Source organism: Lactuca serriola, chromosome 5 (assembly GCF_051521515.1).
Source record: "Lactuca serriola cultivar US96UC23 chromosome 5, Lser_US96UC23_V15, whole genome shotgun sequence".
NCBI lineage: Eukaryota > Viridiplantae > Streptophyta > Magnoliopsida > Asterales > Asteraceae > Lactuca > Lactuca serriola.
In genome coordinates, this window is record NC_136412.1 from 126,175,902 (window position 1) to 126,247,990 (window position 72,089).

Sequence of the window (72,089 nt, forward strand, 5' to 3'; positions counted from 1 at the left end):
CCACCAACACATTTGGGTTTTGACTTCAAATTCAATGCAGTACTTGGAGATTGTTGCTTTGGAACCCAAATTTGTTTCACGGATTTTGGCTTCACAACATTTGACGATTTTTGTGAGTAAACCCGCTTATTCTTCCGATTCATCTTCTTCTTCTTTTTCTTTCTCATCTTTTTGCATCTTGAAGACTTGACTTCATGACCAAACCCACTTTCAACAACATGAACATTTTGAGTTTGAATCAAATCTTTTGGAGTTTGATACTTGTGATTTTCTTGGATCATCGGCTTCTGATAAGGAATCATTCCTTCAAACGAATCACAAGAACACAAAACATCATCGGTTTGAACTCCAATTGAGCAAAAAACTTTTTCATCTTGAAAATCAACTTGAACTCCTTTTTCTTGAACATCATCATCATCAAGAACACCATCCCGAGCTTCACGATAATCTGCATAAAATTCAAGTTTATTTCTTCCATATTTGCATTCAGCACGAGAAATTCCTTTTATGACTTCTCCATCTCTTCTATTTCTTCGTCTCTTTTGATATGTTGTAACCAAACGATCAAACAAATGTTTGGTTCGAAAAATTGGACAACTAATTAATTCTCTAACTTCATTCTTTTCTCCATTTACAACAATATCATATTCACTTTTCAATCCAATAGTTAAGCTACAAAGAAGATATTCAAATGAGCATTCACTTTGAACATCTTCACTACGTATCATCCATTTCTCCATGATTACAAGAAGTTGAAATTTTCTAGAGAGAGAAAGTGATTTTGAATGGGTTTTCTAGAGAGAGAAAGTAATACAAACAAGTATTCTAGAGAGAGGAAGTCGAATTATGGATCAAATCAAAGAAAAATTCGACTTCTAGAACACAAAAACACTCTCTAAACAAGAAGATCAATGAACAAAAAGAATCACCAAATCAAATTAGCCATCAAGGATCAATTCTTGATGAGATTCAAGAACACCCGCTCTGATACCAATTGTAGTGGTGTTGATTCTGATGGCATGTGCGGAATTAGAAAAGATCTAGTGATTCATCATACAAATTCAAGAACACAAGGATTAAATAAATCTTTGTAAGCTCTTATTAGATCTAGAAAGATTATACAAATGGGTCTTGTATACAAATTCTCTCTCTAGTCTAACACTCCAAAATGGAATCTTTTATAATGGGAGTCACTCACTTCCTATTTATAGGAAAGACTCAACCCATTTACACATACAAAGAGGAAAGCCTAAAACATTACATCCAAGCATGACTTTGCACCCTAACATATTGAAGAGAATTGTTATCGAGAATTTAGAAAAGAAAAGATAGATTTGAACTATTAAAGATGAAGAACACAAAGAGTAAATATTAATCAGATCTCATATTGATTAAGACTGATTACAGAATAAGCAGAAGAGAGATTTTGTGTTTCGCTATCGTATTGTTCTACTTCTAGCCTCAGTCCCTATTTATAGGGAACATACAAAAAATATACTGAGTCTATACATTTTCACTTCGCATACAAAATGACTTAGTAAAATAACATAAAAATGCGAAACATTACAATACACAATATTTGACTTTTTACAATTTACATCTACATTCTCCCCCTTTGTAAACAGTCGATGCAATTCAACTCAAAAGCTTTTGAATTGCAGAGTGAATTGTTCTTCGCACTTCTCCATACCAGGACATCACCTTCTTCAAATCTTTCTTGTCTCCTTCGTTATTCTTCTTGCAGTTGTTCATACGTACAATGAAGTGCGTATATTGCGAAGAATTATATCTTTCAATCTCTGAGACTTTGAACAAAAATTTCTTCGGTTTTCCTTTTGTATCTCTTCCCGAAAACACCATGCCAAATGGTTTCAGGAATATCTCACCAACAACATACTTCGATAAAGCAGATTGTGTCAAAGTATCCTCCCATGGAACTTTTACTTCTCTTCCCAGCACATTCGCTAATTCTTCATCTGTAAGAGCCAAACAATCGAAATAGTTATCGATGTATGTCTTCACATGTGTGAAGCCAACCTTGAACACATCTGTCTCAGAGCCTTTGAGATTGTTTTCTTCCATATGCTTCAGGATCAGAGCTACTTGAATTAAATCATTGCAGTTCATCAATGGAAAATCAGCTAAAGTGAAGTCATATTGTTTGTTGTCAGCTCTGATGACAAAATACCGAAAATTTTGAAGCATGTCTTCAAACAAAACATCCTTCTTTATTGTCAGCACCTTTTTGATCTTCATCAACGACCAAACTTCATCTGGATTCTTCCCTAAGACAGCATGAAATCTGATTTTCGTATTAGTATAATCATCAGGATTATCAAATTTCTCACTGGTCTTGTATTGAGCTGTGATGAACAACATTTCATTAATTGAGAAATCCAATTGACAGTGATCTGAGTTCGCAATATCATAACTTCTTTTCGGCTTCTTCTCAAACTCATACATCTCCCTACCCACAACTTTCGACTCTATTGTTTCATAAGAGTAAAGTTTCGTAGGATCTCCTTTGTTCATGGAGGGAGGATCACTTGCCCTTTGTCTCATGATGCTCTGAACTTGTCTCATCCTCTCCAACTCAGCCTCTGCATCAGCTTTCAACTCCTCCTTCGACTTTTCGTACAATATTCCTTTTCCTTTTCCTATCACATCTTTCTGAGGTTTTGAGCTTGAACCTCCTTCTTTTTCTCCAATAACAATACCTTTGGTAACTGTTTTTGTGGTGATTGTAGTTGAAGAAATCGGTTTTGTAGGAATGGGAAGAGTAGCTACAAGTTGAGTCGATATCACTTTTCCCACTGTTTTTGCCTCCTCTTCTTTACTTCGACTTTTCTCTACCCCTTGCACCCCTGTGAAAATAGGTGGAGCACTCTTCGGAAGTAAAGAAGTGAAATTCGTAAGCGGAGCAGGAGCTTTTTCAATAGCTTGTTCTAAAGTATTAATCTTTAGAGACAAGAATTCATGAGTAAGGATTTGTGATGATGAAGAATGCGAAACTGTTGATTTAAGCTCAGTGACCAACTTTATCAGGTGATCAAACTTCTCCATTGTTGCGGCTTTATGAGCTTCAATAACAGGAATATCATTGATATTTTGGAGTTGAGAAGAAATCTCCACAATTTGCTTTTGAAGATCTGCTTGTGTCGTATGAACATCCTGAAGATCCTTCGCAAGTTTAGACTTCAACTCCTGAATCTTGAAGTTGACATCCTCACGAACTTTCTTGACGTCTTGTACAAAAAGAATATGTCATTCTTTTGTAGCAACTTTAAGATCTTGAATAGCAGAAGTAAAATTGTTCCCTTGTGCTTTAACTCTGAGCTCATTATTTTTATCGGATTGATCAACCTTCTCCATGATCCTTTTCTCAGCTCCTTTTATCATAACATCAACCTCCATGGCTGATATTGAAGACATTCTTCCAGAATCAGCTTGCGTTTGGATAATGGCCTTTAACTTCTGATTCAGAATTTTAAACTGTTTTCCTGTCATCAGCATATGATCAGGAATATCTTCTTCGTCTGAATCAAAAGGAATGTCATCAAGTATCCCTCCAAAGGCACCTCCTTCGACTTCAGTATCAGACAATTGTTGCGAAGGTGGAGGATTTTCGGGTGATTGGGATGGAAAAAGTGTTGTGAATGGGTTTTGAAGGGCATGATCAAATATGGATGAAGTGGTGGATAAAGTGGTAATAGGTAATGAAATGGGTAAAGATGTTTGAATTGTTGGTGCAACACTCAGGATAGGTGCCCCCGTATCAGATACGTTGACAACCGTATCGGAAATAGGTACCTCCTCAGAAACTGATTTGGTAAGAACTATATCGAGTGGTTTGGTTTGTGGAATGGTGGTAGAAATTTGCGAAGTTGGAAGTATTGGTAAAGAGACATTTACCATAGATGTGACAGGTGGAGTTTCCGGAACTACTTCTTCATCTGATGATTCATTGCGAATCACCATCTTTCTCCGTTTGACAAGTGTGTGTTGCATGTTTTTGGCAACATCTTCAGCACGTTGTTGTTTCTTTCCTGGAGACACCGGTGCAGGAATACTGCGAATAGTAACTCCTTTACTACTCACTTCCGCTTTGCGAATTTGCTTCAGGACCCCAGACTTAGAAGGTAAGAGTTCCTTCTTCGATTTGGATAAGGTTTCTTCGGTTGGAATAGCTTCATCTTGTATTGTTGGTGAGGATGAACCCTTCGCAGTTTTCTTGCTAACCATCTTTTTCTTCGATGGAGTAGCAACATCTGGTAATACGCCAGTCTGATCAGCTGTATCAATGTTTCGCAAATATCTCACCAAAACTTTGTGAGTTGGAGAAACTTTGCGAAGCATCGCATCCGGAATACGAGCCACATGAGAAAAACTGGCCTCATCATCTTCTACAACTTTTGGAAATTGATAGAAGGAAAATTCAGCAACTTCAACATCTGTCATTATTGGAATTGCTTCTTTCTCATAGACTTTCTCCAGGATTAAGCTCCGGTATCTTGCACAAGAGATCCCCTTCTCCGAATTTGTATTTTCCAGGCTTTTAACAAATTCTTTCCACAGCTGAGTTGCGTAATCGACATTGATATCATAGTATATGCCCATTACCATAGCATAGACTTCGACTCTTCCTCTATCCAAGCCGACTGATCTTCCTGTAAGACACCGTAGAAAAATACCAAAAAGGAAATTCCAGATACATGGCAATCCAGACTTCCTGAAGTCACTTATTTTCTCCAACTCCGGTTGATGCCCCATCTCATTGAACATATGAATGATCTGCGAGTTGACAGGTTTGACAAACGGAGGGTTGTTTGGAATCTGCAAGATTTCCACAAACAAGTTCTTGGACAGTTTAACCCGTTTGTTGTTGGTTAGATTGAAAGTAATCACATCCGTCGTGTGATTGTATGAAGCCGTTGAAGCTGCACGAGATAGCCACACCATTGGAACCGAGAATGATCTGAACATGGCAGTTGATAACGGTGATCGTTTCAAAGCAACGATAAGCATCTTCAATTCTTCTGGATACACAGAAACGTTTGGATCAACTTGGTAATTAGTGCTTTGAATCTTCATTAGTGATTGAGAAAGAACCTCATCAGTGTTGGAATTTGTGGCTGCCATTGTTAGGGTTTAGAGAAAGAAATTTGAAGTTTGGATCAAGGTGTAAGCTTTGAAGTTTTGGTAGAGTTCTTGTTTGCGTAACCGTACATAATGTTCTTGATCCCCCTTTTAAAAGTTACTCAAAATTGATTTGAAATTAAAGCGGGATACATTTAATGTTATCCGATGTGGCACCTTGAAACTCGGATCATGACTGCAAAAGATAACTATGTTTCAAAAAGTAACTGTCACATCTCCTCGAAAACCGGATAGAATACCAACCATTTTGAGTATACAGCCTGTCAAGTATCCGTTATAGAATTTGAACCGGTAAAACCCTTCGCATGGAAGTAAGGCTCATTCACTTTTGGGATTTAAAGTGAAGTCATATGCCAGACTTGCGAAATCATCAGTTTGATTTGGTTTTACTTAGAACCTCAAGGATTTCATGTGTGCATTGTGTCAATCGAAATAAGATAAGAAACAAGAAAATTTGGAATGTTGTGATGTCAAAAATTTAATCTGACATGAATGCAGTAAAACCCCAGGCAAAGGTTGCTTCGTTAATCATCAAGAGAGATAATCAACAGCTTGTGTAGTTTCCCGTGAATTACAATCGAATACTTGTAAAGAAGTATCAAAGGGCTTCTTTTAAAAGTCATTTTGGGTTGGTTTGAAATTTCATTACATATCAGCCTTAACATAAGGTGAGAAATTGTAAATGAAATTACTTGTTTGACCAGTGTAGTCAGTGACAAGTTGGCTTGTGAAAATATTTATCATGACAAGGATTTGCAAATAAAACTTACACTGAAATCATATTCAAAAGAAAATTTGTTTTGGATCTTGTTGGGTAACAAACATTCTTGGTTGTGAATATTTGATCAAGACCACACATGCGAATTGAATATGATTTGAAGTTTCGAAATTTTTGATACTAAAACAAAGGTTTCGTAAAAATCTGGAACAAGGTTTCCCGTCAATCCTTAAGGTTTATGATTTTTGGGTTTCACCTTCATCACGGACTCATGATGTTAGATCATAAACTCAGAGTTGTGATTTGTATAGGTTTTGATTGGTTTGATCAAAAACCTCAAGGACAAATCTCTTCAAAAAAAATTTTGGAGTGTAAGAATTGTTTGGTTTAAAAAGATTGGATAAGAATCGAAGTGTACTTCTGTTATAATGACCAAAACAGAAAACTCTTAACTCATTTGAGAAGAGTAAGGTAGCTCGTTTTGACTTATGCGAATATAAGCCTTTTTGGGAAGAAATTTTCATGAGATAATTTCATTAAGGCTTTCTTTTGACACATAGAGTCGTGTTGAGGCTTTTGGTCTACATACAGCAGCATGCTTCTAGGGACATCCTAACTAGTTTGTAAAAGAAATTTAATACCTTCCCATAGAAACACAAATGTATGACCTCTTCGCATTGTAGCCCTGTATTAAATTCTCAGCACACACAGTTTAAAGAATAAAGAAAACAAAAATATTTTTGTGATTTTTGAATTTTTCAAAATTAAAGAACAAAAAAAATAAAATCTTTTTGGATTTTTAATTTTACAAAATTGAAAACATAACAAAATAAAATCTTTTTGTATTTTTGATTTTTCTAAAATAAAAGCATAAAAAAAATAAAATATTTTTGGATTTTTGATTTTTCAAAATTAAAAAACATATAAAAAATAAAATCTTTTTGGATTTTTGGTTTTTCAAAAAAAATTATTCGTAAACCTTACCGTAGTGGTTATGAGCTTAGATGCGAAAAGATGTGGTTGCGAAGCCATGCGAAGCCTCTGAATGAACAGTAACCTCTGAATGATGTTGACTCTTATCTGCTGAACAAAACTTTTAGTCTTGTGTTGATGAAATTGAATTCGCATTAATCATCCCCAAACCTGCTAAAATTCTAACAAATGATTTTTCATCAAGAGGTTTTGTAAAAATATCAGCAAGTTGTTCAGTTGTTTTGACAAAATGAATTTCAATATTCCCATCTTCCACATGATCTTTAATAAAATGATATCGAAGAGCAATGTGTTTTGTCTTTGAATGTTGCACTGGATTGTGACAAATGCGAATTGCACTTTGTGAATCAAAATACAAAGGAATCTTTTTCATGTTTATTGCATAATCACGAAGTTGACTCTGAATCCAAATAATTTGCGAAGTGCAAGCAGCCGCAGATATGTATTCTGCCTCAGCGGTTGATATCGCCACACACGTCTGTTTCTTTGATTGCCAGCTCACCAACTTTCCATCCAATAGTTGACATCCACCAGTCGTACTTTTTCTATCCAAAGTACATCCTCCTAGATCGGAATCTGAAAAAGCTTGAATGAAAAATCCTGTTTTCGCAGGATACCAAAGTCCTAAAGAAATGGTTCCCTTTAGATAGCGAAAAATATTTTTCACTGCAGTCAAATGAGGTTCTCTTGGATTAGCTTGATATCTAGCACAACAACAAACCAAAAACAGAATATCAGGTCTACTTGTAGTTAAGTACAATAAAGACCCTATCATGCTACGATACAATGTTAGATCAACAGCAAGAGCATTTAACGAAGGAGTTAGTCTTGTTCCTACGACCATAGGTACTCTGAGCTTTGTGCTATTAAGCATTCCAAACTTTTCAAGCAAGTTCTTCGTATATTTTTCTTGATTGATTAAGATTCCTTCCCTGTTCTGTCTTATATTTAAACCAAGAAAATTATTAATTTTTCCCATCATGCTCATTTCAAACTGAATTTTCATTAAATTTTCAAATTCAATTGACAATGTTGGATCAGTTGAACCAAAGATAATATCATCAACATAAATTTGAACAAGCATTAGATGACACCCAACTTTCTTGCGAAATAATGTGGGGTCGACTGATCCTTGTTTAAATTTAGATTGTTTCAAGAACTTAGTAAGTGTTGCGTACCAGACCCTTGGTGCATGTTTTAACCCATATACAGCTTTGTCAAGGATATACACATGATCAGGATGCTCATTGTTTACAAATCCTGGTGGTTGTTCAACATACACTGTTTCTTCGAGTTTTCCATTTAAGAATGCACATTTAACATCCATTTGATAAACATCAAAGTCTTTGTGAGCTGCATAGGCTAAAAATATGCGAACTGCTTCAAGTCTTGCAACAGGTGCAAATGTTTCTTCATAGTCAATACCTTCTTGTTGCGAATAACCTTTAACTACTAGTCTTGCTTTATTTCGAATAATATTGCCATCTTTGTCAGTTTTGTTTTTAAAAATCCATTTTAATCCAACAATCGAAACATCAGAAGGTTTAGAAACTAATCTCCAAACCTTGTTTCGTTCAAATTCAGCCAATTCAGATTGCATAGCAACAACCCAATCTGAGTGTTCCATAACATTCTTTACTGTTTTTGGCTCTATTTTCGAAATAAAGACATTAAACATACAAAGTTCTTGGTTTGCATTCAGTACCTCATTTTTCGCACGAAGTTGAGCTCTAGTCAACACACCTTCTTGTGGATTACCAATTACCTGTTCTTTTGGATGATTTCTTGTCCATTTCTCAAGTGGTGGAAAATTTGGATCAAATTCTAATGGTGCATCTTCATACATATCTTCATTTTCAGATCCTGCAACAGAAAAGTTATCATTAAATTCATGAAATTCTTCATTTTTATCAAGATTAATTGTCTCTGTTTCATCATGCTCCCCCTCAACATGATCTGCATCTTGATACTCCCCCTCAAAATGATTTTCCTGTTGATGTTGCGAATGCTCCCCCTCAACATGATGATTCATAATTTCTTTCTCCCCCTCAAAGGTTGGCAAACAATCTTCATGAATACTCATATGTTCCTCCTCCATTCGAACATTTGGTGTGCTTTCACAAGTTATCGATGTTGCAGTTATTGTTGATTCATCAGTATGTTTTGAAGATTCTGATGTTTGATTATCTGGAGCATTATTTTCTGCATCAATTGCCCTGTCAGGAATTCCGAAAATTAAGTCATAATCAAAATCATTGATTTCAGAATTATGAATTTGAGTATTTGAATCCACAAGTATTGGTTTATTATCGAATTTACTATCAATTTGTTTAAGATAGTAATCATCAAATGTTAAATTGAAAGTTTCTTCAATTTTTCTTGTTCTTTTATTAAGCACTCTGTATGCAACTGAATTTTGTGAATATCCTAAGAAGATGCCTTCATCGGCTTTAGCTTGAAACTTGGACAAATTATCTTTGAGATTCATGATAAAGCACCTGCAACCAAAAACATGAAAGAATTTTACATTAGGTTTCCGATTATTGATTATTTCATATGGAGTAACATTGAATCTTCGATGAATGTATGATCGATTCTGAGTAAAACATGCTGTGGACACAGCTTCTGCCCAAAGATATTGAGGTAGATTTGCATATGCTAACATGGTTCTGGCTGCTTCGCATAGAGATCGATTTCTTCTTTCAACTACACCATTTTGTTGTGGAGTATATGGTGATGAGAAATTATGCGAAATGCATTTGCTTGTGAGAAAAATGTCAAGAGTTTGATTTTGAAACTCAGAACCATTATCACTTTTAATTTTTCGAACATTCTTCTTCAGACTAATTTCAATCTTTTTGATAAAATCAATCATCGTCTAAGCAACTTCAGATTTCAACCTGAGAAAAAACACCCACGTGAATCTAGAGAAATCATCTACAACAACTAAAATATACCGCTTTTTATTTATTGTTGCAACAGTTGATGGTCCACATAGATCAATGTGAAGAAGTTCCAATGGATCTACTATTTTTGAATCTATCACAATCGGATGACCCTTTCGATGTTGTTTTCCTTGTTCGCAAGCTGCACACAAAGAATCATTGTCAAATTTTAGTACTGGTAACCCTCGAACTAAATCTTCATTTACAAGTTTATTTATATTTTGAAAGTTTAAATGTGACAATCTTCTATGCCAAAGCCAGCTGAGATCATTAGATGCTTTTGATAGTAAACACACAGCTGGTTTTCCCACAATCGGTTTGATGTCCGGTGTAAACATATCACCATATCTTTTGGATTTGAGGAGTATTTCATTTGTCTTTGCATTTGAAATGATACTTCCTTCTTCATTAAATACAACTTGATTTCCAGTACCCACAACAAGTTGTGATACACTTATCAAATTATGTTGAAGTCCTTCAACATAGGCAACTCTGTTTACTGTGAAGTTTCCATTTGTGACTTTCCCATATCCTTTCACTTGACACTTGTGATTATTTCCAAATTTGACTACTCCAGCATTTTCCAAGCTTCTGTAATCTCGCAAATTTTCCTTTCTTCCAGTCATATGACGAGAGCAACCACTATCAATGTACCATTTCATATCATATTGCTCGTCACATATCACCTGCATTTATTGAAAAAATTTAGGAACCCAAGACTTATTGGGTCCATCATTAGTAGAATGAAACAAATTTTTGGAATTTAAAAACCATGTTTTCACTTTGTTTGTAACAGAATCCATTATATCAACATCATCAGTTCTAGATATTGAGATATAGTCATTCAATAATTTTGGATTTCCATTGATTGTAATCTTATCCTTCACAACATTCACATTTTTGATAACTGGTTTCCATTTTTGAACCAGAACTTGCAAATTATGAGATGATGTACTTTCAATTGAAGAATTATTTGTGAACTTATCAAATGCACTTTTGATTTGTTCTTCTGAAAACTTCCCACTTTGATATTTTTTCCTTTCCTTTCAAACCAATGATTGATCGTACTTACATCAGATTTTCCTTTTGTGTATGAAACTTTGGTTGGTTTTGATATTGAAGGATTTGGAAAATTTGGTTGTTTTGGTGAAAATTTCATTTTGACTTGAGTTGAGTTCTTCAAACTTGATGAAGTATTCGTGAATTTGCCAACATTTTGAAACTTTTGATTATTTGCAAATTTTTGCGAATTCTCAAATTTTCGATTGTTGTCATATTTGCGAATATATGGAACCTTGTCAATAGATTTTATTTGTTTATGAAAACTTGAATATGTTTGTGTGTTTTTGTTTTGAAAATTTGATGATGTTTTTGAAATTTGTTCTTTTTCATCTTTTGATTTTTCATTAGACACAACTTGCCAGAATATTGCTTTTCTTGCTTTTCTTTTTGAAACATTATTTTCTGTTGAATAATTTCCAACCATCAATTTGAATTCATGAGAATTTAGTTTCACTTCAACCTTCGAGTTTTCAACTTTTTCAAAAATTTTGTTTGATTTTTCACCTTTAACCACCCATTTTTGTAATGATTTTTGTTTTTGAAACACATAAGGATTTTAGGTTAAATTGTTTTCTTCTGTGTTTTGATTTGCGAAAAAACCTTCAGTCGTGGACTTTCGATTATCTTTTTCAATCATTTTATTGAAATCAGGATGAACTTTCTCAGCATTTCCAGTAGTGACAAAAACTTGATTTGGGAAAATGGTTTTATCAGTACATACAAAATTTGGATATACCACTGTGTTGGTTTCCAAATAATGTGCGCCTTTGTCATTTAAAATTTTGTCAAATTCTTTTGTATTTTCAAACACTTGATCAACCACAACCCTTTGAGGTGTTTCAGTTGAAACTTTCTTTTCTTCTTTATTTTCATCAGTGTCATCAGATTTCCAGCTTTCAACTTCTACATTATCAAACTTACAATGTTGCGAAGTTGAAGATTTATCAATTTCATCATTTACTATTGAATCAACTAATATTTCTTTATCTTTGATCTTTGATGTGATATTAATGATTGACAATTGAGAACAATCAACCTCTTCTTCCTCTTCTATCTCACTAATTTCACTCACATTATCAGAATTTTCATCAATATCAGCATAATTGAATTGTGAGGCAAGATTTGAATTTTCAGTTTTCTTTATGATTTTCACTTGTTCACTCTTTGTCAAACTTTCATTGACAATGTTAACCGACTCATCAGCATTCAGAAATTCATCAATTTTGACAATACCATATGAATATCTATCATCAGGTATTTTGTCAAATTGAGCTATTGTACTTTCGCAATCATAAGAAACAACATCAACTTTTTCACGTTCATACTTAAGAAAAGGTAAAAGTTTCCTATGTTGTTCTTTGCTAATATCAGAAGAATGATGTAAAGCTATTAATTTTGCATACAATCGTTTTGCAGAATTACAATATATGTTTCTTTGTGCTAGCAATAACCTAACATCATTAGTAAGATTATTCCTATCACAATCTATATTTTTGACTTGCATTTCCAATTTTTCAACTCTACTCTTCTTTATTTCTAAATCTCTTCGTGTCTCACTAAGTTGCACATTTCATTTCTTAGCTTCATTACTAGCAGACACAATAACAAAATCAAAATAAGCCACAGTATCATCAAATGAAACAATTTCAGCATCATAAGCAGATAAAGGAATATTAAAAGATTCAAGAATTGCACGTACCTTGGTTGTCATGGGTGACTTGTTACTGGATTTAGACACAAAACATCTCCCTGAAATGTTCTCTTCGAAATCCTCAAAACTTGCGAACATTGCTCCATGTGTGGGATGCCTTATTTCCTCATCATCAGATCCTGAAGACCAGATCTGATAAGTTCCACTTTCTTCTTCAGCAGATTCTCCCTTAGCAACTAAAGACACTCCTTTGGTCTTAGCACGTAATTCTTCAATCTTTTCGAAGTAGTATGCTTCATCTTTAACTTTTTCTTTCTTTTCTTCTTTCGTTCGCAACATGCAATCAGCTGCGAAATGATTCGCACCATTGCAATAGTGACAGTAAATTCCTGAATCACCTTTCAACTTTTTCTCTTCATTCGCATTTTTCTGTTTTTCATCTATTTTCTCCATTTTCTTCCTCTCCTCCCCTCCAGTTCTTGTGACAGTATTTTTCACATCACTATTCTTTCCTTTTGGATTAAAAGGCTTTTTGAAAAACTTCTTAACTCTGTTGTTTAAATAGAATGCTACAGCTTCATCATCGGAGTTCATCAAAAATCCTTCTTCATCTGAACCATCTTTTTCATCAGTTTCTGATACCTTTGAAACAAGAGCCAAAGGACCACCAATAGCTAGTTTTGATTCTTCATACGTTTCTGAGACCTCACATTCATGTGTTTTCAGTTGATTGTAGAGATCATTCAATGTAGTTGTATCAAAACTTTGTTGATTTTTAATCATCATGCTCACACTTCGCCATTCCTTGCGAAGACCCATAATGAAAGTTAAATTGAATTCCATGAGAGATCTAGTGATAGCATACCTATTGCAGCGAAACATAAGCTCATTCAGACGATCATAGTAATTTTCGAGAGTTTCTGTATCCTTTTGTCTGAATTCCTTCAGTTCAACTAGACATTGCTTCACAGAGTTGATCTTCGTCTTTTCGCTACCTTGATACTTTTCTTTTAGAGTATTAGAGATGTCTTTGGCTGTTTTACAACTACGAATGTAATTGTAAACCACAGGAGGTAGAGCACCTCTTAGTTCCCTCATGCATCTCTTTTCATTATTCTTCAGTCGTTTCCGTTGTTTTTCAACATCAGTGGATGTAGTAGATGATCCAATTTGTTGAACATTAGCAGGAGCTTGTACTGTTCCATCGATACAATTCCAAAGTTCTTCATCAATTCCATTTAAGTAATCTTCCATTCTATCAGCCCACTGATCATAGTATTCTGGAATCAACATCGGAATTTTGGTTGAGGAACCAAGCAAGTGAGAGAAAGAAGTCATTGTATTCATGTTGAAGTTCGCCATTGATGAACACAGAAAATATCTGAAAACTTGAAAACTTGATGAATTTAAGAATTTGATCAAATGAATTGATCACAAATCACTAATCGATTACTCGACTTAACAATTCAAATACAGAATCGATTCAAATCTGAAGATCAAAAGTGATTTTCAAAACCAAAAATGTGCGGAAAATTTTGAGTAAAATTTTGCAACTCAAAAAGCAAATGATTCTTATACGAAAATCAGATCTAAGCAGTTTGAATCCTGCTCTGATACCAATTGAAGAGAATTGTTATCGAGAATTTAGAAAAGAAAAGATAGATTTGAACTATTAAAGATGAAGAACACAAAGAGTAAATATTAATCAGATCTCATATTGATTAAGACTGATTACAGAATAAGCAGAAGAGAGATTTTGTGTTTCGCTATCGTATTGTTCTACTTCTAGCCTCAGTCCCTATTTATAGGGAACATACAAAAAATATACTAAGTCTATACATTTTCACTTCGCATACAAAATGACTTAGTAAAATAACATAAAAATGCGAAACATTACAATACACAATATTCGACTTTTTACAATTTACATCTACAAAATATACTAATTAGAAATAATAAATAATTAATGAAGAATTAATAAAAATTAATTAATTAATGGTTCTGGATTAATTATAATTTATTAATAGATATAAGGGTTAGAATGCAATTGTTCAAAAGTTCAACAAGTAGGCATTCTAAAAACTCCCTAATAGGGACGGTTTTGAGGAGCCCTTTCTAGCGTTTATGGAAGCCTCCTTTAGTTATTTTGAAAGTGGTTTGAATTGCAATATAATATTATTATTTTGAATTCAAATCAGGGTTTCCTACAACTATAAATAAGGGCCTCTAGAAGGCTTAAGAACCCTGCACAACAAAAGGGATTTTTCAAATCTCTCTCCCTCTCTCTAATTTCGATCATAGGGTTTCTTAAGGTTTGGTTGTGACACATTATAGGCTTCCACACTATTGGGGCTACCATTCCAAAGAAGGGTTCTTCAAAGTACATTGCTATTTAGGATAATAACAATAAGTTATGTAACCAAACCTTGTAATATTTTATTTTAGCTTAGGTAATTTTGTTTTTCAAATTATGCTTCTATTATCAGAAAATCCATAAAATTTCTAGGTTGCATGTGCCCATAACTATTATGTGAAATTCCGCAAGTACATAGAAGTAGTCTAGAAAACCCATCAGTGGTATCAAAGCCTTAAGTTTGTTCTATAATTTGCACATTTATGAAACCCTATAACAAACCAGGAAAATAAGAAATTCCTAACCCTCTAGTTTTTTTTTTGAAAATCCCTTGCCTGATTTTCTTTTTTTGAAAATTGCTAGTTTTCCTAGTTTCCTTATTTGTTATTTTAAATGCCTTAAAATTTGAACAACTAAAACTAGATAACCTAAACCCTAATTTTCGAAAATTAGGAAGGATTAAGATTAAATAAATTAATTAATTAATAATTCCAGTTAAAGATAATTATTTAATTCTTAAATGATTTAATTAATTTAATTAATTGTTTAATTAAAAGATAAATATTAAATCACAGATGATTTAAAACATTAATTAATTAATAGTTAATCAAGATAATTAAATTTAAACCGTATATTTTCAAAAGGTTTTAAAATACACCTTATACATTTTTATAAAAGTTATAATATTATACGTATAACTAAAATTCAGTCGAATCAATAATAGATATGATTCATAAAAAGATAGTTGAATGAGTGCCCTTTGCACCCACCACTTCTTTGTGTGGTGGAGGGGCATTAGCCGAATGAGTTTGATAGGACACTAATCACATTAAAATTATAATACCTAAGTACTAAAATCTTCTATAAATCCTACTCTAGTTACTTAGGAAAAAATTTGAAATTGTATACGATAATCCATTAAAACGCACATCGGTTCATTATCGGTCGTTGGTGGAGAGTGTGTGGTTAACCAACACACTAATTGGGGCTACAAATTCTACAATGGCACATCTTCAAGTTTATGGTTATTAATGGAGTGTGCGTGGTTAACTGGTATGTCAATGTGAGATCATGTGACATCCCCAATTTCATGGCCAGAAAAGACCGATTTGTTTATGCTTTGTTTTATAAATTAGAGTAATCGTTTAAAGAAAACAGGTGCGGAATTTGTTCCCAAAACAAGATATGATAAAAACTTATCAAAACATTTCTCAAAGAGAATATATTTTCATTAAATAATAAAACCTCGGGATGTCATGTTCCGATACATACACATAAGCATAAACAGAACATACATTCATTTACTCTAGTGATTTACATCTCCTTTAATCTCTCAGTGCAAAGCAGCTTCATATCGATACCTGTGATACAATTAAACTGAGTGGGTCAGGCTTAGGAGCCTGCTGAGCATATAGGGTTTTCAACCCACAATATTATATCATATATATATATATATATATATATATATATATATATATATATATATATTCAATCATCAAACAATCAACCCAATTACCCATCCCCATTACCTCCATTTATCTTAAGGATCTACCCTAAGAATCATCTATCCTTTATTCCTAAGGATTGACCTAAGGTATAGGCACGAAGTCACATCATTGCCAAGGTTTACTCAATAGGCGCTAACTCCATAGTCACCAAGGTTTATACAATAGGCGCTAACTCCATAGTCACCAAGATTTATACAATATGCGCTAACTCCATAGTCACCAAGATTCATACGATAGGCGCAAACTCCATAGTCACCAAGGTTTATACAATAGGCGCTAACTCCATAGTTACCAAGGTTCATACGATAGGCGCTAACTTCATAGTCACCAAGGTTTATACAATAGGCGCTAACTCCATAGACACCAAGGTTTATACAATAGGTGCTAACTCCATAGTCACCAACTATCCTATCTACACATGTTCTACCCAACATTTTCATAGATATAAATACTTACACGGTTTAAATCATTTAACACATGTATAAAACATCAATTCCACGCCCATCTCAAATAGACAAACAATATATAACACATAGCACGTATTTCATGGCAAACACTTCATATATATGTGTTAGAAGAAAGTAACTACAAACTCACACAAAACATATACTTAATACATTCAAACAATACTTGTATTAAAATCGTGTTTATGAAAGGGACTATACACTCACTTGATCAGAAGATGATCGGACAACACTACAGCTCTAAGAGTAGTATTATTCGGTGAAACCGGGATATCTTCACACACCGGGTTTCTCGCGGGCAGAGCTTCGGCTCGTAAACTCTTTTCTTCTCGGGATCTTCGGGGATTCGGGACTCGCTTCGGGTCTCGGGGTAGATATTGGGGCTTCGGGATATTTCTTGCACATAAATCGAGGTAAAACGTGGGAGAGAGAGAGAGAGAGAAGAGAAAATAGCAACCCTAAACGGTTGGCCCTTCAAATTTATTTATAGGGCAAAATTGGCCCTTGCCACGTCATGGTACCTTTTCCCACGTCGTGGGCTAGGTCGTCACTGCATGCGTCATCGCAAGTTGCATCTGGGGGACTCCTGGAGGTGTTAGAAGACTGGCCACGTCGTGGTATCTGACAGTTTAGGGGTTTCGCGCCTTGAACTTTAGAAACTCATAACTTTCGCATACGAACTCCGTTTTCGACGTTCGTTATATCGACGCAAAGGTGAGATTATGCTCTACAACTGTCACACCCCAAAACCGGAACGGCGGAAACGTTCTAGGGTGGATACGTCATGTCAAGTATCACAACATATGCAATATAGTAATCAAAGTACAACAACCATTGCATTAATAGTAATAGTTTTACATAAGTTACATTTCATAAGGACATCAAAGTAATACAGAAACTAGTATAGATGCAGCTCGGTTCTAGGCTGGCTTCACAAAAGCTCCTATGTGTACCTGTCTATTGCTGACCTGAGAATACAAGTTATTTTGAAAGCGAGTATCAACATTTTTATAAATGCTGGTGAGTTCATGAGTATTTAGTGTCATTTATGTAAGTAAGCATTTTATTCAAAATAACTTTATAAAAAGTAGTAGTTTAGAATCTACGATGTATTAGCGTCCTTTCCAGAAAATCCTATATTTTCTAATTAAAACCAGTATATTACCAAGACTCGACAGTGTTATGTTTGAAATAGAAATTTTTCCTGAAATACTATCATTACCAAAATACGGTATTTGACTTTTAAGAAAGTAGGAGAATATCACTAGTAAAAATACTAGGGGAAAATAACATATGCCTCAGCAGAAAATACTGCTGACTAAGGCAAAAGAAATCATAGACTCCAGGAGAGTATCGTATGAATGATACGCCTGGCTCAGTCTAACAAAAGGAAACACAGACCCCAGACGGTATCAAATGTACAATACGGCTAGCAAGGTCTAAAACAAAGAAACACAGACCCCAGACAGTATCAAATGAACAATACAGCTAGCAAGGTCTAAAACAAAGAAACACAGACCCCAGACAGTATCAAATGAACGATACAGCTAGCAAGGTCTAAAACAAAGGGTAGTCCTAAGAGTGTTGTTTCAAGAATACAATGTTAATTCTCGTTACTTAAGACCATGAATTATGAGGTAAACATGGAGATACTCGTAACCATACTGATTGATACTAGAGTACTTGACGCCCTGCAAGGGTTGGAATAAATGTGACATTTGTCACCCCTTGGCTTGGTAGGTCGTAGACTATAGCTAGCAGTCAAGGTGCGGGAGTGTCAGTCCCGTATAGATCTATACACACAATGCCCGCTCTCCCTCCAGGAGACTCTGGTTACCAACTTGACAACGGGGAAATATGTGTCCTGGAGATGCATTTCGTATTCTGAATTCTATTAAAGGCGCTAGAGAAATGATATAGACTCGCGAATGAATTGACTCCTTTGGAATTCTCATACTAGAAAGAGTAAATAGAACCTCCTGACTATTCCTATAATAGTTACTAGTGTCTATGATCTATGAATGATGAAAGGAAGGATGCCCTTGCTACCCAAGGGAAATGAACTGGTCGATGTAAACCTTTATGTCTTTACATGTATTTATGATATATAACTAATGTTTAAACGACCTTCGGACGGATATCCGATACCCACCAGACCACATCGCAACGAGGAAAAGGAAATAGGGCGAACTAGCCTTCCTAATTCTTTTAAACATTATTTATATAACTATACAAGTACAGGCATGCATTTAACGAAGTAGAAGCCTAGAAGTATAGAAGAAAACTTTGGTAAAACCATTAGAAACCTTTAAAAATAAGAATTTACGACTTGATATCGTTATGTAAAACAAGCTTTGAAAACCGTTCATAAACACGTTTTGAATATAATTTGATAACACAATATAAGTAAAGAAAGCATTTGTTTAAAACACTGATGTAACTGGTTTAGAAGTAAAACATACAGCACGAGAGATAATTTGAGAAAAGATTTAAACAAGTAAAGACGTTTTGGAAAACCATCTATAGTATTATACTTGGTAAAACAACTAAAAGTGTGATAAATCCTTATGCATGCGGGTTATTAATCACATATGATTGATATGATAACTAGCATGTTTTAACTTGTGTTTCCCCCCCCCCCCCCCCATAAAAGCATGTAAAAACATTTAAAAGGTTAATTAAGGGGTATGAACTCACCTGTTGTAAGTGGATCGGATGGAGGTGCCGGTTGGGTGCTCGGTGTCAAGTAAAGACTTGAACACACTTAGAGACCTATTAACATATGATGACATATGTTTACATACAATTTGTAATTATAATACTAATTAAACACGTATAAGCATCCTCATGTGCGGAAAACACTTTGGTCAAGTGCTAGGAGGCTATTAGGTTGCAAATAAGGGAGTGTATGGCCTAGTTAGGGAGTTTACCCTAAGGATCATCAAACAATCAACCCAATTACCCATCCCCATTACCTCCATTTATGTTAAGGATCTACCCTAAGGATCATCTATCCTTTATTCCTAAGGATTGACCTAAGGTATAGGCACGAAGTCACATCGTTGCCGGGGTTTACTCGATAGGCACTAACTCCATAGTCACCAAGGTTTATACAATAGGCGCTAACTCCATAATCACCAAGATTTATACAATAGGCGCTAACTCCATAGTCACCAAGATTCATACGATAGGTGCTAACTCCATAGTCACCAAGGTTTATACAATAGGCGCTAACTCCATAGTCACCAAGGTTCATATGATAGGAACTAACTCCATAGTCACCAAGGTTTATACAATAGGCGCTAACTCCATAGTCACCAAGGTTTATACAATAGGCGCTAACTCCATAGTCACCAAGGTTTATACAGTAGGCGCTAACTCCATAGTTACCAAGGTTTACACAATAGGCGCTAACTCCATAGTCACCAAGGTTCATATGATAGGAACTAACTCCATAGTCACCAAGGTTTATACAATAGGCGCTAACTCCATAGTCACCAAGGTTTATACAATAGGCGCTAACTCCATAGTCACCAAGGTTTATACAATAGGCGCTAACTCCATAGTCACTAAGGTTTATACAATAGGTGCTAACTCCATAGTCACCAACTATCCTATCTACCCATGTTCTACCCAACATTTTCATAGATATAAATACTTACACGGTTTAAATCATTTAACACATGTATAAAACATCAATTCCACGCCCATCTCAAATAGACAAACAATATATAACACATAGCACGTATTTCATGGCAAACACTTCATATATATGTGTTAGAAGAAAGTAACTACAAACTCACACAAAACATATACTTAATACATTCAAACAATACTTGTATTAAAATCGTGTTTATGAAAGGGACTATACACTCACTTGATCAGAAGATGATCGGACAACACTACAACTCTAAGAGTAGTATTATTCGGTGAAACCGGGATATCTTCACACATCGGGTTTCTCGCGGGCAGAGCTTTGGCTCGGAAACTCTTTTCTTCTCGGGATCTTCGGGGATTCGGGACTCGCTTCGGGTCTCGGGGTTGATATCAGGGCTTCGGGATATTTCTTGCACGTAAATCGAGGTAAAACAGGAGAGAGAGAGAGAGAGAGAGAGATAGAGAGAGAGAGAAGAGAAAATAGCAACCCTAAACGGTTGGCCCTTCAAATTTATTTATAGGGCAAAATTGGCCCTTGCCACGTCATGGCACCTTTTCCCACGTCATGGGCTAGGTCGTCACTGCATGCGTCATCGCAAGTTGCATCTGGGGGACTCCTGGAGGTGTTAGAAGACTGGCCACATCGTGGCACTGCTTGCCACGTCGTGGTATCTGACAGTTTAGGGGTTTCACGCCCTGAACTTTAGAAACTCATAACTTTCGCATCCGAACTCCGTTTTCGACGTTCGTTATATCGACGCGAAGGTGAGATTATGCTCTACAACTGTCACACCCCAAAATCGGAACGGCGGAAACGTTCTGGGGTGGATGACGTCATGTCAAGTATCACAACATATGCAGTATAGGAATCAAAGTACAACAACCATTGTATTAATAGTAATAGTTTTACGTAAGTTACATTTTATAAGGACATCAAAGTAATACAAAAACTAGTATAGATGCAGCTCGGTTCTAGGCTGGCTTCACAAAAGCTCCTATGTGTACCTGTCTATTGCTGACCTGAGAATACAAGTTATTTTGAAAGTGAGTATCAGCATTTTTATAAATGCTGGTGAGTTCATGAGTATTTAGTGTCATTTATGTAAGTAAGCATTTTATTCAAAAATAACTTTATAAAAAGTAGTAGTTTAGAATCTACGATGTATTAGCGTCCTTTCCAGAAAATCCTATATTTTCTAATTAAAAGTAGTATATTACCAAGACTCGACAGTGTTATGTTTGAAAGAGAAATTTTTCCTGAAATACTATCATTACCAAAATACGGTATTTGACTTTAAAGAAAGTAGGAGAATATCACTAGTAAAAATACTAGGGGAAAATAACATATGCCTCAGCAGAAAATACTGCTGACTAAGGCAAAAGAAATCATAGACTCCAGGAGAGTATCGTATGAATGATACGCCTGGCTCAGTCTTACAAAAGGAAACACAGACCCCAGACGATATCAAATGTACAATACGGCTAGCAAGGTCTAAAACAAAGAAACACAGACCCCAGATAGTATCAAATTAACGATACATCTAGCAAGGTCTAAAACAAAGAAACACAGACCCCAGACAGTATCAAATGAACGATACAGCTTGCAAGGTCTAAAACAAAGGGTAGTCCTAAGAGTGATGTTTCAAGAATACAGTGTTAATTCTCGTTACTTAAGACCATGAATTATGAGGTAAACATGGAGATACTCGTAACCATACTGGTTGATACTAGAGTACTTGACGCCCTGCAAGCGTCGGAATAAATGTGACATTTGTCACCCCTTGGCTTGGTAGGTCGTGGACTGTAGTGAGCAGTCAAGGTGCGGGAGTGTCAGTCCCGTATAGATCTATACACACAATGCCCGCTCTCCCTCCAGGAGACTCTGGTTACCAACTTGACAACGGGGAAATCTGTGTCCTGAAGATGCATCTCGTATTCTGAATTCTATTAAAGGCGCTAGAGAAATGATATAGACTCACGAATGAACTGACTCCTTTGGAATTCTCATACTAGAAGGAGCAAATAGAACCTCCTAACTATTCCTATAATAGTTACTAGTGTCTCTGATCTATGAATGATGAAAGGAAGGATGCCCTTGCTACCCAAGGGAAATGAACTGGTCGATGTAAACCTTTATGTCTTTACATGTATTTATGATATATAACTAATGTTTAAACGACCTTCGGACGGATATCCGATACCCACCAGACCACATCGCAACGAGGAAAAGGAAATAGGGCGAACTAGCCTTCCTAATTCTTTTAAACATTATTTATATAACTATACAAGTACATGCATGCATTTAACGAAGTAGAAGCCTAGAAGTATAGAAGAAAACTTTGGTAAAACCATTAGAAACCTTTAAAAATAAGAATTTACGACTTGATATCGTTATGTAAAACAAGCTTTGAAAACCGTTCATAAACACGTTTTGAATATAATTTGATAACACAATATAAGTAAAGAAAGCATTTGTTTAAAACACTGATGTAACTGGTTTAGAAGTAAAACATACAGCACGAGAGATAATTTGAGAAAAGATTTAAACAAGTAAAGACGTTTTGGAAAACCATCTATAGTATTATACTTGGTAAAACAACTAAAAGTGTGATAAATCCTTATGCATGCGGGTTATTAATCACATATGATTGATATGATAACTAGCATGTTTTAACTTGTGTTTCCCCCCCCCCCCCCCCATAAAAGCATGTAAAAACATTTAAAAGGTTAATTAAGGGGTATGAACTCACCTGTTGTAAGTGGATCGGATGGAGGTGCCGGTTGGGTGCTCGGTGTCAAGTAAAGACTTGAACACACTTAGAGACCTATTAACATATGATGACATATGTTTACATACAATTTGTAATTATAATACTAATTAAACACGTATAAGCATCCTCATGTGCGGAAAACACTTTGGTCAAGTGCTAGGAGGCTATTAGGTTGCAAATAAGGGAGTGTATGGCCTAGTTAGGGAGTTTACCCTAAGGATCATCAAACAATCAACCCAATTACCCATCCCCATTACCTCCATTTATGTTAAGGATCTACCCTAAGGATCATCTATCCTTTATTCCTAAGGATTGACCTAAGGTATAGGCACGAAGTCACATCGTTGCCGGGGTTTACTCGATAGGCACTAACTCCATAGTCACCAAGGTTTATACAATAGGCGCTAACTCCATAATCACCAAGATTTATACAATAGGCGCTAACTCCATAGTCACCAAGATTCATACGATAGGTGCTAACTCCATAGTCACCAAGGTTTATACAATAGGCGCTAACTCCATAGTCACCAAGGTTCATATGATAGGAACTAACTCCATAGTCACCAAGGTTTATACAATAGGCGCTAACTCCATAGTCACCAAGGTTTATACAATAGGCGCTAACTCCATAGTCACCAAGGTTTATACAGTAGGCGCTAACTCCATAGTTACCAAGGTTTACACAATAGGCGCTAACTCCATAGTCACCAAGGTTCATATGATAGGAACTAACTCCATAGTCACCAAGGTTTATACAATAGGCGCTAACTCCATAGTCACCAAGGTTTATACAATAGGCGCTAACTCCATAGTCACCAAGGTTTATACAATAGGCGCTAACTCCATAGTCACTAAGGTTTATACAATAGGTGCTAACTCCATAGTCACCAACTATCCTATCTACCCATGTTCTACCCAACATTTTCATAGATATAAATACTTACACGGTTTAAATCATTTAACACATGTATAAAACATCAATTCCACGCCCATCTCAAATAGACAAACAATATATAACACATAGCACGTATTTCATGGCAAACACTTCATATATATGTGTTAGAAGAAAGTAACTACAAACTCACACAAAACATATACTTAATACATTCAAACAATACTTGTATTAAAATCGTGTTTATGAAAGGGACTATACACTCACTTGATCAGAAGATGATCGGACAACACTACAACTCTAAGAGTAGTATTATTCGGTGAAACCGGGATATCTTCACACATCGGGTTTCTCGCGGGCAGAGCTTTGGCTCGGAAACTCTTTTCTTCTCGGGATCTTCGGGGATTCGGGACTCGCTTCGGGTCTCGGGGTTGATATCAGGGCTTCGGGATATTTCTTGCACGTAAATCGAGGTAAAACAGGAGAGAGAGAGAGAGAGAGAGAGATAGAGAGAGAGAGAAGAGAAAATAGCAACCCTAAACGGTTGGCCCTTCAAATTTATTTATAGGGCAAAATTGGCCCTTGCCACGTCATGGCACCTTTTCCCACGTCATGGGCTAGGTCGTCACTGCATGCGTCATCGCAAGTTGCATCTGGGGGACTCCTGGAGGTGTTAGAAGACTGGCCACATCGTGGCACTGCTTGCCACGTCGTGGTATCTGACAGTTTAGGGGTTTCACGCCCTGAACTTTAGAAACTCATAACTTTCGCATCCGAACTCCGTTTTCGACGTTCGTTATATCGACGCGAAGGTGAGATTATGCTCTACAACTGTCACACCCCAAAATCGGAACGGCGGAAACGTTCTGGGGTGGATGACGTCATGTCAAGTATCACAACATATGCAGTATAGGAATCAAAGTACAACAACCATTGTATTAATAGTAATAGTTTTACGTAAGTTACATTTTATAAGGACATCAAAGTAATACAAAAACTAGTATAGATGCAGCTCGGTTCTAGGCTGGCTTCACAAAAGCTCCTATGTGTACCTGTCTATTGCTGACCTGAGAATACAAGTTATTTTGAAAGTGAGTATCAGCATTTTTATAAATGCTGGTGAGTTCATGAGTATTTAGTGTCATTTATGTAAGTAAGCATTTTATTCAAAAATAACTTTATAAAAAGTAGTAGTTTAGAATCTACGATGTATTAGCGTCCTTTCCAGAAAATCCTATATTTTCTAATTAAAAGTAGTATATTACCAAGACTCGACAGTGTTATGTTTGAAAGAGAAATTTTTCCTGAAATACTATCATTACCAAAATACGGTATTTGACTTTAAAGAAAGTAGGAGAATATCACTAGTAAAAATACTAGGGGAAAATAACATATGCCTCAGCAGAAAATACTGCTGACTAAGGCAAAAGAAATCATAGACTCCAGGAGAGTATCGTATGAATGATACGCCTGGCTCAGTCTTACAAAAGGAAACACAGACCCCAGACGATATCAAATGTACAATACGGCTAGCAAGGTCTAAAACAAAGAAACACAGACCCCAGATAGTATCAAATTAACGATACAGCTAGCAAGGTCTAAAACAAAGAAACACAGACCCCAGACAGTATCAAATGAACGATACAGCTTGCAAGGTCTAAAACAAAGGGTAGTCCTAAGAGTGATGTTTCAAGAATACAGTGTTAATTCTCGTTACTTAAGACCATGAATTATGAGGTAAACATGGAGATACTCGTAACCATACTGGTTGATACTAGAGTACTTGACGCCCTGCAAGCGTCGGAATAAATGTGACATTTGTCACCCCTTGGCTTGGTAGGTCGTGGACTGTAGTGAGCAGTCAAGGTGCGGGAGTGTCAGTCCCGTATAGATCTATACACACAATGCCCGCTCTCCCTCCAGGAGACTCTGGTTACCAACTTGACAACGGGGAAATCTGTGTCCTGAAGATGCATCTCGTATTCTGAATTCTATTAAAGGCGCTAGAGAAATGATATAGACTCACGAATGAACTGACTCCTTTGGAATTCTCATACTAGAAGGAGCAAATAGAACCTCCTAACTATTCCTATAATAGTTACTAGTGTCTCTGATCTATGAATGATGAAAGGAAGGATGCCCTTGCTACCCAAGGGAAATGAACTGGTCGATGTAAACCTTTATGTCTTTACATGTATTTATGATATATAACTAATGTTTAAACGACCTTCGGACGGATATCCGATACCCACCAGACCACATCGCAATGAGGAAAAGGAAATAGGGCGAACTAGCCTTCCTAATTCTTTTAAACATTATTTATATAACTATACAAGTACAGGCATGCATTTAACGAAGTAGAAGCCTAGAAGTATAGAAGAAAACTTTGGTAAAACCATTAGAAACCTTTAAAAATAAGAATTTACGACTTGATATCGTTATGTAAAACAAGCTTTGAAAACCGTTCATAAACACGTTTTGAATATAATTTGATAACACAATATAAGTAAAGAAAGCATTTGTTTAAAACACTGATGTAACTGGTTTAGAAGTAAAACATACAGCACGAGAGATAATTTGAGAAAAGATTTAAACAAGTAAAGACGTTTTGGAAAACCATCTATAGTATTATACTTGGTAAAACAACTAAAAGTGTGATAAATCCTTATGCATGCGGGTTATTAATCACATATGATTGATATGATAACTAGCATGTTTTAACTTGTATTTCCCCCCCCCCCATAAAAGCATGTAAAAACATTTAAAAGGTTAATTAAGGGGTATGAACTCACCTGTTGTAAGTGGATCGGATGGAGGTGCCGGTTGGGTGCTCGGTGTCAAGTAAAGACTTGAACACACTTAGAGACCTATTAACATATGATGACATATGTTTACATACAATTTGTAATTATAATACTAATTAAACACGTATAAGCATCCTCATGTGCAGAAAACACTTTGGTCAAGTGCTAGGAGGCTATTAGGTTGCAAATAAGGGAGTGTATGGCCTAGTTAGGGAGTTTACTCTTCAAGAGCAAACTCTTTATAGAGTTTACGGCCCAAATGACCAACTCCCCATGATTTTACGGTCGTAAACTCATGGTGGGGGTGTTCTAGGATGCTTAATGGTCTTAAACTCTTGATGGGTGATGCTAGACTTAGTTTTAAGGCATTTGAATGCAATTTGAACAACATAAGGACCATTTGAGGAGTTTACGGCAGTAAATAGGAGTTTACGACCATAAAATCTTACATGCCCTTTCCTTTTGTGTATTAAGGTCTTAAATGGAAGGGTATAAAGTTCTATGCATTTTTCCAAGCCATATAGGGAAGTTAGGGCATCATTTGGCCTCCTTTTGGGAGTTTACGACCCATGGACCAATCCTAGGGGGTTTACGGCCGTAAACTCCTAATTCCTTGGTTTAATTGATGTTTAAAGCACCTACTTCAATTTTGGTTGATTCTAGACATTTACCCAAGCCATAGGAGGTGTTTGAGGGCAATTCTAACACCTTAAAAGGTGTTCATGGCCCTTGAAGAGGGGTTTACGGTCCAAGAGTGTTCTTGGGCCGTAAACTCATGTTTACTCTCCAAAATGCAACGTTTTGGTGTTCTAAGCTCGTACATGCAAGTCTACAAGTCATATCTAATCCCTAGGAGTGATTTGAAAGGGTTTTGGGGCTTCAAAACCCCACTTATGGGTTTTTACGGTCCAAGAGTGTTCTTCGGCTGTAAACACATGATTTGGCCCCTATTTTATGTCTTAAACACAAATTTGCATGTTAAATGAGCTAAACAACAAGTTAGGGTAGATTACTTACTATTTTGGGGCTCGAAATGGGCGGTTTTTGGATCGAAAGCGACTTGTAGAGAGAGAGTGTGTGTGTAGAGAGAGAGTGAAAAGTATCAAATGGAGTCCACTCACCCTTATATAGGGTTTGAGTTTGTGGCTCGGTGGAATCTACCCGATACTGACGTTAAACGGGGCTTTTGGTCGTACCCGATTAAATGGTCGTATTTTGACTTGGTTGTAACTAAAACTTTTCAAGGGATATTTAGGGTGTTTCTAATTTGTTCCAACCCTTACGAAGTCATTATAAAAGTCCCAAATTAATTTAACCAGTCCAAAAAGGTTAACGGACAATTTAAATAAAGCGATTTTTATTAACGGAAGAAGAGGTTAAAATGACGGAATAAATTTCGGTTGGTCACACCATCCCCCTGTTAGAGGGAATTTCATCCCGAAATTAGGGTTTAGACAAAGAAGTAGGCACAAAAAATCGGTAGAGGTATGAGGGTACTTCCTATTCGGTTGGTCATCGCACTCCCAAGTGAACTTTGGCCTTTACTTGGCATTCTAACAAACCTTCACTTATAGGATGCGGATTCTGTTTCGTTCAGTTAGCGATTCCTACCGGTTCGTCTACGAAGTTAGGGGTCCTAATGGTTTCTATCAAGATGAGTGGGATACAAAGAGTGACGTCGGATAAACACTTTTCAGGTCCAGCAAGTGGATTGATTTGGGGTGAAACTTATATAATTTCCGAAGATGGTCGTGGTCTGACGAGGGTTGGACCAATTTTGTAAAGAATCCCGGATGGTCCTAAGCTCTCGGAAGGGTAGAGCTTTTTAGTACTTAGAGCATAGTGTACTTCTATGGCGAGATCATCACTGGCGTGATCGCCATTCTGAAGTTCCAAACGTTCTCTCATACTGGGAGTGTAGTCCTTCAGGTTGGTTCTTAGAAAGCTCGGGTTATCCTTGGATTTGTGTTTCTGGTCGATTGGCTTTCAGAGGTTTTCTGGATCATTGGATGGATTGGATGTCTACGAGTATCTGTTTGCTGCAGGGTGACTATCTCAATCCTGTGCAAAATGAACCTGCACTTCTGATTCTTGAGATGTTTCTAACGAAAACTCTCGTAGTCAGTGAAATAGGGTTTTACCAGATGATTGTTTAGAAAGTTTTTAAACTTTTCATCATCAGCTAGTTGGCGCTTTCACAATATGATTCCTAATGGGAAAGAATCATGCTCTTGTTGGAATAGTGTCTAAGGCTGTAACTATATCCGGTTGTGCATGGTCCTTTTGGGTTGCCTTCACCATAGCAACTTGATAGGATGATTTAATAAGAGAGAGTAAATATTATTAATATATTATGGGAATAATATAATGAATAATATATTTGTTATTTGATTAATATAAGTCATAGAATTAATTAGAATTAATTTGGTGACTTAAAGAGATTAATTAAATAAAGGGGTATAAACTGTCAATTGTTTGATAGTTAAGCTTTATACTGTAAATCCATTTGGATATACTATGGACGAATTCTAAGAGGATTAGGATAGCTAAAATCGTCCATTAGAGTTATCTAGGAATGGATTTGGATAGCCTTAAGAGAAGATTATCCAATTAGGGTTTAGGTTGTAACCCTTAAGGAGTCTACAAGTATAAATAGACCCCATGGCATAGGGAATTCGACACCTCTGATTAAGTAAGAGAACTCTGGTCGAAATTCCTCCCCTCTCCTCTCTCCCAAATCATCCTCCTTGCTTTGGTGTTTGTAAGCCATTAGAGGAGTGACATTTGTGACTCTGGAAGCTCCAAGACCTCAAGATCAACAAGGAACTCAAAGGTATGATTCTAGATCTATTTCAATGTTGTTATTTAACCTAATTAGTAATTAGAAGTCTTGGATTCAAAGCATGTTTATTAGAAAGCCTAGATCCAAGCATTAGGGTTTTGCATGCGCACATAGGAAAGTTCTTATGGCTAAAACCCTTCAGTGGTATCAGAGCCTAGCTTGGTTTTCTGTAAATTGTTGCTTAATTAACTGAAACAGACCTGCAAAATTCGATTTTTTGGTTTCTGAGTCATGGACTCGGCGAGTAGGCCTGACTCGGCGAGTCCCTTTGTGCACTCGGCGAGTCCAGGCGTCAGGAATGGCCAGATTCGGGATTTCTTTGTGTTTATCTTATCTTAACTTACCATAAACTAATTAGATCAATATTAATTCGTTTTTCTGATAAATATAACTATTATCTTGATCTAGTTAAAGGTAATTATCAACTAATTAAATATTTAATTTCCTTATATGATAATTAATTGATTATTTTGATTATTTTGGTAATTATCTTAAAAGGAAATCTTGAATAAATCAAATATAGATAATTAGGATATTAATTGTTAATTGGAATTATTTGTTATTTGATCCTCCATGTTTTAAATGTTTAAAACCTACCCTAATGTTTTGAAATTTACTTTTGTGATTAAAAGTTTTAATTTAGACAACTTGAATTTCAAACCCTAGATTTTAAAAGTTTTAAAATACAACCCTATACTAATATGATATTACTAGAATAATATATATATATATGTATAACTAAATGCTAGTCTTACCGTTAGTAGGCCTCATTCACGAAGCCGATCTATAAGGTGGGTATAAGGTTGCGGCCTATAAAATGGCGCTTAATGGGTGTACACTCACACCCACCGCTTGCTTGATTGGTGGAGGTCGTTAGCCGAACGGGTAGGATAGGGCAACCTCATCCTCTCATTAAAAGTATAATAAGAAATACAAAGTAACTACACATATTTTAAAAAATTTCCCAATCCTAGTTACTTTAGGAAAAGTGAATTGATGCAATCCCATGAAATTACACTTTGCACCTTGCTAAGATGTTAGTGGAGCGCGTGTGGTTTACCGGCACACTAATTGGTTCTAAGCGAAGGTGGCAAAGGGTGATTCGTTGTTTATCATAGTTCGATGGAGCGTGTGTGGTTTACCGGCACATCGAATAGGTGATTGTTACAATGAAGGCGCCATGTGAATTTGCATGGTAATTCACACCCGCTTTGTGATCCTCGGCATCCCAGTCACAAACAAGAGGGGCATATCGAGATTTAAACATGCCATTGAATAGTTTCAATGAATCTCATCCGAACCTAGGAATTCTCAAAAACACTAATAGTTTAAGTTTCGTAATGGAGAATTAGTGAATCGTCATTCACTTACCTTCAATTCATTTCCATGTTAGATTACGGCATCCCTTTTCTAGTATGTAAATGTTGTTGTTGGATCCTAGCCCTAATTTTCTTATTGGGTGATAATTAGGGATTCTTATTCTAATCTATCTTTGTCCTTTTCTAATTGTAGATGTCAAACGCAAACAACGCTGCTGCTAGTTCTTTCACGTTGATGAGCCTTTGCCAAAAGGTCACCTTCGATGGAACGAACTTTAGCGAATGGATAAGATACATTCGCACCATTGCTCGCTATGAGGACAAAGAGTATGTCCTTGATGAGAAGCTCGAGAAAATCAATACCGAAATCGCTACTCCAGCCGAAATCACCGCCTTTGAAACTCATGAGCGAGATGCAACGAAGGTACATTGCATCATGATCGCCACCATGAACTCCGAATTCCAAAAGTCCTACGAGGACATGTACCCGTACGAGATGCACCAAGACCTATTGGAGAGGTACCACCAAAACGCGAGACAAAAGAGGTACGAGATTTTCACTAACATGATTTCCGCGAAGATGGGTCATGGAGAATCTCTTACCGTGCACTTGCAAAAGATGCAAAGGTATGTCGACCGCCTTCGCAAGTTAAATGTTGACTTCGGTGAGAATTTGGCGATCGACATGGTGCTTCACTCTTTACCTCCGATGTACAACCAATTTAGGATGACCTACCACATGAACAAAGAAGAGGTCACCCTAAGCAAGCTCCAAGGTCTCTTGAGGGTTGCTGAGAGCAACTTCAAAGACAAGTCTGTTGCACCTACTCCCAATCCGCCCGCTGCTCCTGTCTTGGCTATTGGACAAGGGAAGGGAAAGAAGAGGAAAGCTTCATCGAAGAACTATCGCAAGGTGAAAGCCCGAGATGGTGCCTCTTCTAGTGGGACCAAAGTTGATCCCGCCAAGCCCTGCTCTAACCCGAAGGAGGCAGAGTGCCACCACTGCCACAAGATAGGACATTGGAAGAGAAGCTGCCCGGATTACCTGCAAGCAATCAAAGAAGGAAAGATCAAGCCATCTTTCGCAGGTATATATACAATCAAATCTAACGATTCTAATCATGCTATTTCTTGGGTTCTTGATACCGGTTGTGGTTATCACATTTGTTCTAATGTGCAGGGACTAAGAAGAAGTAGGGATGTGGAGCAAGGAAGGATCAATCTAATCATGGGGAACAGAAGATCGTCGCCTGTGACCAAGATTGGAGTGTATTCCTTAGTGCTTAGGAATAGTTTAGTTTTAGATTTGAACAATTGTTGCTATTCGCCAGAAATGGCAAGAAACATCATTTCATTTCATGGTTTATATAGACAAGGATTTAGATTTTCTTTTAATAATGAAAATGGTTCTATTTTGGCTTATCTAAATGGTGTCTTTTACTTTGAAGCTATACCATGTAATGGAATATATGAAACTGTTATGATTGTTGATGACTTTGGAAATGATGTTTTGAATATTGATTCTTCCACTAGTATGGATAAAGCATCCTTGTGGCATTGTCATCTTGGACATGTCAACAAGAAACGCATAGCCCAACTCCAAAAGGATGGAGTGTTGGAGTCATTCGACCTTAGGGAAGATGATACATGCGAGTCTTGTTTGCTTGGAAAGATGACTAAGTCGCCCTTCACGAGTACTTGTGAAAGGGGCGAGGGTCTATTGAACCTAATACATACCGATGTATGTGGACCGTTTAGATCAACCACGAAGGATGGGAACCGCTTCTATGTGACTTTTACCGATGACTATAGTAGATATGGGTATATCTACTTAATCAAGCAAAAGTCAGACACCTTTGAAAAGTTCAAAGAGTTCAAGAATGAAGTGGAGAATCAATTGGGCAGGAAAATCAAGATGCTTCGATCCGATCGAGGAGGAGAGTACCTAAGTTTTGAATTCCACGATTATCTCAAGGAGTGTGGAATAGTTTCGCAATTGACGCCTCCTAGGACACCGCAGTTGAATGGTGTGGCAGAAAGGCGTAATCGAACCTTATTGGATATGGTTCGCTCTATGATGAGTCGTGCTTCACTACCAATCTCTTTTTGGGGGTATGCCTTAGAGACTGCCGCCCATATCCTTAACCGAGTCCCTACTAAGAAGGTTGCCAAAACACCTCACGAGATGTGGACAGGGAAAGCTCCCTCGTTGGCACATATCAAGGTTTGGGGTTGCGAGGCTTTCGTAAGATGAGATACTCACGACAAGCTTGAACCTTGAAGTGAGCGATGTATTTTCATCGGCTACCCGCAGACATCCTTTGGATATCTCTTCTATAGACCGAAGGACAATGTTGTCTTCGTTGCGAGGAGAGGAGTTTTCCGAGAGCGAGAACTCATAAGCCAAGGAGACAGTGGGAGGCAAATCGAACTTGAAGAGATTCAAGAGTCGATGGATGAAGGAACCTCTACCGCTGGCACTCAACCCGAGGAGGAAACTCCGGTTGAACCAATTGACGAATCCTTACCTCTTAGACGTTCCGATAGAGTTAGAGTTCATCCCCAGTTTTATGGCTTTCATATTACTACCGAAGGGGACACGTATATTAGTGATGGTACACTAGTAAATCTTGATGAACCTAATAGCTACAAGGAAGCCATGGCAGGCCCGGAGTCTTTAAAGTGGAAAGAGGCAATGGATAGCGAGATCCAATCCATGTATGATAACCAAGTTTGGAATTTGGTTGATTACGTGCCCGGACGTAAGACCGTTGGGTGCAAATGGATCTTCAAGAAGAAGACCGACGTGGATGGGAACGTACACACATATAAAGCGCGATTGGTCGCGAAGGGCTTTACTCAAACTCCCGGAGTTGACTATGATGAGACCTTCTCACCAGTTGCGAAGATTAAATCTATTAGAGTGATGTTAGCAATTGCCGCATTTCATGATTATGAGATTTGGCAAATGGATGTCAAGACCGCTTTCCTTAACGGAAAGTTGGCTGAGGATGTTTACATGGCTCAGCCAGAGGGGTTTGTAGATCCGAAGCATCCGGATAGAGTGTGTAAGCTTGAGAAGTCCATTTATGGACTTAAGCAAGCATCTCGCAGATGGAATCTTTGTTTCGATGAGAAAGTCAAAGAGTTTGGATTTGTACGAAGCGAAGACGAATCTTGTGTATATGTCAAAGCCAGTGGGAGTATAGTAAGCTTCCTCGTTCTATATGTCGATGACATATTACTCATAGGAAACGACATCCCGACTCTGCAGGAGGTAAAGTCCTGGCTCGGGAAGTGTTTCTCTATGAAGGACCTCGGAGAGGCTTCTTACATTTTGGGAATAAGGATAGTAAGAGAAAGAAGTAAGAGACTAATTGGACTTAGTCAGAATACTTACTTAGAGAAGGTACTAAAACGTTTTAGTATGGAAAACTCAAAGAAGGGAGAACTACCGATACAAAGTAATGCCAAGTTGAGTAAGACTCAAAGTCCGAGTACCGAAGCTGAGATAGCAGAAATGAGCCGAGTACCATACGCTTCCGCAGTTGGCTCAATCATGTACGCTATGACTTGTACTCGACCTGATGTAGCCTTCGCTTTGAGCATGGTTAGCAGATATCAAGGGAATCCTGGCAAAGCACATTGGATTGCGGTGAAGAATATCCTTAAGTACCTTCAGAGGACGAAGGAATGGTTCTTAGTCCTCGGAGGAAGTGATGACTTGAAGGTGCGAGGGTATAGTGACGCCAGTTTTCAAACCGACAGGGACAACTACCGTTCACAGTCGGGCTGGGTCTTTACCCTAAATGGAGGAGCAGTGACATGGAAAAGTTCCAAGCAGGAAACCGTAGCTGATTCAACGTGCGAATCAGAGTACATTGCAGCGAGCGAAGCGTCGAAGGAGGCAATATGGCTAAAGAACTTCATCGGTGATCTTGGAGTCGTACCTGCCATAAAGGAGCCAATGGAGATTTTCTGTGATAACGAAGGTGCGGTTGCCTTAACCAAGGAACCGAGGGATCATGGTAGATCAAGACATATCGACAGAAAGTCTCACTTCATTAGACATCGTGTAGAAGAAGGTCAACTCGTAGTTAAGAGGATATCATCAGAAGATAACCCAGCAGATCCGCTTACGAAGGGACTGAGTAGGGTTAAGCACTTGCAGCATGCTAGGAGTATTGGGCTGAAGGATGATATTAGCATAGATTAGATAGTATTAGAAACGTGTAATAGATAAATGTAATTGACATTTGATGATTAAATAAAGGAGTTTTATTTATGAGTAATGTTACTATCTTATGTTAATTGTTTAGCTATTGTTTCACTTTGCATGTTTTGACTTCCAGAATAATTGAAATTATTAGGAATAATAGAATTGTTCAAATGGTCCACAATCGTTCATATATTGGAAGTAGATATGAAAGAATATTGTCATGAATTGGTGTGTAGAATGTCTAAATGGTGTTAGACATAGCAAAGGATTGCTGCAACGTTCATGAGTGCTTATGAACTAGTTTTGAGCATCGGAATAAACCCGCGCTTGATGGAATCACCTTATGGAATAAGATATTAAAGGTGATCGCAAGACGATAATATCATATAGTCTTAAAACCTAGATATATGGTTTATTATTTGTTAATTGATTGTACATTGATAATACGAAAACGCATCAGTAACTTGATGTTATAAAACGTATTGTTGTGTATAGTTGGTAAATGAATAAGTAAATGCATATAAGTCGAAGTTTATCTGTAACTTTTATCTAAGAAGGTAAAAGCGATATCTCGGCCGCTCGATGATTTGATTTGACTTATGTGCCGGGCCCGGTCAGAACTGAATTGATGTGTTCGATTAAGTTCTATGTCAAATAAATCAGAGATCGAGAAACCTAAATGCTTGACTAACCATTCCATAGGATTGTCAGCATGATATCTAACAGAGGACTGTACGTTCCCTTATCTAAAGGACAAGATTGATTAGATCAGAGTTGACAGCGTCTTTGAGAGCTATGATTGCAAACCGAATTGTACTTGTATAGTTACTAGACTTATCCAAGTGGGAGACTGTTGGAATAGTGTCTAAGGCTGTAACTATATCCGGTTGTGCATGGTCCTTTTGGGTTGCCTTCACCATAGCAACTTGATAGGATGATTTAATAAGAGAGAGTAAATATTATTAATATATTATGGGAATAATATAATGAATAATATATTTGTTATTTGATTAATATAAGTCATAGAATTAATTAGAATTAATTTGGTGAATTAAAGAGATTAATTAAATAAAGGGGTATAAACTGTCAATTGTTTGATAGTTAAGCTTTATACTGTAAATCCATTTGGATATACTATGGACGAATTCTAAGAGGATTAGGATAGCTAAAATCGTCCATTAGAGATATCTAGGAATGGATTTGGATAGCCTTAAGAGAAGATTATCCAATTAGGGTTTAGGTTGTAACCCTTAAGGAGTCTACAAGTATAAATAGACCCCATGGCATAGGGAATTCGACACCTCTGATTAAGTAAGAGAACTCTGGTCGAAATTCCTCCCCTCTCCTCTCTCCCAAATCATCCTCCTTGCTTTGGTGTTTGTAAGCCATTATAGGAGTGACATTTGTGACTCTGGAAGCTCCAAGACCTCAAGATCAACAAGGAACTCAAAGGTATGATTCTAGATCTGTTCCAATGTTGTTATTTAACCTAATTAGTAATTAGAAGTCTTGGATTCAAAGCATGTTTATTAGAAAGCCTAGATCCAAGCATTAGGGTTTTGCATGCGCACATAGGAAAGTTCTTATGGCTAAAACCCTTCAGCTCTTACTCGCTTTCCTGTTTCATGAATAGCACTCCCTGCTCAGGGCTAACACAGTCCTTAGAGAATTTTCTGAAGTGTTGGACTACCTCAGGAGGTGGTTTTACTATCTCTGTGCGAGATAGTATTCTCGGAACACCTAGTAGTCCAATGAATCACTAAGACATGCTCTTATCTCTAAGGCATCGGTTTATTCTAGTTGTGGAAAGCGCGTGTTCTTGTATAACCCATCGGCTAACACCTAGACCGGCGTCAAGTCTACAATCTCTTCGGGATCTGGGTTATAAGGCTTAACGCAACTTACTATCGCACTTTATTCAAGTATTTTGGCTGCGGAGGTTATTCTGTGGTTCTTGGCATTCTAGTATTCACTTCAGAGAATGCAGTCTATTGTCTACAGAGCGATGGTGACTTCTACCACGTGAGGAGGCGGAGTGTCCTAGGCACTACTCGTCGGTAACGGGGTGGACAAAGTGCCTGAGTAGTGCAAGCATCTTCTGCATCTACTCTTCCGGGGGTTCTGAGTTTTCTTGATTTAGGTTAAGTCTAGAGGTATAGGGTTTCGTTACTCGGAACTTCTAGTCTTCTCATCCACTCTTCTCAGAGTTTAACTTATCGCAGTTTCCAGGGTTCTGGGATATTCGCTGAGATGCTTAATTTGTGGGATTAAGCGTGAATGGATGGTTGTAGTCAATGTCCTTGACTCTTATGACTCAGATTTCCTTACCAACTGAGGGTGTTAGCTACTATGTTGGCTTAACTGGGATGACAACAATTTCGGATTTGTGGTCATTATATTAGCTCAATCCGCAGTGTTTCTCTTGACTCTAGCTCCTATTTTTATGGGATAGGATGAAGGATTTTGCTATGAGGTTCGTGGTAGAGCTCATACTTGGCTTAACCACTAATACTTGGTGTATGCAAGCCATATATAATTGAGGTCGGCAAGATGTTACGTTGTGCGACTCCACCCCAGACCCACAACCTAACGAGGAAAATGGAGTAGGGAGGAAGCACACATCTTAAATCTTTTTGATCTCAATTATATACCACCCTTATGCATATACTCAGTTATAGTAGTCAGTCCCATGAGTTCTATCCTCTTGATTCACGAACCTGATTATGAGGTGCGAAGGGTCCTTCTGGGGTTCTACGGAGCGGGTTTCGGGTGGTTATCGTCTTTTGGAATACCTACAGTGTCTTTCGCTTCGGTTTCTATATGTCTAACAAAGGGTTGGTTAACAGCGCGCGGTACCCTTCTCCTGGGTACTTCAGAAGGGTTGAGATGAGAGGGACGTCTGACGGATCGCATTAGGTTTTATTATTTGTAGGTTCAGAAGAACCCTAATTTGTCGAAATGGCTACGGTGAAAGTTCTTTTTACACAGCACTACGGATTTACACATGGTTGCATTAAGTCAACCATGATTGATAGAGACGTCGAAGTTGGCATACATCGACATGATATAGAGTGAGGGTCGATAGGGTCATGTGTTGAACGGGCACACAAGTTCTTGGTGTCTCGGGTTTCATCCCGTGTATCACTGTCGCGGATACTTGGACCGATAGAGTCTACGCGGAATCTACCCGATACTGACGTTAAACGGGGCTTTTGCTCGCACCCGATTAAATGGTCGTATTTTGACTTGGTTGTAACTAAAACTTTTCAAGGGATATTTAGGGTGTTTCTAATTTGTTCCAACCCTTACGAAGTCATTATAAAAGTCCCAAATTAATTTAACCAATCCAAAAAGGTTAATGGAGAATTTAAATAAAGCGAGTTTTATTAACAGAAGAAGAGGTTAAAATGACGGAATAAATTTCGTTTTGTCACACCATCCCCCCGTTAGAGGGAATTTCATCCCGAAATTAGGGTTTAGACAAAGAAGTAGGCACGAACAATCGGTAGAGGTATGAGGGTACTTCCTATTCGGTTGGTCCTCGCACTCCCAAGTGAACTTTGGCCTTTACTTGGCATTCTAACAAACCTTCACTTATAGGAAGCGAATTCTGTTTCGTTCAGTTAGCGATTCCTACCGGTTCATCTACGAATTTAGGGTTCCCAATGGTTTCTATCAAGATGAGTGGGATACAAAGAGTGACGTCGGACAAACACTTTTCAGGTCCAGGAAGTGGATTGATTTGGGGTGAAACTTATATAATTTCCGAAAATGGTCGTGGTCTGACGAGGGTTGGACCAATTTTGTAAAGAATCCCGGATGGTCCTAAGCTCTCGGAAGGGTAGAGCTTTTCAGTACATAGAACATAGTGTAATTCTATGGCGAGATCATCACTGGCGTGATCGCCATTCTGAAGTTCCAAACGTTCTATCATACTGGGAGTGTAGTCCTTCAGGTTGGTTCTTAGAAAGCTCGGGTTATCCTTGGATTTGTGTTTCTTGTCGATTGGCTTTCAGAGGTTTTCTGGATCATCGGATGGATTGGATGTCTACGAGTATCTATTTGCTGCAGGGTGACTATCTCAATCCTGTGCAAAATGAACCTGCACTTCTGATTCTTGAGATGTTTCTAACGAAAACTCTCGTAGTCGGTGAAATAGGGTTTTACCAGATGATTGTTTAGAAAGTTTTTAAACTTTTCATCATCATCTAGTTGGCGCTTTCACAATATGATTCCTAATGGGAAAGAATCATGCTCTTACTCGCTTTTTTGTTTCATGAATAGCACTCCCTGCTCAGGGCTAACACAGTCCTTAGAGAATTTTCTGAAGTGTTGGACTACCTCAGGAGGTGGTTTTACTATCTCTGTGCGAGATAGTATTCTCGGAACACCTAGTAGTCCAATGAATCACTAAGACATGCTCTTATCTCTAAGGCATCGGTTTATTCTAGTTGTGGAAAGCGCGTGTTCTTGTATAACCCATCGGCTAACACCTAGACCGGCGTCAAGTCTACAATCTCTTCGGGATCTGGGTTATCAGGCTTAACGCAACTTACTATCGCACTTTATTCAAGTATTTTGGCTACGAAGGTTATCCTGTGGTTCTTGGCATTCTCGTATTCACTTCGGAGAATGCAGTCTATTGTCTACAGAGCGACGGTGACTTCTACCACGTGAGGAGGCGGAGTGTCCTAGTCACTACTCGTCGGTAACGGGGTGGACAAAGTGCCTGAGTAGTGCGAGCATCTTCTGCATCTACTCTTCCGGGGGTTCTGAGTTTTCTTGATTTAGGTTAAGTCTAGAGGTATAGGGTTTCGTTACTCGGAACTTCTAGTCTTCTCATCCACTCTTCTCAGAGTTTAACTTATCGCAGCTTCCAGGGTTCTAGGATATTCGCTGAGATGCTTAATTTGTGGGATTAAGCGTGAATGGATGGTTGTAGTCAATGTCCTTGACTCTTATGACTCAGATTTCCTTACCAACTGAGGGTGTTAGCTACTATGTTGGCTTAACTGGGATGACAACAATTTCGGATTTGTGGTCATTATATTAGCTCAATCCGCAGTGTTTCTCTTGACTCTAGCTCCTATTTTTATGGGATAGGATGAAGGATTTTGCTATGAGGTTCGTGGTAGAGCTCATACTTGGCTTAACCACTAATACTTGGTGTATGCAAGCCATATATAATTGAGGTCGGCAGGATGTTACGTTGTGCGACTCCACCCCAGACCCACAACCTAACGAGGAAAATGGAGTAGGGAGGAAGCACACATCTTAAATCTTTTTGATCTCAATTATATACCACCCTTATGCATATACTCAGTTATAGTAGTCAGTCCCATGAGTTCTATCCTCTTGATTCACGAACCTGATTATGAGGTGCGAAGGGTCCTTCTGGGGTTCTACGGAGCGGGTTTCGGGTGGTTATCGTCTTTTGGAATACCTACAGTGTCTTTCGCTTCGGTTTCTATATGTCTAACAAAGGGTTGGTTAACAGCGCGCGGTACCCTTCTCCTGGGTACTTCAGAAGGGTTGAGATGAGAGGGACGTCTGACGGATCGCATTAGGTTTTATTATTTGTAGGTTCAGAAGAACCCTAATTTGTCGAAATGGCTACGGTGAAAGTTCTTTTTACACAGCACTAGGGATTTACACATGGTTGTACTAAGTCAACCAGGATTGATAGAGACGTCGAAGTTGGCATACATCGACATGATATAGAGTGAGGGTCGATAGGGTCATGTGCTGAACGGGCACACAAGTTCTTGCCGTCTCGGGTTTCATCCCGTGTATCACTGTCGTGGATACTTGGACCGATAGAGTCTACGCGGAACTATAGAGGGTCCTGAGTGTTACGGAATAGGGTACCTTTCATGAATGGATTCTCACGAGGCCTTTCTATAATTGTCTAACATATACTAGTCATGTATAATTAAGGTGGGGAGGACTGTTGACTGAGTGACTCCGCCCTAGGTATGGTCTTCTTGAAGTCGGGATGGAAGGGCTGGCAGGGGTATTGACTATCTTAGCTCGTTGCCCCTCGGAAGGTCCTTGAGCCAAGGTACTTCCCTCCTTGTTCTTGAACATTCTCTTCAGTGGATTTGGTTGAGGTTCTTGGGTGGCTGGGTACACAGAGGTTGGTTGTTGCTGTCCATTACTTGGATCGGAAATCCCAATAGGGCTCTTGCTAACATTGGCGATGTTAGCATTCAGTTGAGCCATGACAACTGCTACGGCTGCCGAGACTGCAGCTTGGAACGTAGCTTCATCGAATAGGAGAGTAGGTTTCTTGCCAGTGGATTGGTTATGCTTCTTCGAAGGCATGGTTTTCCTACACGGAAAGGAACACAACTGATGAGATACGATGGTTAACCCTGGACGTAAATATCCTTACTATAATAGGCAATAATTTTTCCCGCGCCTCGGATATTGGTTGTCTGAGTGTCGACCTACATCCCTATGATGTAGTCTGGGTATTCAAGGTAGGAGTAAGAGTATCGGAAAGCCATAAGATGGGAGTCGTTCCTACTAAATTATCTTTATGCTGGAAAGGTTCACTCTCCGGCTTGGAAAGATTTGAGGGGAGTTCGGAACGAAGATCACAGAAGAAAAGGCTCATGAAGACTTATGGCCAAACATCCTCAATCAAGGTTTTGAGATTTGATCTGATCATATTCCTTGCGACGGGAAAAGGTGATTTTCCTAACACATAGCATGAGTAGTGTAATCATTAACTCACTAAATTGTATTATTTTATGGGTGTATCAGCGCGACTATAACGCGGAAAAGACACTTCTCGGGTTCCATGTACTGGCTCCCTCTGTCTACCTCATATCCTTGACTGGGACCGGCGTCGGTTTTTTTCGGGTAGTTACCTAGGGTTCTCTTCTCATATAGACATATTGAATTTCTACTCCGTCTTACTTCCGATTCTGACTCTGGGTGTCATCACTTCATGATGGATGACTAGAAATCTCGGAAGTTTAGGAGAATTTCCCAACGATGTCCCTAAAAGGTATAGGCACTTTGTGATTTCAATAGTCTCGACCTAGTTCATTTATTTCCGAACTAGAAATCTTCTCAATGAACCTCTTCTAGGTCTGAATCAACTCTTCTGTCGAATACTGAAGTGGATAGGGTTTTCTACAGGGTTCGTGCGAGAATGGAAATATCTAGAGAATCCTAAGAGATTATTAACATTTCACTGGGTGATCCATATCGAGTCCTGCTACAATCACATAGGGTACACAAATCATATATTGCTTAGATCTGATAGGCCTTCGAATATGTGATACTACTCTATATCCACATCCCAACGAGGAAAAGGAAGTAGAGCAAAACCACACATTCTTAGTCTATGGGATCCTTATTATATATAACCTTGGGAGTATACCCTCTATAATTGTAGGTATATCAATAAGGATCTTTTTAGTTTTTCACACAAGGTTATCTATGGATCCTAAAATATCCCTATGGTATTTTAATTTCTTGTTTGTTTCTTTACTTCTGAATATGATTCTGGGATTAATGTGAGTCTTTTAGTATTCCAAAATACTCCCATAGTATTTTAAACTTTATGTTTGCTCTAGTATTCCTAGTTGGTAAGTTTCAGACTCGTTGCAACACCACTATCACTCCCAAGCACACGTTCATCGCATCTCGAATAAATGTAGTTGATCAGGTTACATTTATTCCAGCTTACGATTACATAACTGCCCAGGTTTGACGGTAATTCTCAACATCTGAAGACTTTTATTCTTGTTCTTCTTGTGATACTTTGTTCGAGTGTTTAGATTCTGGATGTTCTTATACTTTGGTAAAATATGGTTATATTGTAAAGTATAATTCTTGGTCAGAGTGTTTTATCCCTATGTATTTATAGGCTGAATATCTTTTATGAATTGATATACTGAGCTCACTATAAATAATGTTCTGATACCAATCTGTCACACCCCAAAACCGGAACGGCGGAAACGTTCTGGGTGGATGACGTCATGTCAAGTATCACAACATATGCAGTATAGGAATCAAAGTACAACAACCATTGCATTAATAGTAATAATTTTACATAAGTTACATTTTATAAGAACATCAAAGTAATACATAAACTAGTATAGATGCAGCTCGGTTCTAGGCTAGCTTCACAAAAGCTCCTAGGTGTACCTGTCTATTGCTGACCTGAGAATACAGGTTATTTTGAAAGCGAGTATCAGCATTTTTATAAATGCTGGTAAGTTCATAAGTATTTAGTGTCATTTGCGTAAGTAAGCATTTTATTCAAAATAACTTTATAAAAAGTAGTAGTTTAGAATCTACGATGTATTAGCGTCCTTTCCAGAAAATCCTATATTTTCTAATTAAAAGCAGTATATTACCAAGACTCGACAGTGTTATGTTTGAAAGAGAAATTTTTCCTGAAATACTATCATTACCAAAATACGGTATTTGACTTTAAAGAAAGTAGGAGAATATCACTAGTAAAAATACTAGGGGAAAATAACATATGCCTCAGCAGAAAATATTGCTGACTAAGGCAAAAGAAATCATAGACTCCAGGAGAGTATCGTATGAATGATACGCCTGGCTCAGTCTAACAAAAGGAAACACAGACCCCAGACGATATCAAATGTACAATACGGCTAGCAAGGTCTAAAACAAAGAAACACAGACCCTAGACAGTATCAAATGAACGATACAACTAGCAAGGTCTAAAACAAAGAAACACAGACCCTAGACAGTATCAAATGAACGATACAGCTAGCAAGGTCTAAAACAAAGGGTAGTCCTAAGAGTGTTGTTTCAAGAATACAGTGTTAATTCTCGTTACTTAAGACCATGAATTATGAGGTAAACATGGAGATACTCGTAACCATACTGATTGATACTAGAGTACTTGACGCCCTGCAAGGGTCGGAATAAATGTGACATTTGTCACCCCTTGGCTTGGTAGGTCGTGGACTGTAGCTAGCAGTCAAGGTGCGGGAGTGTCAGTCCCGTATAGATCTATACACACAATGCCCGCTCTCCCTCCAGGAGACTCTAGTTACCAACTTGACAACGGGGAAATCTGTGTCCTGAAGATGCATCTCGTATTCTGAATTCTATTAGAGGCGCTGGAGAAATGATATAGACTCGTGAATGAACTGACTCCTTTGGAATTCTCGTACTAGAAAGAGTAAATAGAACCTCCTAAATATTCCTATAATAGTTAGTAGTGTTGGATTTGTGTCTAAGTCCATAACTATTTTGGTATGTACTTGACCCGATGGTGCATGGTCCTTTTGGGTTGCCTTCACCAAAGCAACTTGATAGGATGAATTATGGAGAGAAAGGATTAAATATGATTTATTAATATATTATGTGAATAATATATTAAAGGAGAAATCATATTGTTTAATTAATATTAGTCAAGAATTAATAAGAATTAAATTTGTGGCTAAAAGAGATTAATTAAACTTAAGGGACTGGAATTGTAATTATAAGATAATTGCAATTTGGGCTATGGATTGCCTTATATTAAGAGTGGATGAATTCTATGGGGAAACCCATTAGAAATCGTCCAAGGCCTTTAAGGAAAGGAGTCCATTGGTTGCTTAGGGCTTAAGCATCCAAATTAGGGTTTCCTTGTTAGATAACCCTAATAGCCTCACTATATATAGAGCCCTTATGCCCCAAAAACGTGGACAAGCTTCATTCTAGGGTTTCCACACGTTTTGGGCAGCCTCCTTCTCTTCTCTTCTTCATCCTCTTGCTCTTGGTGTTTGTGAACCATTAGAGGAGTGACATTTGTGACTCTAAGCTTTCTAAAGTCAATACAAGAAGGATTTGAGATTGTTATTGCTACATAACAATCAAGGTATGATCTAAACCCTAATTATATGTTATATTGATTATCATGTTCTAGATCTAGGGTTTATAGTCTTGGATAAATTGCATGTACAATAGAGAAACCTAGATCCAAGCGTTAGTGTTTGTATGAGCACATAGGATGTTCTTATGGCCAAAACCCATCAGTGGTATCAGAGCCTTGATTGGTTTCTATTGTATTGATGCATTATGTAGCTGAAAATCGTTTTCTGGCCTTCTATTTGACCTAACTCGGCGAGTCATTACCTGGACTCGGCGAGTCAGCCCTACTCGGCAAGTTCCAGAGTGTGACTCGGCGAGTCGGAGCATCAGACAGAGGAAACTTCGGATTTTGTTGCTGTTTTTCTTAAGGATTATTACCATATTCGTTTTAAACCCATAAAATACGAATTTTATTGTTTCTGATGAGTTTATAAAACTCATTGATCGATTAGATCTTATAACAGGCAAATCAAGAAAGTAATAACACTAAGATAAAAACGCAAGAATGGATCTGAATGAGTCGAATGATTCAATTAACTCAATCCTCAGCAGAGCTCGATGAAGAACTTCCGCTGTAGAGGATATTAGGGTTACAAAAGAATAAGAATGTGAATGCTATGAAAATCTCTATCAAATCTTTTGTTCTAGAATGCATGCAAGCATCTATAAATAATAAACCCTACAAAATAACTCACGGGTGGACAGGCCCATACCGGAGACTAAACTGGACTAGCTAACGAGCCCAAGATGCAACACAAACTAGACCTAACAATCTCCCCCTTTGCGTCAATTGGAGCGAGACTATCACTTCTTCTTGCTGGTTCCAGCTGCTGGAACCTTCTTAGTGGTATCAAACAGACGAGGGATAAGAGCAAGGATTGTCTGTCTGAAGCGAATGTACCACTGGATCATATCATCAAAGTACTTCTTGTCGTCTGCTGAGTTTTTCTTGCAACGGTGAATGATACCCAAAACATGCTCCAGGCATGTAGTGGTGTATAGATGTTTGTCTGCCAAAGCGAACAGGCATTTTTGGCCTTCGTTTCTGGTAAACATAACATAATTTCTTTTCGGGTCTATTTTCCCCATCTGCATCATGTTCAGATCACTTGCAGAGCCAACAGGAGAAATAGTGGGCTTTTTCTTGAAGACACTAGCAATCTCCTGATCCATCTTGGAAACTTCCATTATGTAGCAGACAAGAATCCTCTTGAAGTGGTCAATGATCGGACCATACTCTGCTTCATTTGTGAGAAGGATGTTGTGCAAAATTATCCAATCATGTGGATTTAAATTGGGAAGTTCAGCTAGCAAAATGGCATGTTCGGTCTTGGCAGAACCTCTCAGCACCTTGAACCGAACGTTCGTGAAGTTCCCTTCCCGATACGGCTTGAGGACCCAAACGCTGATAATCTTCTGAGCACTCCATGTTTGATACTGTGGTTGAGCAGCTCTCAGATAGAACTCGACAAGATCCCTGTCAACCTTAGGATGAGGATGAGGGATATCTGCAACGTTGTCAAAGGCATGGAAAAATGAAGGCCTTTCGGGTCAGTGGCATGTCGAACTGAGAACCGACAGAATTGATACGATCTAGTGAGATCACCGGTTCGGGCCATAAGATGCTTGGGGTTTCAATCGCTTCTTTCAGCAACATCTCAAGAGTCCATGGAGGAAAAAGAGTTTTCCTACTCTCAAGAAGGTCGTGAGCCTCTTTCATCTTTCTTTCAGCTTCCCCAACCTCTCTAGCAACCCGAGTGCTCATATCAGCGTCCTTGTCTCGTCCTTGCTTTTTCAAGAGATCAGCAATCGTCTCTTTGTCGTCGTCGTTATCTTCAGCAATTTGTTTCCCTTTGTCTTTGACACCCGAACCTGAGGCTTGGCCTGTTGGAGGAGGTTCGGTTGTTTTTGTTGTTGTAGAAGTGGGAGGCGATTGAGATACATTCTCTCCCCTTGTTTCGGAATGGACACGAACTCAAGGAGCCCTTCAATTTTGATCAGGAGAGAAAGGGTGGGAGCAAGCTTTTCCGCAAGAGTACGCCTCACTGAATAGTTTAAAATTGGATCATGTGCTTCAAGGATGTTTGAAAGGGCTGCGTGGACATCCGAAACACACGATGAAATCACCTCTCTTTCAGATCGAAGAGACTCAATCTCCCTTTGAGAATTGGAGAGTTGAAGATTCTTGACCTTAAGAGCAGTGGTCTTTCTAGCGAGAGCATCCATGAGAGAGTTCTCAGCAGCTAGATCTTCATGAAGTTTGGTGAGGCGCTCCTCAATGGTCGCCTTAAACGCTAAGTTGTCATCGGTGAGAGTTTGACGAAGAGTGGCGAAAGACGTCAGTTCTGAGGCAACTGAGGTAGCCAGCTTGTTGACAATCGGGTCGAGCTTCGTTTTGGTGGCTTTGGAAGTTTCCTGTAAAGACTGCAAAAGAGAAGAGGCATCAGTAAATAGTTTTTTGACTTTTTCGGTCGTAGCAGCACAGGCTTTGGTGGAGGCGTCAATGGCGGCAGTAGCTGAGCTAACGGAGGCTTCATGAGCCTTAGAAAAAGCATCAACAATCTTCTGAATAGCAGCCTCAGAGATGGTTGACTGTGATGAAGAAGAAGAGGAAGCGATGAGAGAACCAATCTTCTCGTGAAGCTCCTTGAGATGCTTTTTGGTGACGGCAGCATCATCATCATCGTCACTCTGCACCTGATACGGACTGTAGTAGACCAAATCAAATGTCATATTCTCCCCACCAAGAAATGGTTCTTCATCCTCTGCGGACTGAGCAAGAGATGAGGGTGGAGGTGAGGGTGGAGGCTCGGTTGTGGAAGTACGTTCGGGTTGTGATGTATGTTCGGTAATGGGAGTGGATTTGGGTGCTTTAGTAGGAGCCCCCGTATCAGATACGTTCGTTCTTACTTCAGCGATTGTTGTGGTAGCTTCAGTGAAAATGGGAGGGGGTACTGGAATAGAAGTAGGTGGTATTTGAGTGGTAGAGGTTATGGGGGGAATGGAAATAGGAATGGTGATTGGTGGAGAAGAGACAGGTGAACTGGAAAAGTGTACATTTGGGGTAGGCGATCGTGGAGGAGTGTTACCACGAGGAGACTCGTCAGAGTCTGAATTTTCTTCCTCAGATTCGCTTGAGGAGGAAGCGAGTATCGGTTTTCACCTGGGTTGGGTTTTCCTCTTCTTCAGTGGAGGAGATTGAGCAGCCTTGGTAGGTTTTTGTTTCTTGGGAGAAGGGCCTTTCGCTCCCTTGCCAACCTGCTTGTCTTTTCCCTTTTCATTCTTCTTTCCCCTTAGAGCGGGCTTATCAGCTTCGTGGATGGATTTGATCATGTCAGGAGTGAGCTCTCTAGGACCAGAGCGACGAAACTCCTTGTAAGTTCAGATGATACAGCTTTCGGCAGGAACGTCTCCAAACATTGACTCAGGGATGGAGCCAATAAACTGAAATTTTGATGCATCGGAGACTATTATCTTCGTGGTATGGAAAGTACCTATCGAAGAGAGTGGAGAATCAGCAACAATGGGGACTTGATACTTGTCCATCACCCATTTTGTGACCAGAGTCCAGAATCGAGCGTAGGAGATCTCGGAGTGTCGAGACGTGGATGCAAGGCTCTGGATCAGTGGCTGCCATAACACCGACCGATAGTCAAGGTTGATTCTGTTGTATACCCCAAAAAGAATCGTGATGAACAGACAACTTGCTCCGTCTGAACCGGCACTGCGTTCCGATAACCCCTTGAATAGCACCGTAAATAACCCGTTCCATTGTGGAGGCAAGCACGATTTCTTGAACCTGGTGACCGTCGTCAGAACCTCTGTGTATCCCATGTTATAGAACATAGAAAACAGGTGACCCACCGGAATGGATTCAGGATTAACCCTAGATGAATCGGGTTCAAACCCTAAAAGTGAGCAGAATCGCTGCTTGGAGATTGATGCCTTGTGATCAAAAATGTCGAAGAAGATCCTATCGACAGACTTATCATAATGAGTAGTGGCAAAGATTTGGGATAAACAATCCAATGGAACAGATTCAGCTTTGGTGAGAGCGGGAGCAAGCGGCGAGTATTTGAGGCATTCGATGATCGGGAACATGAAGGCATCATAAACATATGGACTAAGATCGATGATCAGACTCTGTTGAGGACAAATCGGCAGGATGTGGGAAGTGGCATGAACAGATGATGAATCCACCATAGAAGTAAAGAAGTTGGGAGAGATGATGAACAGTAGAATTCTCAAAGCTTTTCTTGCTCTCTGAATTTTGGGTGCAATAAAGAGGTAAATAATGGTCAAGATTACCTTTTATATTGTGGCTAAAGGAGAGAGAAGAATCCGTTCCCAAATCTTCGAAGGAAATACGAAGGGTTTTTCGGAGGTGATTGATGCGTGACAGTTGGTAGCCCCGATGATTACGCAGGAGAGAGAAGAATTGTCCCGATTCACGTGCCTTCCCATCAGGCGGCGTTTTAAGAAAAACGGTTCCACTTCGCACGCCTGTCATTCAAGCGCCATTTGAAAATCAAATCAATTGGACTCCCGCCTGAGTCAGCATCTTATCCCTTTAGAGGGAACGCCATCTTAAAGCAAAATGACCACGTGTAACAATGTGAGCCACATCCCTTTTTAAAAAAAATTGCCTTGTAAGTAATGAGACCAGAATTATGGAAAATCAAAAAGATTTTTGTGCTTAGTGTGTAAAAGAAAAAGAAATAAAGCAACACATATGTGGGAATTTGTGATGTCAATAAAGACATGAAACAATGGATCCCGGGCATGAATCTCTTCCTTCATAGTCAAGAGAGACCTTAAAGTGATTGTTTGGTTTCCCGTTGAATAATGATCAGACACTTATTGAGAAGTGTTGAAAGGCTTCTTTTAATCGGGCTAATTTGGATGGCTTTCGCTTCAGTTTAGAATTCCTGATCTTGACATAAGACAGAAATCTACCGAAGTACTTGTGAGACCAGTGTAGTCTGTTGAACAAGTAGGTTTGAAAAGAATCTAAATGGCATCGTGAAAATATTTTATGTGAAATCTCAAAGAAAAATAAAACTGGATTCCAAGGGAAGAAATGTTATGGGATTTAACAATTTCATAGGAATCACACAAAAAGAAATTAGAGATTTCATGGTACATCCCCATGGATAAGTTCGTCAATTCATTAGTGAAAGCTAGAACAAAGTTGATTGTTCACCGTCAATGCATAGTAGGTATTGAATTGTGGATTTGACTTAGCACGTAGTGACACGAAGCTAAGATCATGAATACAAAATTTGTGTAACCATAAACCTCAGTGGTAATTTCTGAGAGTCTCAAAGGTTATATTTATGAAGCGAATGAGATGGAGAAAAGTAGTGTAGAGGGTGTAAAGAAACCAAAGTACCTCTGCTATTAAAAAAAAGGACCAAGCAGAAAACTCTTATCTCATGTGAAAAGAGAGTAAGGTAGCTCATGATTAGAATAAATATAAAAGCCTAATTGGGAAGACAAGGTTTGTATATACCAAGTCAGTAAGGCTATTATTCAGAATCGAGTGAGGTTTTGGACACATACAGCAGCATGCTTCTAGGGACACTTAACTAATGAAAGAATTTCCACACAAATAGCCACACAAAAAAAAATTAACGAACACAAAAATAAAAATTGTTTTTGGAGTTTTTGATTGATAGAAAATAAAAAAAAATAAGAAAAAGATTTTGGAAATTTTGATTTAAAGAAAAAAAATTGAGACAAAAAAAAAATTTGGAACCGAACCCGAGCGGTCGGTCTATTTCGGTTGCAAAAAATAAATTTGAAAAAGAAAAGAACTTTGAGAAAAAAACATTGAAAATAAGAGAGATGAAATTTGAAAAAGATACAAAAGGTTTATAGCCAAAGAAACTAACTTTGAGTGATAAGCGAAGATAAGAGAATAGGACCGAACCCGAGCGTTCGGTTCATTTCGGCACACACGTGAACCGAACCCGAACGTTCGGTTCATTTCGCTTCCAACTTTTAGTTTTGAGAAGTAGTTTTTGGTACTGACTCCGATTCCATCATTCCTAGCCCTTGTAAAATTTTATTGAAACTCGCTTCAGGAAGAGCTTTGGTGAAGATATCGGCCAGTTGATCGGTGGTTCGAACAAAGTGAATTTTGACGTTTCCATCTTCCACATGATCCTTTATAAAGTGATACCTCAGTGCTATATGCTTGGTCTTGGAATGTTGCACTGGGTTATGACAGATCCTAATTGCACTTTCTAAATCGCAATAAATTGGGATCTTTTTCATATTGAGTCCATAATCACGAAGCTGGCTTTGAATCCAAATCACTTGAGATGTACAGGAGGCAGCTGCGATGTACTCTGCTTCGGCTGTAGACAGAGAAACACAAGTATGTTTCTTCGATTGCCAGCTAACCAACTTCCCATCTAGAAATTGGCAGCCTCCAGTGGTGCTTTTCCTGTCTAAACCACATCCTCCAAGGTCTGCATCTGAGTAGGCTTGAACGAAGAAACGTGAGTTTGATGGATACCAAAGACCGAGGGAGGTGGTTCGTTTCAGATACCGGAGTATGTTTTTCACAACAAGCATATGTGGTTCACGAGGATTCACCTGAAACCTAGCACAATAACACATAGAGAACATTATATCAGGCCTGCTTGCAGTGAGGTACATCAAAGAACCAATCATCTGGCGGTATAACGTAATGTCGACTGCCGGTTTTTCCAAGGATGGTGTGAGCTTGGTGACAAACGCCATTGGAACTTTAACCTTTGAGTCTCCCATCATGCCAAATTTAGCAAGAAGAGTCTTGGTGTATGCTTCCTGGTTGATAAAGATGCCTTCGGGTCCCCGTCTAATATTTAAACCAAGGAAAAAGTTAATCGGACCCATTGAGCTCATTTCAAATTTAGTCTCCATCAGCTTTCTAAATTCAGCTTTTAAGCTAGGATTCGTTGAGCCAAAGATGATATTATCGACATAGATTTGAAATATCATAAGGTGGTTACCTTCCTTCTTACGAAAGAAGGTTGGGTCAACCGAACCTTGTTTGAATTTTGACATCTTTAAGAACTTAGTTAGCGTTTCATATCATGCCCTAGGTGCTTGTTTCAGATCATAAACTGCTTTGTCCAGAATATAACAGTGATTTGGGTACTTTTCATTGACAAAACCTGGAGGTTGCTCCACGTAAACCGTTTCTTCAAGTTCTCCATTCAGAACGGTGCATTTTACATCCATTTGGTAGACCTCGAAGTTTTTGTGTACAGCATAGGCCAGAAATATTCGAACAGATTCCAGTCTAGCTACCGAAGCAAAAGTTTCTTCGTAATCAATTCCTTCTTCCTGGAAGTATCCTTTCACCACGAGACGAGCTTTATTTCGAATTACATTACCTTCCTTGTCCATTTTGTTTCTGAAAACCCATTTGAAACCAACGACTGATGCATCTTTAGGAGTTGGAATGAGGCGCCATACCTTGTTTCTTTCAAACTCATTGAGTTCATCTTGCATGGCTTGTACCCAATCGGAATGATCAAGAGCTGTGTTGACAGTCTTAGGCTCAACTTTGGATACAAAAGAATTATACATGTAGAACTCTACTTTGGAGAATAGAGATGATTGTTTTGCCTTCAGTTGAGATCGGGTCAGGACTTTTTCAGAGACATTACCCACTATCTGAGATACAGGATGATCTCTGGTCCATTTAATAAGAGGATGATAATTTGGATCATAAGATGGATCCAATTCGGTGTTGACCATTTCTTCCAATTCAGATTGACTATCGGCATCGAAAAACATGTTGGAATTCTCCCCCTCGAATGATGAGCTCTCAGGTGTAGCTGGACTTTCTGGTGCTACAGGACTCTCGGGTGTAGCAGAGCTTTCGGGTGCTACAGGACTTTTGGGTGTAGCAGAGCTTTCGGGTGCTACAGGACTTTCGGGTGCTACAGGAATAGAATTCTCCCCGTGAAAGTGTGAGTTCGGTTGATTTGAAGGAAATGGATTCTCCCCCTCGACTGAAGTACCTTGCTGAGGAGGTTCGTTTGGAACTTGTTCTCCTTCACCCATTTTTTTGGCTGCATCTTCGACGATTTGCTTTAGATGGTCGATTTTGTTGTCTGCTGCCTTGGCTTCCGAGAGAGTAGCTTTCTCAGGTTCATCGAATAATTCCACAAACTGATCAAACAAATTAGCAATGGTGGCCGTGACCTGACCTGTTTGAGAGAAAATCTCTCCAATTGCTTCTTCGGCGGCCTTTAGCTTCTTGACGTAGTTATCATCGAAAGTCACATAATATGTTTCTTCGATCTTCCTAGAACGCTTGTTTAAGACCCGGTATACTTTTGAAGTAAGAGAATATCCCAGAAATATTCCTTCATCAGCTTTAACGTCAAACTTGTTACGATGTTCTTTGGAGTTGAAGATGAAGCATCGTGAGCCGAACACATGGAAGAATTCTACGTTCGGCTTCCTATTATTGATGATCTCATAAGGAGTAAGAGAGAAACGCTTGTTGAGATAAGAGCTGTTCTGCGTAAAACACGCTGCAGCAATAGCATCAGCCCAGAAATATAAAGGAAGAGAAGAGAAACTTAGCATAGTTCGGGCCGCCTCACACAAGGATCGGTTTCGTCTTTCGAAAATTCCGTTCTGTTGAGGCGTGTAGGGTGCTGAGAAGTTGTGACTGGTTCCTTTTTCTGCCAAAAAGTCTTCAAATTCTCTGTTCTTGAACTCCAGTCCATTGTCGCTCCTAATGTTGCGAACAACTTTTCTCAGTTGCACTTCAACTTGCTTGATGAACATCTTTAGCTTAGGAGTAGCCTCAGATTTGTGCTTCAAAAAGAACACCTATGTAAAACGTGAGAAATCATCAACAATAACAAGAATATACTTGCCACCGCCAATGCTTTCGATTGATGATGGACCACACAAGTCAATGTGAAGCAACTCAAGTGGTTCAACAACTTTTGTGTTTATGATGGATGGGTGACTTTGAAGACTTTGTTTCCCCATTTCACATGCAGCGCACAAGTGTTCTCGATCAAACTTAATCAATGGAAGATCCCGAACATGACCTCCGGTGACAAGCTTGTTGATGTCTTTGAAGTTGAGATGTGAGAGCCTTCGGTGCCACAACCAGCTTTCGTCAGAATGAGCTTTGGACAAAAGACATATAACTCGATTTACTTTGATTGGTTTGAGATTGAGAGGAAAAATTTCGCCTTTTCGGTCTGATTTAAGAATGACCTTGTTGGATTTCTTCTCTATAATCTCAGAACCTTCGTCGTCGAATGAAACCTTGAGACTGGTACCGCCCACCAGTTGAGATACACTGATGAGATTGTGCTTCAGCCCTTCAACGTACGCCACCTTTCTTATTGTAAAGTCTCCATTGGTTATCATCCCATAACCCTTTATCGTTCCATAAGAGTTGTTTCCGAACTTCACATTCCCACCATTTTGAAGAGATTGAAACTCCCTCAGCTCTTCCTTCCTTCCTGTCATGTGACGTGAGCAGCCACTGTCAATGTACCATTCTTCGTCGAACTGCTCATCACTTATAACCTGCAAAAATTAAGCAGATTTAGGAACCCAAAGTTTCTTGGGTCCACGTGAGCCTTTCACAGGAACAGGAATAGTAAGAGAAACATCAACAAGATATGTTCTTTTTATTAATGTTGTTTCATCTTTCCTCTTAATAGTGAAAACTTTGAATTTGTTATGGTTAGTTACATACGTTTTGGTTTCAGATTTTGGTGTATGGGTATTAGTGTGCTTTCGGTCTTCCTGGACTGAGGAAATCTTCAATTTTCCTTTCAAGTTCGTTGATGATTTTGAATTTGGGGCAGGAACAGAATTGGGTTTAGAAGAGAATTGAGAATGAGAAGAATTAGAATGGGTGAATTTAGACTGGGAGTTTTTCCTGACTTCAGGTTCTAAATGACCCTTTTGTTTTTGGTCATTTGAGGGACCGAACCTGGACCTTCGGTAGCTTTTGCCTTCATGACCGAACCTATCCTTTCAGTTGTTGTTGCTCTCGGGACCGAACCTGTCCTTTCGGTTGCTTTTGCTTTCAAGACCGAACCTAACCTTTCGGTTCTGTTCCTCATGCGGCCCGAAAGTCTTTTTCTCTGACTTTGAATTTCTATCATGATAAGAGAAATGAGTGTTTTGAGAGTGCCAAAACTGCTTTCGCTCTGAGAGATTCTTTTTGTATCTTAGGTTTCTTTGCTGCTTTTGATTTTTCACTTGTTTCGGTTGTCTATGGATATTAGCCTTTTGCTTTAGCTTTTTGACAGCCGGTTCGCTCTTCGTAAATGAGGTTTCGCTTGTGGAGTTGACTTCTTCTACAGGTATTTCTTTTGTGCCACTTGTGCTTGGCATGTCAAAGTTGTCAGGCTTATTCAGCGGCTCTGGTACATATCTTCCTTTTGTTTTCCAGGACGTTCGCTCTGACAAACCAACTGTTTCGTCGGCATTATCTATAGGAGCTGACAAGAAGAACTCATCACAGCCATCTGCGTTATCTTCGTTCACTATGGCAGTGAGTTCGGCTGTTTGATGTTCGGTTACTCATGTGACCTTATATACTTGATTCGATGTGCTCTCACCTTTTGGTACACAACCGCCTTTTCTTCAAGAACCGGGGACTTATTCTTGGACAAACGAGCGAATTCCACAGAATTTTCAGAAATTAGGTTTTTGTGGTTTTCGGGTTCGCTCTTGACAAACTCAGAACAGTCGACTTCAACCTCTACAGAAATTTCACTCATATCATCGTCTTCATTAAGTTCAGATGCGTTTTCAACATCAATTGTATTTTCTGAACTTAAATTGGCACTCAATGAGTCGAATTTTTGTATGGTTTCAGTCCTTAGTTTCAGCTTATCGTTTTCATCCAAAAGATTTTTCAGCATGTCCTTATGGTCTTTGGACTTTATAAAAGATTCTATTTTGTCCAGATCGTACATATAAGTAGGATTCACATCATCAGACGATACAACACTTTCACAGTTGTATGCTTCAGCATCGATTTCATCCTCCTTAAACTCAAGGAACGGCAAAATCATGTGATGTATTTTCTGCCCTATTTCACAATTCAGATGCAGTTGAGTAATGTTAGCATAAAGTCTTTTAGCAATCAAACAAAAAACATTTCTTTGTTTTAAAAGTTTCAAATTGTCTCTTTGCAAATAAATGTTTTCATCCTTAGACTTAATCAGCTCTGACTCCTTCTGCTCAATCCACATCCTTCGCTCCTCACTCTTGGATGACACCCTGCTTATTTGGTCAGTTAGGTTAGAATTGGTGACCCGTGTTTGAGTTAAACAACTATCCAGATTTGAGATTCTAGAATTTAAGCTATTTAATTCCTTTTCATATGATTTCTGTGGAATTTTGAACGAAATAAAAAGAGATTGTACCTTCTTGATCAATTCATCAAGTTCATTGATCTGCACACTGAGAGGTTTTGTTGTGAAGCATAAGTCCACTCGCTCCTTGGTGTCCTCATTTCCACCATCTGTATTGTATCCCCTCATGTGAGATACGTCAGTCACCATCAGACACTTTCCACTGCTTTCACCACCTCTTGCGACATACGCCTTTCCATGCAAAGGCTTTCTCACCTCATCATCTTCTGAGACGGTCGACCACACTTGTACGCCATCGAACTCGTCATCCTCTGTCAAACCCTATACAATAAGAGCATTCATAGAAGGATTAGTAGCAGCTTTCTTTCTCTTAATCTCTTCTAGCTTTTTCATCAGGATTGCTTCTTCATCTTTCTCTGCCATTTTCTTCAAAACACAATCTTTGGCATAATGATTCTTTCCTCCATAGTAATAGCAGCTGACACCAGAATCTCCTTCAACCTTTGCCTCCGTCTTTGGTTCCTCAGTCTTCGGCTCCTCCCTTACTTTTTCTGAATTGTAGCTTCCCTGCCAATTTCGGTTCTTATTGGTAGGAAACCTCTTCTTGATGAACCTTTTTGGATTGGACACCATCATAGCATAATCTTCTGAAGTTAGATCGTAGTCCTCTAGGTTCAGATCTTCATCTTCTACTACATTCTTGCTTTTAGACAGGAGGGCCAGGGACCCCAAATTTGAGACCAAACTCTTCTCTTGCATCACTATCTTTTCTTGGGATTTCAGAATTCCCACCAGTTTCGCCAGCGAATATGACTTGAACTGCTCGTGAGCTTTAACTGTAGACACAACCGCTCTCCATTCGGATCTTAAGCCATTCAGAAAGGTGACCTTCTGTTCAATCAGCTTCCTTTCGATATCATGTTTGATCATCTTGCTGAGAAGATGATTGAAGCAATCAAACGTTTGTGTAACAGACTCATCGGAGTTTTGCTTGAACTCACCAAACTCAGAGAAAAGCAAGGTCTGAATTGAGTGTTCCAAATCTTCATCTGTAGAATACAGCTCTCGCAGCCGATTCCAGATTTCTTTAGCTGTACTGCAGGAACTCACCAACCTAAATGTGTCAGACTGAAGAGTGAATCGGATCAGTCTCAATGCTTTGATGTTGCACTGAAACTTCTCCTTTTCGTCTTGAGCAACGTCTTTCACATCTTTTAACAGATCATTATACTCTTTCTGAGTTTTAATGATTCTGGATGTTCCTGAATGAGCAAATGGTCCAGACACAATAGCTTCCCATATAAGATACCCATTATCTTCAGATCCGATGACATAGTCTTCAAAGTGATGCGCCCATAGCTCGTAATCTTGAGTGTAAAGAATTGGAATCTTTGTTGTTGATCCAATACTGTTTGAGATGTTGATAGGATTAGATTGAGAATCATCCATGCTTGATCGTTTAACATGTTGCAAGATCAGACTTGTAATATGTAATATTAGGGCAAAATGAATAAATAATGAGATACGTCAATTATGGAGAGACAGCTCAATAAATATCAGTTAATGCGGAATAACCCTAATCACTTCTTTCATAGAAGAGATGTGTATGAATTACACAGCCTCCTGCTCTGATACCAATTGATGAGTTTATAAAACTCTTTGATCGATTAGATCTTATAACAGTCAAATCAAGAAAGTAATAACAGTAAGATCAAAACGCAAGAATGGATCTGAATGAGTCGAATGATTCAATTAACTCAATCCTCAGCAGAGCTCGATGAAGAACTTCCGATGTAGAGGATATTAGGGTTACAAAAGAATAAGAACGTGAACGCTATGAAAATCTCTATCAAATCTTTTGTTCTAGAATGCATGCAAGCATCTATAAATAATAAACCCTACAAAATAACTCACGGATGGACAGGCCCATACCGGAGACTAAACTGGACTAGCTAACGATCCCAAGACGCAACACAAACTAGACCTAACAGTTTCTTAATGAATATCCTTGCCAAAACACAAGATAATTACCAATTAATTAGATAATAACTTCCTTATATGATTAAAGTTGATTATTTGTATTAATTGGGTAACTTATTTTGCAAGAAATTGAAATTAGGTCAAATATAGATAATGACAAAATTAATTGTTTAATTTATATTATTTGTTATTTGATCCTTGTGTTATGAGAAGTTTCAATTTTCCCCCTTTAGGTTTTATAGTTTAAATTTGAAATCAAAAGTTTAGTTTTGAAATTTAAATAGTTGAAACCCTAATGTTTTGAAAAGGTTTTTAAACTTGCCCTCAAGTTTTGGAATTTAAATTTTGATTAAAAGTTTAATTTTGATGGATATTTAAATTCTAAACCTAAATGTTTTGAAATGTTTCAAAACTTGTCCTCAAGTTTTGGAATTTCAAAGTTGATTAAAGGTTTAATTTATGAATGTTAAATTCTAAAACCCTAGTATTCTTTTGAAAAGTTCAAATCACACCCTTATGGTTTTATTAATTAATTAAGGTGTATAATTAAAAGAGGTTTAATAAATCCATAATAGTTTTGGTTTACAATTTAATTGAATTAAAAGTATAATTGTTAAATTTGACCACATAGTATTTTAAAAGTGTAAAATACACCCTATACTATATATAACATTAAAAGTCTAACATTATATATATATGTATGAGTAAAGTCAGTCTTACCGTTAGTAGGCCTCATTCACGAAGCTGGTCTATAAGGGGTGTTTAAGGAAATTGCCTATAAAATGGCGATTGAATGGGTATCCACTCTTACCCACCGCACTCTTGACTAGTGGAGGGTCGTTAGCCGAACGGGTAGGATAGGACAAAACCTCCCATTATAAGTATGATGAAGTACAAAAGTAACTAAATGTTTTACAAATTCCCAATCTTAGTTACTTAGGCAAAAGTGAATTGATGCAATTCCATGAAATTACATTTTGTGCCCTTGAGAAGACGTTAGTGGAGCGTGTGTGGTTAACCGGCACACTAAATGGTTCTAAGAAAAGGTAGCAAAGGGTGACTCAATGTTTGTCGTAGTTCGGTGGAGCGTGTGTGGTTTACCGGCACATCGAATAGGTGACTGTAACATGTGAGGGCACCATGTAAGTTTGCATGGTTATTCACACCCGCTTTGTGATCCTCGGCATCCCAGTCACAAACTAGAGGGGCATATCGAGATTTAAACATGCCATTGAAAAGTTCAATGAATCTCAAAGGATCTAGGAGTTTTCATAGATTTAAAACATAAATTTCTTTTTTGTTTTTCATTGTAGAAATTAGTGAATCGTCATTCACTTACCTTCAAATATTCTGCAACTAGATTATGGCATCCCTTTTCTAGATTGTAGTGTATTGTGTTGGGTCCTAGCCTTAGTATCTCATTTGGGTGATTTACTAAGGACTCAATCAATCAACTAACTTGAATTCGTTTTCTCCCGTTTTGTAGATGTCAAAGTTCAACAACTATGGTCTTCCCAAATCCCGTGGAAAGAGCTTTCCACATGAAGATGATATTCCACGATTCGATCGAGGAACAAGAGATCATGCTTCACTTCCTCCACCTCTTCCAATTATTCTCCCTAACCCACAAGTTTGAAGGCTTGAAAAGCTCAAACTCACTCAAGCCCTTTTGGCAAGTAAACATAAAGAAGGAAAGTCAGTGTGTGCACACGTCCTAGGGATAAAGTCACACATTGATAGGTTAAGAATGTTGGGATCCGTTTTCTGCGAGGAGATGGTTGTTGACTTGGTTCTTCAGTCACTTCCTAACACGTATAGTGAGTTCGTAAGAGAGTACTATATGATGAACCACGACGTGACCCTTATAGATCTCACTTATATGCTTATTGTTGTTGAATCAGCAATGGTTTGGCGCAACGAAAAAGCAAAGTTGATTGGTGAATCTACCTTCCAGACCTCAATAGATATAGGCAATGGCAACGAAAGACATGCCATGATCGAAGAGTTTGATCATAAGAGAAAGGAAATATCTGAAGTAGTCCCATGTGCTGTTCCAAAAGAGTCTATTTGCTTTTATTGCCAAGAGAAGGGGCATTGGAGACGAAGCTGCCCTATTTACCTAAGAGATCTAAGAGATAGGAGAGTCAAAACGTATGGCTCTGCTTTAGGTAAAATCCATTGACTAACTCTTTTAAGCTCCTATTCTAGATTCTTAATACATAATGTGATAAGATTACAATTGATGTTTTGTAGGATCAAAGAAAAGAGAGGAAGCTTAAGGGAAGAAGTGAGCAGAATCTAACCGTGAAGGAATGGATTTCGATCGCATTACTTGAAGATTATATTCTCGAGCTGCTACTTAGAGTTAGAATTAGATTGCTATGAAAGATGTATTAGCATAGTTTTTCAATGAATTGCATTGTAAGGACAATTTTTTTCCGCAACAAAATAAATTTTGATTTTATTTATTTATTTATCCTTGCAATGGCGTGTATGAAAAATTGATGTTAGAATGTTTCTATTATTAGCAATAATGGATTTGATTCTTAATTATGCAAATGTTCGAATAGAGAAAGTTTCTCATCGCCCAAGTTTCAATTGGACAGAAACTTGGAATCATGCAACTTGGTTGCACGATGAATGAGAAATTTCATATTTGGAAATTAGACTAATTCATTGACAAAGTGTCAAGTGAAGGACTAGGAGATCGAATACACAAAGTTGCATGTTGATCAAGTCCACCATAAGAGTAACAAAGATATTCGTCATGATTTACTAAAGGTTTAGTAAATATGATTATACTTATAAGATTAAGTGTAATTCAGAATTGATTGAAAAGTTTAAATCAATAGCAGAACGAATAAGAAGAATCAAGTAGGCAGAAAGATAAAAGTTTCTCCATTCTAAGAAGAAGGGATAGTACCTTTTATGCTTTATGATAGGTCTTAATGATTAAGAACCATATATCAATTAATCCTCTAAGTGAGTCTTAGTAAAATTGTATGTCTAAGAAGAGGAATCAAGAATTGAAGAAATGGTTAAATCAAGAAGTCAATCATACTTCGTTCCAAACAAGTCTTAGAGTTAAGATTGTGATAATGAGTGACAAGTATTAAGAAGGTTTATAACATTCATCAAATGAGGAAAGTTATGATGTCTTGGATAAGACAAAGACCAACTAGGACCTATTAATGAAGTGTTTTGATAAAAACTACACTAACTCTTGAATATTTGTTTGTCAATAAATGTTTATTGACAAGAGAATCTTATATGTCAAGGACTCAGTGGGAGTCTTAATGGTCTTCAAAGGTTTCAAGAACAAATCAAAATAGACCTTATCGATCATCACTAGCACACGAGTTGAGGTTTACAACCTATCATGTTGACACTATTTTGTTTCTATGCCATTCCAATTGAGTTAATTATGCATGTGAGTTCTACGAGTTCTGATTTGAACGCATAAAAGGCAGGCACCTTGATCAATGAAAAGTACATTGATATGAAAAAGTGAGCTGCTTAACTATTTGGAAGACATGGTGGGCAGCTGTGCTACCATAAGGCAAAAAATCAAGATTAAGAAAGTTTGGTCCATATGAGTTTGAATTTGTCGTAAACTTTGGTTTTGACAAATTCACATGGATAGGAACACATACACCATTAAAATCTAAGTGTCATAAGATTCCCTCCTTCATGAAAATGACTGTGAGGAAATGCTTTCATTAAGAGATATTTTAAAAATATAGTGATTGTGAAATTGAATTCTCGAATTCGATTATGGTTACGGTATCCCTTTCCATGATCCGAATTGCGAGATTTGGCAATTAGTCTGAATTGTTTAGACACACATATGAACCATCTAAGGCAAAGGTGTATAAGTTTAAGAAGCCTTGATAAAAGATTATCAAAGCATTGGGTATTAGAAACATGAACTTAAGAAATTCAATAAGTATTGTTTTTCTGGAAGTTAAGTTGGTTTCTAAATACATGTCAAAGCTAGTGGGAGCATAAGTGTTATGTTTATAATAATCATCATGATAGTGGGAGCATAAATGTTATGATTGCATGATTATTATGGAAAGTATTACAAGTTACCAATATTAATTATAGAAAAACAAAAGTCATACTTTGCAAAGTTGTAAAGGTTGAATAGTTGTTTTGCTATAATTAAGGGAGAGAATATTATGCTTCATTTCAAATCTAAAGGCTTAGGTTGTGGAATGGTAATAATTTAGTCAAGGAAACATAGTGTGTTCTCAAATTTCGATTATGATTACGGCATTCCTCTTCATAGTTCGAATTTTGAGAACGTAGCACATAAAATATTATGGCAGAAGATTGATAAAGTATCAAATCTTTATGTAAGACATTATGCATCGTGTCCCATACGCTTCGGGTATAGGATCGATTGCAAATGCTATAATATTTGACCATTCTAGAATTTTCCAAATGTCTAGCGCATTTAGAGGAAAAAAGGACAAGAATCGGTTTTCACTAAGATAATTAAACAACTATCAAAGGACAATCCAAAGTTCGCCTATTGGTCGCTTGTGAGTAGTTGGAAGTATAGTATTGGATGGACCGTATCGACATTATTATGAATAGATAAGTTTCTATTGATAAAGAGTTGTCATATGGTAAGTATGGAAAGTTTTCCATATTGGAAATTGAATATTGAAAATCTATGTCTAGATTAGAAACTTTTATGCAATAGGATGTTCAAAGGAATGTACTTTGAGTGAGAGACATCATATCTAAGGAATTGTCTTGTAACAATCTCCGATAGAGGACTTTGTAATTTCATTGGCAATAGTCATTGTGACTTTAGTGCAGTGATATTACAAAAGGATCATTGCATAAAATGTTAGAATCTAGCATATTCCATAAGTAACAAGAATTTGATATTCTTTCACTTGTGAAAAGGATTAGGAGTTGTGAAATGAGTATGATTGGAAATGTGTTCATTTGATCTATTTCACAAAGTAAGAACCATAGGTAAACATTGTGTGCATGCTAGGAGCATGGGACAAGTGTAATAATTCAAGTAAAAAGTTGATTACCCGAAACAACAAATAATGAGTAATCGATATGGTGATAAATAAAAGGTGTTTTATTTATGCTCAAAGGTTTGAGGCCATATGGGATTAGTATTATTCTTGTGTTTCACTTTGCATGTTATGACTTCCTGAATAATTTAATTGGTTTAGAACAGTCAAATTATTCGAATGGGCCACAGTCGTTCATATGTTGGAAGTAGGTATGAATGAAGACTGTCGTGAATTGATGTGTGGATTGTCTAAAGAGTATTAGACATAAGTAATTGTTTGCTGCAATGTTCATGAGTGCTTATGAATATCATTTGAGCATTGGATTAAACCCACGCTCACTTGGATCACTCCATGAATTGTATCACGAGTGATTGATGAGACGATAACATCTTATATTCTTGAAACCAAGATGTGTAAGTTGTATCTTGCAAATCGGTTGCACATTGATAATATGTAAACATACCAGTAACTTGGTGTCATAAAACATATTGTTGTGTGTGATTCAGTGAGTGAGTGAAAGCGAGCATTGAATCAAAGTTTATCCGTTCCGTTTATCCAAAGTAGGATAAAAGCGATATCTTTGGGCCCCTCGATGATTTAGTGATGACAAACATAAATGCTCGGCCGGGCTAGGGCTAATTTGATTTGTTCAATTAGTCAGTCGTCATAAATCGGAAGTCGAGAAAGAGTACAGAGAGAATGATTAGAAATCATGTCTTATACGATATCTAGAATGGAGGAATATATGATCCCTTATCTAAAGGACACGCATATCTGATAGGATCAGAGTTGACAACGGATTTGGAAAGCTACGATTGTAGATCAGGATCTGAAGTCATACGCATAATAGTTATTAGACTTATCCAAGTGGGAGACTGTTGGATTAGTGTCTAAGTCCATAACTATTTTGGTATGTACTTGACCCGATGGTGCATGGTCCTTTTGGGTTGCCTTCACCAAACCAACCTGATAGGATGAATTATGGAGAGAAAGGATTAAATATGATTTATTAATATATTATGAGAATAATATATTAAAGGAGAAATCATATTGTTTAATTAATATTAGTCAAGAATTAATAAGAATTAAATTTGTGGCTAAAAGAGATTAATTAAACTTAAGGACTGGAATTGTAATTATAAGATAATTGCAATTTGGGCTATGGATTGCCTTATATTAAGGAGTGGACGAACTCTATGGGGAAACCCATTAGAAATCGTCCAAGGCCTTTAAGGAAAGGAGTCCATGGGTTGCTTAGGGCTTAAGCATCCAAATTAGGGTTTCCTTGTTAGATAACCCTAATAGCCTCACTATATATAGAGCCCTTATGCCCCAAAAACGTGGACAAGCTTCATTCTAGGGTTTCCACACGTTTTGGGCAGCCTCCTTCTCTTCTCTTCTTCATCCTCTTGCTCTTGGTGTTTGTGAACCATTAGAGGAGTGACATTTGTGACTCTAAGCTTTCTAAAGTCAATACAAGAAGGATTTGAGATTGTTATTGCTACATAACAATCAAGGTATGATCTAAACCCTAATTATATGTTATATTGATTATCATGTTCTAGATCTAGGGTTTATAGTCTTGGATAAATTGCATGTATAATAAAGAAACCCAGATCCAAGCATTAGGGTTTGTATGAGCACATAGAATGTTCTTATGGCCAAAACCCATCAACTAGTGTCTCTGATCTATGAATGATGAATGGAAGGATGCCCTTGCTACCCAAGGGAAATGAACCGGTCGATGTAAACATTTATGTCTTTACGTGTGTACATGATATATAATTAATGTTTAAACGACCTTCGGACGGATATCTGATACCCACCAGACCACATCCCAACGAGGAAAAGCAAATAGGGCGAACTAGCCTTCCTAAGTCTTTTAAACATTATTTATATAACTATACAAGTACAGGCATGCATTTAACGAAGTAGAAGCGTAGAAGTATAGAAGAAAACTTTGGTAAAACCTTTAGAAACCTTTAAAAATAAGAATTTACGACTTGATATCGTTATGTAAAACAAGCTTTGAAAACCGTTCATAAACACTTTTTGAATATAATTTGATAACACAATATAAGTAAAGAAAACATTTGTTTAAAAGACTGCTGTAACTGGTTTAGAAGTAAAATATACAGCACGAGAGATAATTTGAGAAAAGATTTAAACAAGTAAAGACGTTTTGGAAAACCATCTATAGTATTATACTTGGTAAAACAACTGAAAGTGTGATATATCCTTGTACATGCGGGTTATTAATCACATATGATTGATATGATAACTAGCATGTTTTAACTTGTATTCCCCCCCCCCCTCCCATAAAAGCATGTAAAAACATTTAAAAGGTTAATTCAGGGGTATGAACTCACCTGTTGTAAGTGGATCGGATGGAGGTGCCGGTTGGGTGCTCGGTGTCAAGTAAAGACTAGAACACACTTAGTGACCTATTAACATATGATGACATATGTTTACATACACTTAGTAATTATAATACTAACTAAACACTTATCAGCATCCTAATGTGCGGAAAACACTTTGGTCAAGTGCTAGGAGGCTATTAGGTTGCAAATAAGAGAGTGTATGGCCTACATAGGGAGTTTACTCTTCAAGAGTAAACTCTTTATAGATTTTATAGCCCAAATGACCAACTCCCCATGAGTTTACGGCCGTAAACTCATGGTGAGGGTGTTCTAGGATGCTTAATGGTCTTAAACTCTTGAGGGGTGATGCTAGACTTAGTTTTAAGGCATTGGAATGGAATTTGAACAACATAAGGACCATTTAAGGAGTTTACGGCAGTAAACTAGGAGTTTACGGCTGTAATCTCTTACATGCCCTTTCCTTATGTGTATTAAGGTCTTAAATGGAAGGGTATAAAGTTCTATGCATTTTTCCAAGCCATATAGGGAAGTTAGGGCATCATTTAGCCTCCTTTTGGGAGTTTATGGCCCATGGACCAATCCTAGGAGGGTTTACGGCCGTAAACTCCTAAGTCCTTGGTTTAATTGATGTTTAAAGCACCTACTTCAATTTTGGTTGATTCTAGACATTTACCCAAGCCATAGGAGGTGTTTGAGGGCAATTCTAACACCTTAAAAGGTGTTCACGGCTCTTGAAGAGGGGTTTACGGTCCAAGAGTGTTCTTGGGCTGTAAACTCATGTTTACTCTCCAAAATTCAAGGTTTTGGTGTTCTAGGCTCGTACATGCAAGTCTACAAGTCATATCTAAGCCCTAGGAGTGATTTGGAAGGGTTTTGGGGCTTCAAAACCCCACTTATGGGTGTTTACGGTCCAAGAGTGTTCTTCGGCCGTAAACACATGATTTGGCCCCTATTTGATGTCTAAAACACGAATTTGCATGTTAAATGAGCTAAACAACAAGTAAGGGTAGATTACTTACTAGTTTGGGGATCGAAATGGGCAGTTTTTGGATCGAAAGCAACTTGTAGAGAAAGAGAGAGTGTGTGTAGAGACAGAGTTAAAAGTCTCAAATGCAGTCCACTCACCCTTATATAGGGTTTGAGTTTGTGGCTCGGTGGAAGTCTACCCGATACTGACGTTAAACGGGGCTTTTGGTCGCACCCGATTAAATGGTTGTATTTTGACTTGGTTGTAACTAAAACTTTTCAAGAGATATTGAGGGTGTTTCTAATTTGTTACAACCCTTAAGAAGTCATTATAAAAGTCCCAAATTAATTTAACAAATCCAAAAAGGTTAACGGCCAATTTAAATCAAGCGAGTTTTATTAATGGAAGAAGAGGTTAAAATGACGGGATAAATTTCGGGTTGTCATAACAAATCTCGTTTAGACTCCATTGGCTAATTTTGATTTTATTTTTAATATATTATAATTATATTACTTATATATTATTTTTAGTAGACCGGGACCGGAAAACTCCGTTCGAAATTCATAACTCCTTCATCTGAACTCTGTTTTCGTCTGTCTTTTTATCGTTGGAATACTATCAATGAGATCTTCAATTCTCATTTAGATTGTTTTGGATAAATATCGCTCTAACATAAATTCACTATTTATGTCGCGATGTGTCGTGTCCGTTCTGTCGCGAAACTTCGACAGGTCATAACTTCTTCGTTATAACTTGGATTTCGACGTTCTTTATATATTCGCAAACCTCGTAACATAAACTACATCTTAGTTAAGATTGCTCCTTCTAAATAATCTTTCCTAAAAAGTCATTTTTGACGCTTATCGTCTCTAAATTGACTAGCCCGGATCTACGGGTGTTACAATTATCTCCCCCTTAGGATGATTACGTCCTGGAATCATCAACAAAATAGGATTCGTATACTGACTCCATACGTTATCTCTCCATCCTAAGAAATAACTGTAATTTCTATACTTCCTAGAAAGAGTATCTAACTCATGGACTTCTCGATAGCAGGTAGTGCTCAATCCTGCATCTGCTCTTCGTACTATGTTGTACTTTCAATTGTAACCTTCGAGTTACAAAATAAATCTTTATTGTGACTCCTTCTTCTTCTTAGGATAACTACATTCCCTTATCTATTGTAACAGACCGATGGGTCGTGTCTCGATAACCTCTCATCATAGTCAGACTCAATTTGATATGACCACTAGGGTCGGAATAACCATCCTCCTACTAGCCACTACCGAAACAAGGGTAATGACATACATGAATAAAACAGAATCAATTACTAGTTTCTTGGTAACCTTGTGACTTTACCTGATCCAAGTGCAAGTCCTGTACCCACGGTAGTATAGATCTCTACTACCATTCACACCTACTCATACTCGTCCCAAGTATTGTCTCGCAGTCCCCAAGTCCTAAAATCACAAAACAATTTAACACATACGAATGTGTCCAATTAATCATAACTTTTTTTCTAGACTCTACTCGGACTTCTTCCATGCGTATCTTCTATCATCAATCATACGTCAACTCGATTGGTGATGGAAATTCTAGATTATGGGACAACTTCAAGAATTACACCAATCATTCCATCATCCTGCCAATCGAAGGTGTACTTCAGACGTACCGTACTCTTCTAAACGTTCCGTTATTTTATCAAAACACCACTCTTATGATATCTTCCAATAGGTGTCATGTAACGACCGAAAAATACAACCAATTTTAAATTTTTCGAAAACATCTCGATTCCATTAATTCTTTACAAAAAGGGTTTTCAATACAAAACATTTAACGTGTTCCAAGAATCACAACACTACAAAATCATGAGGAGCGGTATGATCACGCCTTCGCCTTGCCACGATCTCCTGAAGAACCTGAAAAACATGAAACCACAACTGTAAGCCCGAAAGCTTAGTGAGATATCCCCAAAATACCAACCACAAATACCATACACGCATAACATGCCATAACATATCCGATCACAGAACAGCCATGCACTTCGGGTCTAATGTGTGACTGGTCCGCCGCACCGGCCTACAGTCCACCTGGTCCACCCTCTGAGTCTATCCACATACATCGAGTCTGCAGTGTGATTGGCCCGCCCGCTCCCGGGCCTTCAATCCACCTGGTCCACTCTCTGAGTCTACAGTATGACTGGTCCGCCCGCATCGGGCCTTCAGTCTATCTGGTCCACTCTCCGAGCCTTCGGCACGTCTGATCCGCCCTTTCGAGGCCTACAGCCTATCCGGACCGCTCGTTGGGCCTTCGGGACAATCGGTCCGCCCTGGGTGTCTTGGCCTACAGCACGCAGCAGGACCCGCCTCAACCCAACCCCAGTCCAAACAACCATGTGCACATATACATACAATCATATAGCAATTCACAGTCAACAAGCAGATCAAACAGATCACATAGCATATCATCATCCTAATCAGGATACCGACCTAACAGTTCACTATTATAGCATCTCCCTATCTCTCAGGGTACCGATCTCAAACAGGTCTCTAACATATACCATCCTAGCTCTCAGGATGCAACATATCATAGCAACAACATAACAACAACTACCCGGATCTCAATCCGGTAAGGGCCGGCCTTGGTCCCTTAGACCCTGTTGATATAGTGAGGATAACTCACCTCGAAACTGCCGACTGAACAAATAACCCGAACTGCTCCAATCACTGATACGACCTCTACCACTGGACAACCGCCAATGCACTAAACTCAAAACAACAATCAACAATTACCAAAATTCCCCTGGAAACCACTGGTCAACCCTTGGTCAAAGACAAGGTCAAAGTCAACCCCTGACTGACCCTACTCGCCGAGTCAACCCTATGACTCGTCGAGTTCCCATAATCAGAACTTCACTCAATCCGCGACCTAACTCGCCGAGTCACCCCGAGACTCGTCGAGTTCAACAACTTTGAGTCCACTCGCATACAACTCACCGAGTCATCCCTTGACTCACCGATTCTCGACTCGACCAGAAAATATTGGGACTCTTCGACAAGACTCGCCAGCCCAAGAACAGACTCGCCGAGTCTAAGGCTATCTTCAACCTACTCGCCGAGTTGTTCATACAACTTGCCGAGTTCTAGGCCATCTTCATCCAACTCGCCGAGTTGTTCTTCCAACTCGTCGAGTTCCAGCTCATATTCAAGCAACTCGTCGAGTACACCCATGTGACTCGCCGAGTACCACCGGTCTGAATCCAATCAGAAGCATTCCAGGCCATGCAATTTCTCCAAAACATAGATCTAGCCTCCTACAACTCATCCATCACGTAAAGTGGCAAACTTTACGTGAATCCAAAGAGATCTATGCATTTTGCACATTAGGGCTAAGGTTTGGGACAAGATAGCTTCATCCAACACTCAACACAGGGACTTTCATGCATTCTAACTCTTCTCCATCCCAGATCTGAGGTAGCAACCTCAGATCTAGCCTCTAAACTCCAATACATCCAAAGGATATGATCTCAACACCCCCAAAATGAAGAATCTAGACAATAGCAGCTCAAACAATGGAAAGATACCTCAAAAGGAAGCTCCAGGAGAAGATTATCCCAAATCCTTGCAAAGTCCTTTGATCCAAGCCTCTTCTTCTTTGGAATCTCTTCAACAACCACCTCTTCAAGCTCCAATTTGCTCAACAATGGTGCTTCTCCACGATTTTAGGGTTTCTGGAACTTAAGGGGGAACAAAGAGGCTAGGAGGAAAACATAATGATCTTTATATAGGGCTCAACCCCGAGAATTAGGGTTTTCTCCACTCAGCGCCTACTCACCGAGTCCATCATGCTGACTCGCCGAGTCGGCTACTTAACACGCGACCCAGTCGCGACTCTACTCGCCGAGTCCACCAATGGACTCGCCGAGTCACTCATTCCCAAATACTCTTTTAGCCCTTCCACTCTACTCTTGATATTTCGGGATGTTATAATTCTCCCCCACTTAAATTAGGCTTCGCCCTCGAAGCCTACAGCAATTCAAACCCAATGATACTCCCCCAACGTGCCGTCTGGCCTTAACCGGGCCAAGTCCCTCAAGGCATACCCATCGAAACTCATACACACTTTCCCTTTCCTTACGGTGTCCTGACCACCGTCTCGAGCCGAGCACCGGCTGTACCCTCTGATAATCACCCTCAACAACCGAGAATTACCCAAGACGCATCACTGACCCAAATCTCAACATTCACTCGACCCATAAGGGCTTAGAAGCCATAAACCATCGGATTCCCGATCCGAATCCCACTCTATCCATTCCGCGACGACGGAAAGACCCATTCTCAATCTCAGAGCAACTCCCACGAGTTCTCCTCTTGCATTCACATACACATGCTGAACTTCTCCAGCACCCTCAGGTTGGGAAAAACCTGATACACTGATGATATCCTCCAACATCCCCCAGGATGAACCGCTAATACATATCCAATACCCGGATCAGAATCACACTGAGAGCCCAAGGCTCTCTCCCTGCATCCCTTCCGAGCCTCTTGGCTCTACATCTGCGGAATTCCTCCGCAACCTTAGCAGACATCCCAAACCGGACGAGCTTCTATCCCGCTGCCGCAAACACGCTGCTCAAAACCATACTCGAATTACTCAAATCATAACCCTGCTCTGCCGCTCTCACTTCCGTGAACTTGCACTCCCTCCCGGAGTTACACACCTCTCTCACTTCCTTTTCCAAGGAATCCACTTGGCCATATAGCCACTCTAACAAGTGTTATGGTGCTTGCTCAACGCCATACCACCCTTTTTAGCGTATCCGCTAACCATCCAACACACATACTCTGACTCTCGTCGCAGGGACTCTCAAGCCCCTGCACTATCTCCATTAGTCAAGATCACTTCCCGGGGCCAGACCTTCTAATGCAATCATGCCGCAATATACACAATCCATATCCTCAAACTAATTCCACGATACCTGCAGAGTCTTCAGCATGACTGGACCGCCTCACCAGGCCTTCAGCCCATCTGGACCACTCTCTCAGAACCTTTAGCCAATCCGGACCGCTCTCAGTGCCTTCAGTTCGGCTGGACCGTTCTTCGAGCCTTCGGTCTGACTGGTACGCCTTCCGGCCTTCAGTCT